This window comes from Delphinus delphis, chromosome 3, assembly GCF_949987515.2.
Source record: "Delphinus delphis chromosome 3, mDelDel1.2, whole genome shotgun sequence".
Taxonomy (NCBI): Eukaryota; Metazoa; Chordata; class Mammalia; order Artiodactyla; family Delphinidae; genus Delphinus; species Delphinus delphis.
Window position 1 is genome coordinate 129362036 of NC_082685.1, and position 72089 is coordinate 129434124.

The 72089-nt window shown below is 41.3% G+C and overlaps 1 long non-coding RNA gene across 1 annotated transcript; it reads left to right on the forward strand.

Moving 5' to 3' along the window:
* The first annotated feature begins 43079 nt into the window (after window positions 1-43079).
* LOC132422230 (uncharacterized) lies at window positions 43080-47321 on the forward strand. Its single transcript, XR_009518836.1, has 3 exons — window positions 43080-43166; window positions 46748-46963; window positions 47143-47321. It is a non-coding gene; the product is annotated as an uncharacterized lncRNA (long non-coding RNA).
* Window positions 47322-72089: the final 24768 nt, after the last annotated feature.

Sequence of the window (72089 nt, forward strand, 5' to 3'; positions counted from 1 at the left end):
CTTTATGCCAGTAGCATACTGGTTTTTTTTCTTTTTTTTTAACATTTTTAGCCCCTTTCCCTAAACACATGAATGAATTAATGTTCCTTCCCCCCCCCCTTCTTGTTTAATTTTTATTTTATTTATTTTTTTGCCTGCGTTGGGTCTTCGTTGCTGGGCACGGGTTTTCCTCTAGTTGCGGAGAGCGGGGGCTACTCTTTTTTGTGGTGTGCGGGCTTCTCGTTGCAGTGGCTTCTCTTGTTGCGGAACACGGGCTCTAGGCGCACAGACTTCAGTAGTTGTGGCACGTGGGCTCAGTAGTTGTGGCTCACAGGGTCTAGAGCGCAGGCTCAGTAGTTGTGGCGCATGGGTTTAGTTGCTCCGCGGCATGTGGGATCTTCCCAGACCAGGGCTCGAACCCATGTCCCCTGTATTGGCAGGCGGATTCTTAACCACTGCGCAACCAGGGAAGCCCCTAGCATAATGTTTTGATTACTGTGAAAAAAGTTTTAAATCTAGCTAAAGACGAAAAGAATTACAGGTAGAGCAAAGCTCTCTTCATCTCTTCTATCCTTCCCCAGAAGGATACATGTTTGTATGTACCCATTTATAACTTATTTTGTACGTTTTAAGTTTTTTACTTAGATACTAGTGCTATGGCCTGAGTATTTGTGTGCCACCTCCCTTAAATCCACAGGTGGAAGTCTTAACCCTCCAGGATGATGGTATTAGCAAGTGGAGCCTTTAGGAAGTGATTCTCGGTCCTGAGGGCAGAGCCCTCACAAATGGGATTAAAGAGGCTCCAGAGAGGTCCCTTGCCCCTTCCATGTGAGATCACAGTGAGAAGTTGGCAATCTGCAACCCGGAAGAGCGTCTTTACCAGAACCTGATCATGGGGACACCATGGTCTTGGACTTTCCAGCCTCTAGAACTGTGAGAAATACATTTTGGCTGTTTATAAGCCACCCAGCCTGTGGTATTTTGTTGTAACAGCCTGAATGAATTAGGACAACTAGCACACTAAACACAGTGTTTTTCAGTTTGCTTTTCTTCATTCAACAATATTTTGAGATTTATCCATCCTGAAATGCGTGCGTCAATTTATTCATTGTATTCATTGTTTATCATTCTGCTGTATTCACATTGAGTCAAAACATTCAAATCCATTTCTTCCATGAGGGCCAGTTAGGTTGTTTAAAAACTTTAAAAAAGTTAAAAAAAAAATAACAAACAGCACTGCCACAAACATTTTTGCACACATCTCACGCAAACAAGAATTTTTCTAGGTTAGAAAACTAGAAGTGGAATTGGTATCATAGAGCAGGTTGGGAAGTGATAACCTAACAATGTAACCTGGACATGCAGAACTGAAGTGGATGTAAACAATAAGGGACTACTTATTGGAACTATCCCTAGTTACTTGATTAGATTATGTGTCATTTTTACTAGATTTATCCTAAGGGCTGCTGTTTTTTATTGTAAAGATGTGATGATGGATGAGTTTTACCATCTGTTGTCATCATTTGATTACATGGCTGAATCTTCTAGAAAGCAGGCCTTCCAATGGATTGCTGCCAGCCTTGGCCTTACAACTTCCCAAAGTATTTTGTCACTTGTTAGACAACTTGACATAATGATATTGTAAATCCAATCAAATTGGTTTCAGACTCCTGAAATGGTAAATACAAAGGTATCCTCAATTTTGAAAAATAGTTTTTTAATCAGGAATCTGAATTAAGATAGAGTGGTTATTATAGAAGCAGATAACTCAGAGGCAGTTGTTAACTGAAATCAGTTAACCTCTTACTTCTCCAAAAATGTGTTTGGCAGAGGGACTGCATAAAGGACCTTATTCTTAGCCTCTGATGTGGCATTACTGACCTGGATGCCGAGGCAGCACACAAGATTGTCCTCTCACCTGGATGGCTGGTCATCAAACAATGAGAACTGGTCGACTATATACCAACATTGAGAATCGGCCTCAGCCGGAAGTTCTTTGCAAGACCTACTTTAAACTTCATTAAATGCTTTCATGTTAAAATAAACATCACACTCCCCAACATTCCAAACCAGCCAAAGACAATAAAAATAAAACCTGACAAAACCTGGTTTTTGTGGAGAGTAAAATGGTAGTTACCAGAGGCTGGGGAGTAGGGGAAAAAGGAGATACTGATCAAAGGGTATAAACTTACAGTTATAAGATGAATGTATAGCACAGTGACTATAGTTAGCAATTTTCAAGAGATCTCAAGTGTTCTCAGCACACACACACCAAGAAAATGTAACTATGGGAGGTGATGGATATGTTAATTAGTTTGATCGCGGTAATCATTTCACAGTGTAAACATATATAAAAACATTACTTTGTATACCTTAAATATATACAATTTTTATTTGTTAAAAATAACAAATTTTTAAAAATTTAAAAAACCCAAAAGACCTCTCCTATTTAAATTATGATTTTTAATAATATTGCTATTGGTTTTTATAGTTCCATAGATTTTATTGAATTTCTTTTTTAAATTTATTTATTTATTTTTGGCTGTGTTGGGTCTTCGTTTCTGTGCGCGGGCTTTCTCCAGGTGCAGTGAGCAGGGGCCACTCTTCATCGCGGTGCGCGGGCCTCTCATTGTCGTGGCCTCCCTTGTTGCGGAGCACAGGCTCCAGATGCGCAGGCTCAGTAGTTGTGGCTCACGGGCCTAGTTGCTCCGCGGCATGTGGGATCTTCCCAGACCAGGGCTCGAACCCGTGTTCCCTGCACTGGCAGGCAGATTCCTAACCACTGCGCCACCAGGGAAGCCCTTTATTGAATCTTTTGATTGCTACATGCCTGGGTCAATTGCAACAGAGAATATCGTTTCACATATAAAAATCAGACCAAAATCTTTAGAAAGTAAAATAGATGTTCAAAAGCTAAGTCATTGAAGTTGCCAGAATGTATAATTGCTAATCCCATCGCATATCAGGCTATTTTTCATCCCAGAAATAGGTAGACCCTGTCTGTGATGCAGAAAGCCATTAGGAGATGCTTCCGTTTGAACTAGCGAATCGGTATATTAGCAAGATTGCTCGTTTGATTTGAGCCAGAAGGCCTGGGATTGAAGCCTGGTTCTGTCATTTACTATTTGGACAGTCTTAGGCAAGTCTCTCAGCTTGTCTGAATTCTCAATTTTCTCATCTATCGAAAGGTGATGACAAAACCATACTTACCTCAAAGGACTGTTCTGATGATTTGACAATATGGTGCATGGAACCGTTGCTGAGGAACTGTAAAATCTGTAAATTGTCACATAAACGTTAATGGTTCCCTAGCAGTCACTGAATGCCCAGGTCCTAAGCGAGAGTAGTGCATTTGCCACATATTGATTATGTTATCGGTATGAAATGTCATGTTCTGGTTTTTTTCTTGTTTCTCTATTTTCTATGAGATTTTGATTTTTGCCCACTTCCGTTGTGCTAACCATGATGCAATTCATGGACCTAACCCAGACAGATTGATAAGGGATTATATTACAAATTGGGGCCATTACCTTGGAAGAACAATCTGTCTGAGGAGTGGAGGTTGTTACATTTTTTTGTTTGGCTGAAGTTTAACCAGTTGTTTCGATAAGACGTTCAAGAGTTTTGAGATAAAGGCAGTTAAGCGTCCCCAGCTGTTCATCCTGTGAAGTCTAAATGTTCTCAGGTCCTGGCTGAGGATTGCTCACATTATAACGAGTCACAATGATTTGTGCCAAGGCATGGGTTATGATCCTGACAAATTAAATTGTATTAATCCCGGACGTTATTCATTAGATGTAAGGAGCACAAAGTGCTTGTGAAATGAACAATACATGTATCATATGAAACATGACAAAGGATCAAACATTCCACGGAGATGTTTTGATACAGCTGGTGTGGAGAAATCAATTTTGCCAACCATCCTCCCACCCATACACGCCAGCACAGATCTATGATTCAAAACAGGATTTCCTGTACGCTACCAGAAGCATTCGTCGTGACCCTTTTTTTTTTTTTTTTTTTTTTGCCAATTCTAAATTTCCCCATTTGGGCCTTTCAATCTCTTGCACACATTCTTCCCGAGCCCCACGTGTTATATGTGCGGGCTCTGCCTTGCAGAAGGGCACCTGGCCAAAGGGAAGAGCGAGGGCTGAAATCTAGCCCTGCACCCTCACATGTTTGCGTGTGCTCAGAAAAAGGGATGCCTCCTTCTAATTTGCATAAAGCTGTACGGCTAGCAGAGGCTGTGCTGTCTTAATGTCTGTCTTACCTACATTCTCCCCCATACCCTATTTTCCATTCTCAGGCCGTTAAGCTGCCTCATCACCACCCATGAAGCTGATCTCCTTCTAGTAACCCTCTTACCCTCTGTGTCTCTCCAGGCATCCCAAGGCCATCCCAAAGCTCCCTCACCCCCTTGTTTCCAAGGAATCTCTTCTAATTCCACTACCTCTTATAAGATGTATTCAAGTGTATTTTTAATAGCATCATTCAAAGCACATGAGATCAAACAAACTTCACTAGTTTGGTGCGTTCATTTTCATGACTACAAAAACAATTTAAAAGAGGAAAGCTAGGTTGAGCTGAAGTGTAAAATTATCAAAAGCAAAACAGGAAACAAATGTTTGCTCAGCCAACCATTTCCTACTGAGGGCTCTCTGTGGAACGTGGTCTATGAAGGACTCACTGTTCAACCTTAAACAGATTGAAGTAATCCATGTGGGGAAGTAGCACCAAATCCAAGGGCTGCATGGAAGCAATGTGGAGTGCCAGGCCCCTGAGCCGCTGCAGAAAGGCAGGCTGTGAAGGGCTCCGTATCTGTGAGGAAGGGAAGTCTTTGAAAGCTATCTTTTTAACAGGACGAATGTGAAAGCCACTGGGAGGGGAAGAAAAAAAAGGCAGCACAAAACTGGCATTTGAGCATTGCTTCCTGCCCATGTCCCTCTAGCTCTTTGCTGACAGTTATTCTTAGGCCTTCTTTGGCTTCAAAGGTTTCCTCTCTTCTATTTTTGGTAGCAAAATATGGATTTAGACCTGCGTTACCCCTCTCGACTACTAATCCGAGCCCCGAAGAGAGTAGGGCTGCTGTTTTCTGTTAGCGATCAGTTCTCTTTCTTTTCAGCACCTCTAAATGATTTTTAATATTAAGGACACAGATTTATGGGAAGGAGTCATTGAGTTTTCAAACTGATTTGTGGTCTCCTAATTTGCACATTCCTTTCTCCAGCAGGGGCATCTCAGAGATCATCTCCGCGGGCTTGACTTCCGTGATGAGTGAGAGAATCCAGGTTGGTAAAACAGATGGCCATCGAATGAGCAAAAAGTAAGCAAGGATGATTTGCATTGGAGTAACGTGTAACTGCTTAAGCACAATCCCACTTTGGAAAGAAATAATTGATGCCTATGTAATCTAAGATTAGCTTAATCTATATGGATTGCAACAAAAGCTACACGTTTTTGGAATGTTTTGGAATGCTGACGACCCTGACCTGTGCAAAGGAAAACACATTGTGTCAGAGCAACATTTCCACTTTCACGGGTATTTAATTCCAGGTCCTCTGATTCTATTTCTTTTTTTTTTTTTTTTTTTGCGGTACGCGAGCCTCTCACTGTTGTGGCCTCTCGTGTTGCGGAGCACAGGCTCCGGACGCGCAGGCTCAGCGGCCATGGCACTCCGCGGCATGTGAGATCTTCCCGGACCGGGGCACGAACCCGTGTCCCCTGCATCGGCAGGCGGACTCTCAACCACTGCGCCACCAGGGAAGCCCCTGATTCTATTTCTTGAATCACTTCAGTTTTTCCCGATTTCACGACCACCTAACTTTGCTGGACCGCGAATAATAATAATAACCTCGCCTGGGTTGTCTTTTATATCCAGATAACTCAACTTTATTTTATTTTATTTATTTTTTATTTTTTGCGGTACGCTGGCCTCTCACTGCCGTGGCCTCTTCCGTTGCGAAGCACAGGCTCCGGACGCGCAGGCTCAGTGGCCATGGCTCACGGGCCCAGCCGCTCCGCGGCACGTGGGATCCTCCCGGACCGGGGCACTAACCCGAGTCGCCTGCATCGGCAGTGGACTCCCAACCACTGCGCCACCAGGGAAGCCCTCAACTTTATTTTTAAGAAAGAAGCAGCATCAAGCCCTTGAGTCCTCTCATAAAAATATGGGGCTGCCCACTTGGATGAAGGCGGAGCTGGGGCTCAGGAATGCTGCCCCCCTCAGCCCAGCTGCCTCTGCTCACGTGGTCTTAATCAGGGTCTCCCTCAGGGCTTTCAAAGGGTGACCATCTTATGCTCGAGGAGGATTATTGTGGCAAGTTGTAAACTGAAGCATCAAGCCTGTTGCCCCACCACCCCAAGGTTATCCACACACACACCTGGCTTGACCTTCACAACCCTCTAGAAACCATGAACCCACACTCCACCAATATTCTACGTGTGCCATTGATTTTAGTTTGTTTTGCATAGAAGAAAATGCACAGAAGCATATTGGGATTGGGGGGAGGGGGTGGAATTTTGAGAATTAACTTTAAGTACTTTGCAAATGGATAACTGAGAAGGAAAAAAAAAAAAAAAAACAACCCCAAATCTAGGTCACATAGTGGGTTTCCAGCACTGAAGAAGGTGTTTTTAAATATATTTTACATAATGTGTTTGAGCAGCAGGCAGCATTATCTGCTAAGTGGCTGTAGAGACAGTGAGCTAAAAAGCTACATAATAGAGTTCAAAAGAAAGCCTTCCTTAAGTTTTCTCCAGAGCATTTTTACCCTGTGGAATTTTTTAGGGTTATTTTAAATGTGTCCCAATGTCAGACTTGTTCAGAAAGAGCACTGTGTCTCCCAAGAGAATGATGATTTGCTCTCTTGCTCTCTCTTTTTTTTAGTGGAGCAAAATGCTAACTTTTAATAGACTATCTAGGCTTTTTTTCTGTACAGAATTCCTATGCAAATATTCAAACTCAAGGACTGGGAAAAGGTTAAAAGGAGCTGAAAAAGTCTATAGTGGCTCTTTCTGAGATGCACTCCAACACTTGGCAGGATGAGGTGTTCATAGCAGGTGCTGGATTTGCTATAAATGGACAATTTATAAACAGAGCTGACAACTGGGAAAACAGAGCAGTGGGGAATGCTGGCATTCCAGGGGCCAGCGGTTGATTTCCTATCAGATGCTCCTCAGCATGGAATTATTGATAGCCGCTGCTCTGAAAGAAAGCCAGTTGGCTGGCGCATAAAAGGGCCGTACCTCAATGCATGCCTGATCTGCTGCTAGATATTTTAAATAGGTCAGTGCAAATTAGCTTCTTCAGGTTGGTATTTCCTTAATTAGCAATTTAATTGCAAAGTCTTCTCCCCCCTCCACCTTGACTGAATCTAACTCTCTTCCTTCTCTGTAATGCCTGAGGAGTGGGTCCTGGGAGAAGTCTGACTGAAACAAAAGAGGAGCCTGAGGGCAGCGGGGGAGGATTCAGAGCAGCCTTCAGTGCCCAAGGCCAACACAGAACCTGGCCAGGGCAAGTCGCATGTGCATCTTAAGGCAGCATCTTTGGCCTTGTGTCCTGGGGGAGAAAGGAGCAGAGCCTTTGAGCACTGAGCCCTCTCCTTTCTCTTTTGCTGTTAGTCAAGGGCTGCCAGAACACTAGGACATTCCTGAGACCCCTCAGCAAGGTTCTGCTTTCCAAGTATTCCCATGGTGCATTCCAATAATCACACGGTAATTTCCAGCGTTTTTGTTTTTTGGGAAAATGTTCCCCCCATCGGAAAGTTTGGTGGTGGTTCCTGGATAGACGGCATTGGATGGTGCTGCTAGGTATACATCTGTGGTCTGCACTGGTGCAGGGTTCTGCTCAGGGCTAGTGGAGTGGTCATACCTGTTTGTTCTAGCTGCATGAGTGGTTTTTCCAGGAGACATTGTTTGGCTGGGTCTCTACTTTTCTCCCAACCACACCCTGTTGTTTTTCTCTTCAGAGGAACAGACCGAGGGCCTGATCCTGCAAAGACGTCTGACTTCCTTACAAGGAGTGAAAATTGCACAGGCCTGAGATTCAGTTATTGAACTGGACACACATCCCAACACGAGGGTTGGCCTGGACAGGAGGCCTGTCGGATTATAAAGCATAGGGCTTTCAGGGAATCCAGAAGAGGGACTGTTTGGTGCTGCATAATGGCAAACATCCCTGGATGAGAGAGGGCTCTGAGGCACTGAGGCAACTGATACTTCTGTCAGTGGTAGGAAGTCTTGTCTGTGAGCGGATGCTCCTGAGAATCTTGCTTCTGGGAATCTCAGTTTCATCAACTGTGGTGAGCTCTCTGGTAAACAGGTGAGAAATCTTACTGAGCGTCTATTTACAAAGGACTGTACCAGGGACAGGAGGTACAAGGAAGTATAGGCACAGTACTGCCAGACAGAAGTTTATGATGTGCTTAAGGAGATACACCATATTCTTGTGAAAAGATAGTAACTCGGGAGAAGCAGGACATGTAAAAGCCGTGGATGACAAGGAAGGTCCTAGAAGTGTCCAGGACCTGGTGGGACCTGGCGGGTGTGGGAAGGATTGACAAGAAAGATAGGACTGGGCTTCCCTGGTGGCGCAGTGGTTGAGAGTCCGCCTGCCAATGCAGGGGACACGGGTTCGTGCCCCGGTCCGGGAGGATCCCACATGCCACGGAACGGCTGGGCTCGTGAGCCGTGGCCGCTGAGCCTGCGCGCGTCCGGAGCCTGTGCTCCGCAACGGGAGAGGCCCCAACAGTGAGAGGCCCGCGTACCGCAAAAAAACAAAACAAAACAAAACAAAAAAAGAAAGATAGGACTGAAGCGGGGCCTTGGGAAGTAGGAGTATTTCAGTCATTGGAAATGTGAAAGGGAGACTTTCCAGGTAGGGGAATCCATGCTGTGAGACCTGGCTGAGGAGATGGCTTCTGAGCTTGGGAGGAGAAAAAAGAATGTCCTGGGAAGTAAGGCTGAGGATCCCATAGATCTAGAGGTCACAGAGAGTTTGCAGTTCAACTTGCTAGACATGTGTGATCGGGGAGGGAGGTGAGGAAAGCAGAATGTCCGGAAGGTGAAGGCAAAGGAGACAGTGGTACCCACTGCAGGAGGACCTCACTGGGTCCCGTCTCAAGGTGGCCAAAGACTTAAGTCTGCAGAGGTTTGTGGACTGCGTAGAGAGCCCTACCGAGCCGCTGTGTGTACACGGAGCCCTCGTCCTCCTTCAGCCCCTGCCCACCATCTGACGGGCAAGGGCTTCCTAAGCTTCTGCTTACGGAGTTTCCCCGCAGGCCCAGAGCCAAAGCGAAACAAAGGCAGATTCTTTTTTTTTTTTTTAAAGTTCACTGCTTGACTCTTGGATTCCCATTAGTGTCGCCCTGATTGATTTGAGGCCTTACTGGACATTTGGATAATTGCTTATTTTCATAGCTAACTCAGAAGGTCATCTTTGAGATCTGGTAGCATCTGCTCAACTTGGCAGATGGTTGAAGAAAGAGCCATGGATCTTGGGGTGTGGAGGGGTGTGGAGTCTGCCCTGGTCAGGGAGGGCTCATCTACTCACTGCCCCGCCCCCCAAGCCCTGGGAGGAAATGAATGTGGAATCCTCTTTCCTGACACTTTCCCCCCCATTTTCTGACATCTCAACCTATGGCCTATAGTCAGACAGCTTGGGCATCACCTGAGAGTTAGTTAAAAATACAGAATCTGAAGCTCCAGCCTAGACCTCCTGGATTGGGATCTGTGAATTCTGCAAGATCCTGAGGGATTCAGCTGCACATTAGAGTTTGAGAAGTGCTAAGGATCACCTGAGGAGCTTTTAAAACATTCCCTGGCATACTGCCTACCCAAGACAGATTACGTCAGAATCTCTAGGGGTAGAGCCCTGACGCTGTTTTTTTTTTTTTTTTAAGTTTCTAAAAGATTCCATGAGCAGCCTGAAAACCACTGGTCTGAGTTAGCCACTCTGTTTCCAAGGCACCAAATTCCCCTCATGTTGTAAAACAAAACACTGCTAACCTTTTAGTCACAGACCCAGACGGAGTGAAAATAATGCTAACTAAGCATTTACCCAGAAGCTGGTTAGGAAACTCCTGGCCAAGAGCAGAAGTAAACCACTGGAGTCACTTGAAAGTGTCAAGACAGTAGCTTGTTAAAATTCCTAGTCTTCTCTTCTGGCTTTGGAGTGTGGTTCCGTGTAGAACCTGGCAGATTGGTGCCCCTGCCGGTGATCTTGATATCTAAGGAGACGGTTCCCAGGCCTGTGCCCAGAGGAGCCATGTCCCCTGTCCAATGACAGCAGACACACACTGAGGAATTCAAAGTACTGATTTTTCACGCAAATGCTCACTTTCAGGAAACACAAAGATTTGAAAGCAGTTTTCCACCAACCCTCAGGCTAGGGTAGATGTCAAATGTTAATAACTACTGTAGTTATCTCAGTACATTTTCTTTCCCATTGGGGCCTTTCAGTTGCTTAATGCCAGGGTGCTGAGAACCTTCCTGGTGAATTTCATTGAATCTCAAGGTAGTCTCTGATTTCCCTTAGTTTACTCCCCCAATCCGGCTCTGCTGTAATATCAAGGATCTTCCACCAATAGATTCCAATCTGGAACCAATCTTGGTCAAAGCTGGGAGGGTATTAGCAACTCTGCTTCTTCTTCCTGGCTTACACCTGGCTCTCATCCCTGGGATGGTTGTGGGTCTGAGCATTGCAGTAGGAGCTTTGGCCTTCCTCCTCATGCCTTACTTTTTGTCCTCTGGGAACCAGGTTTGAAGTGTAGCCTGCTTAGTTGGAGTCTATATGTGTTCTCCTTAATCCTTTCTAGAGATATTTTTTTCTGGGCTAGATCCTGCTTTGAACCAGGACATCCTGGAATTAGTGTGCTGGTACCTGTCTGTCTGGGGTCTCCAGGTGCTGTGTCCACTTAGCAACTCAGAGCGTCATGCATACTGGTCTGTGCTGAGCCTGAGGTCACCTTGCTCCTTTGTACACTCTAGTTCTGGCTGCTCCCCTTAGGGGCTCACTTTCTGCTGGCCACACTTCCTTAGCTTCGGCTCCTTCCTCTCTTGGTTTTCTCTGGGCTTTAGGGTCTCAGCACAGCTCACTGCTCCTGCCCCACTCAAGACACCACAGTAGCAGCACCTGCTCAGATGAGACCGTGGGGACAATGCCACCAAGACCATCGTTCTCAATAACACTGGTAACTTTTTTTTTTGCTGATGAGGAAACAGATTTGGGGATGAACCAGACAGTGGTGGTAAGATCCCAACTTCCTCATTTCTAGTTTGAAACATCTGAGGCTTCTCCATCATAACATTGCAAGTCAAGATGACCATGGAAACAATTTGAATAACTAAATTGAAATCCAGCATTGATGTAAACTGAAGTGACATTTCTGTTTGGCTTTGTGCTTGGTTCATTTTATATATATATATTTGTGTGTATATATATAAATTATTTATAAAAATACATATATACTGAAATATATATACACATACATACATGTATATACACTGAAAACATACTGGGGTGTCTGTGAAGTGGGCACCAAGTCCAGAAATAAACATTGTTGCTTCCACTAAAAGTAAGGAACTGCTTGCTAATTGCGCTGTGAGGTTCCTAGGCTGCCGGTCCTAGGCTCCTTCAGGGACAGCAGAACACTTACTACTCTCTGTAAGCAGCTTCATGAGGAAGATCAGAGGATTGGAGACATTGTTGCTGTCTATAAAAGAATTTATAATTTTCAACTTGCTGTGCTCCCAGGCACTCTTGTTCTGGTGCTTGAAGCTGCTATGCCTTTTGTCCAGACAAGTAACTTCGTGGGCTATTCATTATGGAATTAAAAGTCAAAGCCTTCTAATTTTAAAAGATAATAAAATGTTTAAAGGTATGCTGCTTATAAACTGATTTTATTTTTTATCTTTCCATTTATTCCTATTTTATTGCCTTTTGTTGTGGGCTGGCTGACAGGCCAAGCCAAGCTAATTACTGCCCTATTGCTTTAGGAAGACGAGGTTACACCAAGGCTATTAATGAGTCAATAAACTGGGGCTGCAGGCGAGCCTGGCTGCTTTCCTCTTGCCCCATCTTGTTAGGTGTGTTGTTCTGCTATGGCAAATCTGAGAGGATGGGCACCAGGAAGCTGGCTGTCAATATGACTGAGAGCACTGGTTGATAAAGAAAATATCAAGGTGGGTGGAGACTCCAGGGACCAGGAGGGCAAGAGAGTCAAGTGGACCACCATAATGGGAGAAAGGAAAGGGGGAGAATTCAAAACTGAGAATTCCACCCTATGTTCGTTAGAAAAGTGTCTCTACTCTGATCAAGACTCGAGTCAGTCTTAAGTTGACTGTTACACATACCTGAACTAGAATGAAACCTGGCAGTTGCATGGTGTCTACGGAAAAGATAAATGTTAAAGGGTCAGAGTAGTCTCTCTTCTTCCTATCTTATCATTAAATCTAACCCATTCTTAAAATGAAATCAGATCTAGCAAAACTGTTTATCCTGGACTCTTGCTGTTTTTAAACTTTATAAAGACTGATCATCTATTTTTGGAGGAATAATATAGTGCCTAACACATAATGGCACTTAAAAAATAATACAACAAATGAATTGTTGCTTTCTTGATAAAACTCTATTTTCCCTAAGAGTTCTGTTGGCTGTATCTTTATTTTTAGATTTATTTTAAAATTAAAGTGTATTTCTTTTCATTACAAAAGTAATAATGGTAAATACAGAGTAAAAAATTAAAAAAAAATTATCCCTGCTGTTACAGACCACCTCTATTAATATTTTTGTGTATTTTCTTGCAGACTTTTCTATCAAGAGGTGCTCTTTTGTTTTTGTTTTTGGTGGGGGTGGGGGCGGGTATTGGGAAGGTGGAATGTGGGAAACACACAGTTTTTAATTTAATTCAATTAAAATGAATTTCGTTTGGAGGCTTCCACCAACATTTGGAGTCACATTGTAAATTTCTGTTCTGAGAATTTTGAATAATAGTGTTTGAGCTAGAACAGAAAGAAGGCTCCTTGTTGATGAAATGAGATGTAGAGAGATTTGATGCCAGTTAGCTGAGTGTAGAATCTCATCTAGGACTCCCAGCCCGTTTGGGAGTCCTTCAAATAAGTATCCTCTTAGTGTAGTCACAGCAAGAGAGGCAACCAGAGAAAATGAAGGACGACCTGGAATTCCTGCAAAATATCTTGATGTGAAATAAGCCAATACATTAGAGAAGATGAAGTGACCTCAAGTAATAGCAAAATGTTTAAAAGTGTGTGTTCAAGAGGTATAGTCTTGGATCCAAATACTGGGTCCACCAAATACTAGCTCAGTGGCCTTAGACAGATTTCTTCAATCATTTCATTATTGAACAGATATTTATTAAGCACCAAGTACGTGCCTAGTACTCTCTGTGCTGGGGATATAGCAGTGGACAAAGCAAAGCCCCTTTCCCATGAGGCTTATAAGCTACAAGGGTAAGGTAGACAGCAAAAAATGTAAATGTAGGATGTGTCAGGTTGGCAATACATGGCAGGGAGAAAAATAAAGCAAGATAATGGGGGAGAAGGGAGTGCCAAGGAGGGCTTGCTGTTTTATGAAGGGAGCACTTCACAGATAAGGTAACATTTGAGGGGAGATCTAAAGGAAGTCTCAGTCTTTCTCAGCCTGTTTTCTCCTCCTAAATGGGATAATGATAGTACCTCCCTCGTAAGGTAGCATTGAGAATTAGAGGATGCATTAAAGCAAAGTGCTTTATTGATGGTAGCCAGAGTTATTATAATTTGTTTCCTCCTCTGTCAAATGGAAAAATTAAGTAGATTTGTAAAGACCTTTGTGGCAATAATACTCCTGTGATGCTTGGTCTTTGACTTGTGTGATGACACATGCTCTTGATGGAATTTTGGATCTAATTCTCTCTCCCTGTTTATACTTAGCATATCTGCCAAAACTGCCAACCTATTTGACATCAGGTAGAGATCTTAATGCACAGCTGAGAACAATAAGCCTTATACAAAGGATGAGAACTCAACGTTCAATTCCTATGCAATGCAACTTTTCACTGCAAACTTTAAACCAAGATTCTATCTAGTGGAGGAAATTAAGATATACTTCTGTTCAGATTTATAGGGATGTTTCTGTGGATACAAGGCACACCTTGCTTGAAAGGATAACATTAAGACTCATTAAATTTTGAGCAAAGTGTACAATTGTGCTTATTATGAAGAAACTGAAAAAAAAAACTAAGGGCTTTACCTGGTTGGCATTTCTAAAGTTAATGCATCTTGAGTTAAAAACCAGCGCTTCCACAAGGTTCTGGAGTCTTCACGTTTTTCAACCAACATCTGAGGAATGATTTTGTTGCATTTGAAAGTTGAATAAAGTGCTTAAATCTGTATGAAAATGTCTTTTATCAGGAAATGTGTTTTTTAAAGAGCGATGGGAAATTGTCTTCTAAAGCAAGCATTTGGGGAATTCCTCCCGTGACTTTTGAACATGTTTCTTTCTTTCTTTTGAATAAGGACTGCCTTCTCTAAATCCTGTGTTAGGACTTCGGTCAGCAACATGGGTTTAAACGTCACTGAAAGGCACTGATATCCATGAGTGTTTTGACTTCTTCATGGATGTTATGCTAGATCTTTTTTTTTTTTTAAAGAAGATGTTGGGGGTAGGAGTTTACTGATTTATTTTTATTTATTTTTGCTGTGTTGGGTCTTCGTTTCTGTGTAAGGACTTTCTCTAGTTGTGGCAAGCGGGGGCCACTCTTTATCGCGGTGCGCGGGCCTCTCGCTATCGCGGTCTCTCTTGTTGCGGAGCACAGGCTTCAGACGCTCAGGCTCAGTAGTTGTGGCACACGGGCCTAGTTGCTCCGCGGCATGTGGGATCCTCCCAGACCAGGGCTCGAACCCGTGTCCGCTGCATTAGCAGGCAGATTCTCAACCACTGCGACACCAGGGAAGCCCCAAGATCTTTTTTTTTATTATTAAATTATAGTTAATTTAAAAACTGTGTTAGTTTCAGGTGTACAGCAAAGTGATTCATTTATATATACATATTTCTCAAGATACTCTGGAGAGGACCTTGCAGATCAATCTAAGATTAAAGTTGGACCTGGTTACTACGGCTGTGCGGTACAGAACTCCTTCCTCTGGCTAATTCCAGATTTATAAATTGATTTGTATTTATGGAAGAATTTGACCTACCCATTTTAAAGATATTTCTTATTTTAAAGGTACACATTAGCTGGTGTTCCTTTTTTCACTTCTGGCAAAGACGCATTCTGCTGATCTGAAAGAATTTACTGGACTGAAGGAGGCTGAACCCACTTATCAGCAGTGTTTATGTCTAGGCTCAAGCATGGCTAACTTATGGTCAGTGTCTGATTGTTTGAGGCTGCACTTTCCCCAACCATCTTTTCCTTGGCCTCTTCATGAGTCCTCCTGGAACACCACAGGGTCTTTAAAAATGATTTGACTCTAAAGGTCCTTCAGTCTGTATTTGTAGAAATTTGTAGCAGAAGGAGGTCTCAATACATTTGGGCTACCTTTTTTTTTTTTTAAACAAAAGGGGAAAACAAAATAAGTGCTGTTTTTTCAGTGGTAATAGAAACACCTAGTGTGCCTCTTCCATACCAAGTAGCAAGGATCTCCAAAAACAGGAAATGATATGCGACAAAGACGCAAGAAAATATGAATTTTTTGGTTGTTTGATCTTTGTATAAAGGCAGCTTGCACAGTGAGAGCCTGTGATATATTATCTTTCTTATATTAACTTTTGTGGCAGCAGCGGGTTCATATGACACTTTCCTTCTTGTTTCTTCTTTTAAATTTATTTTACTGAAGTATAGTTGATTTATAATGTGTTAATTTCTGCTGTACAGCAAAGTGATTCACTTATACACACATATATATTCTTTTTCGTATTCTTTTCCATTATGGTTTATCTCAGGATATTGAATATAGTTCCCTGTGCTATACAGTAGGACCTTGTTGTTTATCCATCCTATATATAATAGTTTGCATCTGCTCACCCCAAACTCCTAATCCAGTCCCCTTCCTCACCCCAGCAACCACAAGTCTGTTCTCTAGGTCTATGAGTCTGTTTCTGTTTTGTAGATAAGTTCATTTGTACCCTTTTTTATAAGCTTCTGCATATAAGTGATATCATATGGTATGATATATTCTTTTCCTGACTTACTTCACTTAATATGATAATCTCTAGGTCTATCCATGTTGCTGCAAATGACATTATTTCATTCTTTCTTATGGCTGAGTAGGATTCCATCGTATATATGTACCAAATCATCTTTATCCATTCATCTGTGGATGGACCTTTAGGTTGCTTCCATGTCTTGGCTATTGTGAATAGTGCTGCTATGAACATTGGGGTGCAGATATCCTTTTGAATTAGAGTTTTGTTCAGACATATGCCCAGGGGTGAGACTGCTGGATCACATGACAACACTATTTTTAGTTTTTTGAAGAAATTACATTCTGTTTTCCATGACACTTTCCTTCTTAACATACACCTTGGTGTGATCTACTAGCCTTCATCATGGACTTTGCGTATCCAGGATTTATAGATTCACAATAATGCCAGATTGCTTTTCTAGCCTCACCAGCATAGCCATTAATTACACAAAGAGGCATGTGGCTAAGGACAGAGGTCACCAGTAATGTGATTAGGAGGCCCACTGTGCTTCAAAATTTTTCATGGATTAACATATGTCTTTTCAGTATCTGTTGACTGAGAAATAACACAATGTAAAAAAAAAAAAAAAGATGACGCTATTGTGAATTCAGTTACATGGCCTCTTTTTAAGTGTACTTAAATACAACTGTTTATTAACTTCAGTTATACAACCTGTAAAGCTGGAGCCTCCTTCCCATCTCATGACCTGAGCTCCAATTCCAGGCCCCTCCCTGGAAGGAACTGGTATTAGTACCATAGATTGTATCCATCCATAACTTTTCTCTGCTCTCATATACAGATGTGCATCTATAAAAATAGTTGGTACTACTTTTTACGTGTGGTATATGCATTTTTAACAAACTACATCCTACGGTATTATGCTGCAGCTCAACACAGTGTCTTGAAAGTTGTTTCATGTCAGTTCATAGAGAGCCTCACTTTTTTTAACCCCTGTGTAATATCATAGTTTATTCATTGCCCTTTTGTTGGTCATTTATATTTTCCCTCACATTTTGCTACTATGAAATGTGTTGCACAATCATCAGTTGGTGTGTATGTGTGTATCCATCTGTGTGTATGTATATGTAATCTCCTTAGGACTATATGGCCAGTATCTCTGAATTAGACCCCAGGAAGTAGACTTGCTGGTGGATATGTGTTGCTTAGATATTTCTTTTTTTTTTTAACTACCTCTGATTTTGTTGTAGCAGTATAATAAAACCAAAGTTATTTTTTATTAAAAAAAAAAAGAAGTAGACTTGCTGGGAGTTTTACTTTTAAATGAAGTTATATTTCATTAATCACAAAATCAAACAGATATATTCAAAACATAATAGAATATATGTGTTAAGGCATTGCTTATTGAGCCTGAAGACAGTTCTTAGTGCCAAAAGGTTGAAGAACACCCTGACTAGGAATCTCTAGCAGAGTGGACCTGAGGTGTAGTTCCAGAATGGAAAGAATATAGGTCTAGATGTCACCAGCTTTGCTTCATCATGCATTAGCTCCGTGACTTAAGATGTCTGAATTTCTATTCCCTCGTCTCTAAAATTGGGAAAATATGTTAACTTCCCTGTCCTGATAAGTAAATGAAAAAATTACATAAAAGTTCTTTAGATTGTTGGTCCCAGAAACATGACAGACTATCATGGAAGTTCTGTACACACACACACACACACACACACACACACACACAAAATAACAATAATTAATTTTTTTTAAAAAAGATTGAAATAATGCCATTCACAACAACACTGGTGGACCTGGAAATTATCATACTAAGTGAAGTAAGTCAGACAGAGAAAGACAAATATCATATGATATCACTTATATGCGGAATTTTTAAAAAAATGATACAAATGAACTTATTTACAAAACAGAAACAGACTCACAGACATAGAGAAAGAATTTATGATTACCGGGGGAAAGGTTGGGGGGAGGAATAGATTCAGAGTTTGGGATTGACATGTACACACTGCTATATTTAAAACAGATAACCAACAAGGACCTACTGTATAGCACAGGGGACTCTGCTCAGTATTCTGTAATAACCTAAATGGGAAAAGAATTTGAAAAAGAATAGATACATGTACATGTATAACTGAATCACTTTGCTGTACACCTGAAACACAGCATTGTTAATCAACCATACTCCAGCATAAAATAAAAATTAAAAAAAAACCACATAAAATGTTAAAAATAGAAAGTTGTACCCGAAAGGAAGAAAGGGAAATCTCCAGGTATCTGAAAAAAAGAGGGAACTCAAAACCAGAATGATAAGTTCATGAGCAGCTGTTATCACGGCCCAGAAGAGAATTAGACTTTGATATATGCACCAGATGCCTAGGGAGATGGTAGGGTTTCAATGCCCAAAGATCTGTCCCTGGCCTCCTCCAGGCTGCTGAGATCCTAGCCTGAAGCCAGGGCCATGGATGCCTGCCCTTTCAATAAAAGGTAAACTTTAAAAACTCCGCAAAGGCCCAGGGAATCTCCAAGGAAGCTCATGAGTACCCAGGGTCCTGGTGGAAAAAATATTTTCCACGACAAATTGAAACTCTATGAGTGTGCTATGCATGGTGTGGAATCCAAATTTACCCTACTTGCTTCTTGGGGAATCCCAAGCTGAAAAATTAATATAGGAACTTACTGTAGACTAATGAAACCCCTGGGCTTCCTTTACAGAAAAAAATAAAAATCATTCTCTAAATACATTTCTACAGTTCACAGCATACAGAATTCACACACACATACACACTCCACATGCCACAAAATGAAATAGAATAAAAATTAGGAAAATTTATACCCCAGGAACTTATTAAGGCAATATGAAAATTAGGATATTATAAAATAAGTGTCTAAAATAAAATAAGGGGAAATCATAATAATGGAACAGAATACTAAAAAGGACAGGCTCATTTGAAAGATATCACATAACTCTTTAGAAAGGAAAATTACAGTTATTGAAATTGTGCTTTGTAAATAAATACTCATGATGAAAGATAGGGCTTATTATTTTAAGATATAATTATTAGTGACTGAATAGTGAAAATAAAGCAATGATGCATGTTAGGGCATACTAATATGCTATAAATGCATTGACTTGTCATGATTTTCCATTCATCTAATTTTAATACCAATTTTTTTCTTTTTTTTTTTTTTTTTGCGGTATGCGGGCCTCTCACTGTTGCAGCCCCTCCCATTGCGGAGCAGAGGCTCTGGACACACAGGCTCAGCGGCCATAGCTCACGGGCCCAGCCACTCCCCGGCATGTGGGATCTTCCCCGGGGCACGAACCCGTGTCCCCTGCATCGGCAGGCGGACTCTCAACCACTGCACCACCAGGGAAGCCCATAATACCAATTTTTTATAAAGAAAGAACAAGTTCTCCTTACCCACAATATCCCAATCCACACAAATAATAACCCCAAGGAGCAAAATATAAATCAAATCCAAAGTCTTCAGAAACCTCTGGACTTTCAGTCTTTCAGCCTTTATTCTTCTTTGAGTTTGGACTCCTTTTTTAGGGAATAAATTTCCTTGTGGGAATTAAGGGACCATACCTTGTAAGTATAAAGTAATTCTGGAGACAAAGGGAAGTGCTTGTAAAAGTTGAACTCTAAACCTTAGAAACATCTTGCGTCCCATCTTAACAATAAAGACAATCTTGTTTTGCCTCTGGGACTTGGCATGGCTGTAGCCTGAGGAGCTAGAGCCTGCTTTTCTTCAGCAGTAAAGTTGTCCAATATGCTTAGACTGCGAAGAAGTTCTTATTGAGTGTGCTGCTAATGAAACTGTTGCTTATTTTCCACGCTTACGGGACAGTGGGCACAGGAAGAAACCCAAAGAATTTCTGCTTTATAATAGACAGTTCAGAGACTTTTCTGAAATGTCCCTTTTTGTTGATGTTGCTGCTGGTAAGAACCTCACCCTCCTCCTGATTCACTGCTGAAAGGTCTAGACCTTTTCTGCACAACTGTCAAGTGTTTTCCTGCTCTTTAAAAATAAGACTCCCCCAGGAATGCTCATATTTTTGTTTCTACAACATTTGTGATGCCAAGTTCTGAGCTGAGCAGAAATATGAAATTTGCTAAATATGTGAGAATATTTATTAGGATATCAGTTCTTGTCTGAACTTTCTAGTCATCTCCTTTGCTTAGGAATGTTTTTTGTTGTTGTTAATATTATGTATCGATGAGAATAATGCTAAGTTATTTATTAAAATAAGATGAGAAAGCTAAATTATCATAGGAAAGGTAACTTTTCTAGAGATCGTAGGGAGAGACTCTGCAACTTAGACTTATTGGACGGCTTAGACTTGTTGGACAGCTTAGAACAAGTAAGCTTAAAATGTGAAACTGATGTAACCAGCTAAAGGGAAAAGAAATGAAGTTTAGAATTCGGTTATCCCCCAGAAGAAAAAGAGGTCCTATTAAGTTCATGTAAGAACAACTGAAAGTAAGACATGCGCCATCCATTTTGAAAATAATTGAATTTGTTTCAATCACGACATGTTTCCAGCATTAAAGACTGTAGACTCATGTAGGATCTTGGAACCAGATTCAGAGCTTGACAATGCAGGATGGGGAGAGAGGGAGGAATGGCTGTCTTGTTGGAAACATTTAACTGTTAATAATTTCTTCTGAACCTCTTTCGGTAGAAACCAAAACATGCTATGGTAGTGTATACAAGATGCCAAATCAGAATACAGCCCCATCTACAGATGCATGCTTTACTTTCATTCCATATGTAGGAACTGTCTTTGGAATGGCAGCCCCATTCTAAGCAAGGATCGGGGAATGGCAGTCAGGGAACAGGGAGCTATTTCTGCTTCCCAGTTGACACTCTCTGAGGCTTCCTTCAGTCCTCCAACTTGCTTTTGCTGGCTTTGCTCCTGCTAAGAACTGCACCCTCTTCCTGCTTCCCTTTGTCCTTGTTTCTCACTTAACCTCCTTGAGGCTCAGTTTCCTCATTTGTCAAAGCCTAGGGCCTGGACCATGGTAAAAACTTAGATAACATTGATTCCCTTCTTAATATACCCTATTTTCTATCCACTTAAGTGGTGATATGATAATAGCAAAATGGAGGAAAATGAGACAGGAAGCTAAGTCTCCAGTAGGTTTTCTCCTTTAATATTCCTGTGGTCCCTCGTGGAAGAAGCCTCAACTGTACCTTACCCTTTCGCTCTCCTTTCTTACTCTCCAGGGGCCCTAGTGTTCAGGGGAGTCATTGGAATGGAATGTTCCTCTGAAATGTAGATGATTGTTTTGTTTCCTCTAGACCCCTGTGATCTCTAATCTCACTTTATGCCCTTACTACCACTGCCACCCTCGTCTTTCTATAGAATATTAAAATTATGGTTGGACTTTGGGGGGGAGATTTCACTTTCTCTTTCTTAGTAATCTTTTTTTTTTTTTTTTTTTTGGCCTCGCTGTGCAGCTTGTGGAATCTTAGTTACAGGACCAGGGGTCAAACCCGTGCCCCCTGCAGTGGAAGCGTGGAGTCTTAACCACTGGACCACCAAAGGAAGCCCTCTTTCTTAGTATTCTTAGCAACACAAACTCCTAGACAACCTTAAAAAAGATTTTAAGCTTGTTATAGGAAAAGGAAGGCTTAAAAGAATTTGGGAAGTGGACAAAGGTAGGGAGACAACCTTGAGGGGTGTCAATAGATGGTGATGGCAGAACGTTGAAGCAGGTAGACCCACCCTGAGGTGCTCAGAGCAAAGTATCTGGAAGGTGACCCACACTGAGAAGGCTCTGAGAAGGAGACACATTTCCCTGGAGCCCTTGAGCCTTCTTTTCGGGACTTTGCTTCTTTGAGTGTCCCGAGATTGCTCTCTGGAATCCTAACTCCTGCTGCTGGGTAGCTGGGGTGAAAGATAAGAAAAAAAGTCACTGATCTCACCAAAGTACTCTGAATTCATGTTCTCCCAGTATGATTATTACACTAGTATATGGTACCCCTAGCATGGCATATTATGCCTCTTGTTCATTGTCAGGTAGCTACCACTTAGAGCTTGTTTCTTTGGGAGAATGTTTTCTGAGAGCTCCAAACAACCAGGTTGAAGCCAAACATTGGGAACCAAACATTGGGAATAAAAGCTGTTCAAAAGTTAAGTCCAACTGATAATGCAGTCAATTACACAAATTTTTCTAGATAACCATATGATGTGATGCTATGTCATCTAATGGGATGAAAGGTTTCAGATGTTTGCAAGTAAATAACCGATAGCTAAGGACATAGTGCCATCCCAGGTCATGACACAACTAAGCCAGCCTATTGTAACACTTAAAATCACACAAAACAAGCTATCTCTTATTTAAAGGAGGTGAACTTTATTTGATTGTACATATGGCTGTTTTGAGAAATACAGCCGGCTTAAGTTTCCTCGGTAGTTTATACCAGCAATAAATCTTTCCTGATGCTCTCAGTTTTAGTGTTTTCAATTTAATTGACTGCACTTAAATTGTCTGATCTTGAAAAGCAATAGGAAAGTGCATTAAGATGAGTGCAATCAAACACAAATGGCTCAAGGTTACATTAAAAAGGGGAAAAATCCATATATTATTCCATTTAATCTATTGTACTCAATGTTGAAGTCTGAATAAGAATAGTAATTATAGTCATTTAAAAAATGTGTTTTCAGAGAATATTTCATGGCTTAAGAATATGCTGTCATTATATTGAGTGGAAAAAAGATCACAAAACTGTATTTTGGAATGATCCCAATATTGTAAAATAACTGATTATATGTACAAACATACGTACAATATATGTATATGCATATATACATGCAAACACAAAGAAAAATTAAAAGACTTGAAATCAATAAAGACAAAGATTAACAGTGGTAATCCATGTGGTGGGATTATGTATGACTTTAATTTTTTTCTTTGTATTTTTTTCTGTATATTCTATAATGGACAACTTTTAATTTATTTTCATAGATTTTTTTAAAGAAAAAAACATTATAGGAGAAAAGAAAATTAAAATGAATGTAATCTAACCCTAGTATGAAAGGAAATTTCCATTGCAAAGGAAAACAAAATACTTTCAAGTAAGGAAAGAAGCTGCTGAACAGGCAGGGAAAAAAAGAGTAAGGAAGATAGTCAATGGGTCAGGAACATATACAGCTTTCTCCTTAAAGCTTGAGCATTTTTCTTTCCACAACTGCATCCGACCTCTCCAGAGCTAATTTCCTTTGATCTCTGGAAGGCAAGTTTCTGAACTAATCAAAAGAAAGATCACTTTTGGTCCTGACGAAGCGGCCCAACTGGCATTGCATTTGTGAGCAGTGTTCGTTTCAGGGTTGCTGACTGTACAGGCTGCTTCATGGGCTACTTTTGGGGCAGCTATCCTGATCTGGTTTTGTGTGGCGTTGCCATAGGCTTTCCTGGTTTCCTCAGTGCACCAACAGGCACATTGGAAAACTTGCGTCTGATTCCGTCAGGATCCACGGCTGTCACACTGTGAGCCTCCTGTCTCCCTTCAGCCTGAACTGGCCTCCTGACTTGACAATTGTTCCACATTAACTTGTGGTCGGGTCTCCATCTTTTGTTCCCAGATATTCTCTTATTCAGCTTATTCAGATCCTCAGCTTTTATCCTGAGATCTAGCCACATGGTGACATTGCTCTGAGATTGCCCCAAATGCTGATCCCATAAAGAAATATGCACTTCTCCTGTCTGGGCCTGCCAGCCACACCCAGTGACGTCGGACTTTTATGTAAAGGCTGGGTTTTCAAACAAAAGCATGAGATTGAGACAAGGACAACTTCAAGGTTGAGTTTAGAGGACTGTGTTATGCTCTTTTGGCTTGTTTCTGAGCCAAGATTTTATATATATATATATATATATATATATATATATATATTTAAATCAGGGTTTGCAAAGTAGCTGATAAAGTGGCTGTAGTTATTTTGGTGAAATAATTTCTCTAAACATAATAATCTCTAGCATAGATTCGTGCTATAGGCATGAAGGTAAATCTTTGTTCCAAATATGATTTTCAAAAGAGGTAAACATGTAGGTGATTAATCCGTAGAGTAAGCATTCAATAACTGTTAACTCCTTGTGGTTAGCTGAAGCACTAGGGCTGTATGTTGCAAGCAATGGGCCGTGGTTCCTCTGTGTCACAGAACAATTTTAATTTTGGCAGTGGTGCTTTTGCTTCTAGACTAGAAATCTGTCTCAACTCTAAGGTATTTATGTTATTCACATTGTAAGTTCCTTATGGAAAACATTTCCTCTTGGGTTACTGTCAATTTCTTCCTTTATGTATGTTAATATTTGCTTATATATTTAGGAGGTCCTATGTTGGGTGCATATATATCTACGTGTGTTATATCTTCTTCTTGGGTTGATCCCTTGATGGTTATATAATGTCTTCTTCGTCTCCTGTAATAGTCTTAGTTTTAAAGTCTATTGTGGGGAATTCCCTGGTGGCACAGTGGTTAGGAATCTGCCTGCCAGTGCAGGGGACATGGGTTTGAGCCCTGGTCCAGGAAGATCCCACATGCCACGGAGCAACTAAGCCCGTGTGCCACAACTACTGAGCCCGCATGCCACATCTACTGAAGCCCACGCACCTAGAGCCCATGCTCTGCAACAAGAGAAGCCACCACAATGAGAAAAGTCCACACACAGCAACGAGAGTAGCCCCCACTTGCTGCAACTAGAGAAAGCCCACGTGCAGCAATGAAGACCAAACGCAAAAATAAAATAAATAAATTTATTTTTTAAAAAAGTCTACTGTGTTTGATATAAGTATTTTTACCCTGGCTTTCTTTTGATTTCCAGTTGCCTGGGATACCTTTTTCCATCCCCTCACTTTCAGTCTGTGTTTGTCTTTAGACAAAGTGAATGTCTATACACTTTATTTATTTATTTTGTGGTACACGGGCCTCTCACTGTTGTGGCCTCTCCTGTTGTGGAGCACAGGCTCCGGACGCGCAGGCTCAGTGGCCATGGCTCACGGGCCCAGCCGCTCCGTGGCATGTGGGATCTTCTCAGACCAGGGCATGAACCCGTATCCCCTGCATCGGCAGGTGGCCTCTCAACCACTGCGCCACCAGGGAAGCCCTCTATACACTTTAGACAAAGTGAATGTGATATACCACATTAACAAATTAAGGTATAAAAACCAAATTATCATCTCAATAGATCCAGAAAAAGCTTTTGACAAAATTCAACACCCATTTATGATAAAAACTCTCCAGAAAATGGGCATAGAGGGAACCTACGTCAACATAATAAAGGTCATATATGACAAACCCACAGCAAGCATCATACTCAATGGTGAAAAACTGAAAGCATTTCCACTAAGATCAGGAACAAGACAAGGTTGTCCACCCTCGCCACTCTTATTCAACCTAGTTTTGGAAGTCCTAACCATGGCAATCAGAGAAGAAAAAGAAATAAAAGGAATACAAATTGGAAAAGAAGAAGTTAAACTGTCACTGTTTGCCCATGACATGATACTATACATAGAAAATCCTAAAGATGCCACCAGAAAACTATTAAAACTAATCAATGAATCTGGTAACGTTGCAGGATACAAAATTAATGCACAGAAATCTCTGGCATTCCTATACACCATAACAAAAAAATCAGAAAGAGAAATTAAGGAAACACTTCCATTTACCATTGCAACAAAAAGAATAAAATACCTAGGAATAAACCTGCCTAAGGAGGTGAAAGACTTGTACTCAGAAAGCTATAAAACACTGATGAAAGAAATCAAAGATGACATTAACAGATGGAAATATATACCACATTCTTGGATTGGAAGAATCAATATTGTGAAAATGACTATACTACCCAAAGCAATCTACAGATGCAATGCAATCCCTAAACTACCAATGGCATTCTTCACAGAATTAGAACAAAAAATTTCACAATTCGTATGGAATCACAAAAGACCCTGAATAGCCAAAGCAATCTTGAAAAAGAAAAAAGAAGTTGGAGGAATCAGGCTCCCCGACCTCAAACTATACCACAAAGCTACAGTAATCAAGACGGTATGGTACTGGCACAAAAACAGAAATATAGATCAATGGTACAGGATAGAATGCCCAGATATAAACCCACACACATATGTTAACCTAATTTACAACAAAGGAGGCAAGAACCTACAATGGAGGAAACACAACCTCTTCAATAAGTGGTGCTGGGAAAACTGGACAGCTACCTGTAAAAGAATGAAATTAGAATACTCCCTAACACCATACACAAACATAAATTCCAAATGGATTAAAGACTTAAATGTAAGACCAGATACTATAAAACTCTTAGAGGAAAACATAGGAAAAACACTCTTTGACATAGACCACAGCAAGGTCTTTTTTGACCCACCTCCTGGAATAATGGAAATAAAAACAAAAATAAACAAATGGGACTTAATAAAGTGAATCTCTTATAGACAGTTTATATGTAGGTCTTATTTTTGTATCCATTCAGCCACTTGGTGTCTTTTGATTGGAGCATTTAGTCAATTTACATTTAAAGTAATGATTGATATGTATGTTCTTATTGCCATTTTGTTAATTGTTTGGGGGTTGTTTTTGTAAAAAAACATTTTCTCTTGGAAGAATGGGGAAAGGAGGACAGTGACACATAATATGTCATATCCTACTTTTTCTGACCCCCCATTCCTTTATTTTTGTGTGTTTTGTTTTTGTTTTTGACTCCATGGAATGAATGACTCAATCATACAACCACCTGGAGAAAATTTCTCCTAATTCAGATCCCTTCTGGATGGCCAGAGGGATGTAGCCAGTAACCTGGTGAGATGGGCATTGTCTGAACAACAGCCCTCTTTCCTACTTAGTAGGTTATTTACTCAAGTTTTTTTCCTCTGGAGACTTGGAGGCAATCTACTGCAGGCAGGATCTGAGCACTGGGAAAACTGGAGGATGCCTATCTCTCTTGGAAAGAAAACACTCATTCCATTCTGGATTAGGGTGGGGGTGGGGATTAACATGATTAAGTTTGGTAAATTCCTTCATTAATGTGGCTGTTATCTAGCAGTCGAAAATCAAAATTCAAAGAATCATACGTCCTTGGCAAAGTTGCTTCTTCAAGCCGCTCCTCCAGGGCATGAGGAATCTGCTGGGTGGAGTGGGGAGCTCTTGCAACCCATTAGAAGTGGAGAAATGAATAGACTTTCCTCTTAGGGCTCTCCCATTATATCATGCTTGCTCTTGAAATCTGTCCCTTTTCCTCACTTCCTCTTAAACTTGTGTCAAACCAAGAGAATTAGGGATTTCATTCCTCCTTTCCTCTTTCCTTCTGTACATTTTTTGTTTTGCCTTTTCCTTTGAAGGGACACACTTTTCATTCATTGCCTTTTTTTTGAGTATCCACTCTGTGATAGCACCTTATTTCTAATAATATAGAACAAAAATATTCTATCTCCTTCAAACTCCTTTAGTTCTGTATCTCAGAATATGCCCCCTCATTGCTGGAAAAGGCATATGCAGGAGACCAATGAACATTCCACAGTGGATGGTTTCTTTTGGTAAGGTTTTCCCATCAGATTCTCTGTGACCTCCTATGTTCTCTCTCACTGGAATGGGTACTTGCTGGGATGAGAATTTGCCTAAGTGGTACCATTATTATGATTGTCAAAATATTTTTGATTTCACCAAAAATGTTTGCCAATAATTCTGAGTATTTGTGTGGTCACTTTAAAGTCTTTAAAAATACCTATCTTTTCAGTAACAACATGTTCTCCTTAGCATGAAGTTTCTACTTTCTATTAAATATGATGGTTTTGTTATTTCTGGTTCAGAGGAGAGTACCCTACCATTGAGCAGAACCCTGGGTGAAATGGCTGTAAGGAGGCAACATTTTAGGTGTCCCTTCTTTATAGGAAAGGCAGAGATGCGAGGTTTGATAAAAATGGGGGGTACATATATACAATGGAATATTACTCAGCCATAAAAAGAAAAAATTAATGACATTTGCAGCAACATGGATGGACCTAGAGATTGTCATACTGAGTGAAGTAAGTCAGAGAAAGACAAGTAATTCATATGATATCACTTATATGTGGAATCTTTAAAAAAAGGGTATAAATGAACTTATCTACAAAACAGAAATAGAGGGGCTTCCCTGGTGGTGCGGTGGTTGGGAGTCCACCTGCTGATGCAGGGGACACAGGTTCGTGCCCCGGTCTGGGAAGATCCCACATGCCGCGGAGCGGCTGGGCCCGTGAGCCATGGCCGCTGAGCCTGCGCGTCCGGAGCCTGTGCTCCTCAATGGGAGAGGCCACAACAGTGAGAGGCCCGCGTACCGCAAAAAAAAAAAAAACAAAAAAAAAAAAAACAGAAATAGAGTTACAGATGTAGAAAATAAACTTATGGTTACCAGGGCGTAAGGGTGGGGGGCGGGGGGGTTAAAGTGGAAGATTGGGATTGACATATACACACTACTATATATAAAAGAGATAACCTACTCTATAGCATAGGGAACTCTACTCAATACTCTGTAATGACCTATATGGGAAAAGAATCTAAAAAAGAGTGGAAATATGTAGATGTATAACAGATTCACTTTGCTGTACACCTGAAACTAACACAACATTGTAAATCAACTATACTCCAATAAAATTTTTTTTTAAAAAGTAGGGGCAAATGTTGAAAGGAGGTGAGAGGATGTTGTTTCTAAATATAAAATGTATATTAACTGCCATGGACATAGAAGGAGATGATTCACTTCACAGGGAAAGCAAGCAGAGAGAAACCAGAAGATCATATGATTATAAATGGTGATAGACCTCTGAGTCAAATCTCAGGTTAGTGGTTTCAGAAATCAAGGTGCTTCTCTTAGATGCTGGATTCAAAGTAACCTTGTAACCTAATGGACCTTCAGCCCACTTAATTAATTGTGTCAACAGATCCCCACAGTCCAGTTCTGTTTGCTCTTCAGTTTTAATTCATGGGTCCTGAGCGGTAGTTCTCACACATGAGTGTGCATCAGAACCTGTGGTTTATTAAACAAGAATCACCTGTAGTTTATTAAATGTGAAGCTTCTAGTGTTCTACCTCTGGAGAATCTAGCTCAGCAGGGCTGCCAGAGGGCCCTGGAAGCTGTATTTATGATGCACACTCTAGCTGGTTCAGCCATGGAATGAACTATGAGAACCAATGATTTAGTGGTGCTTGGGATTTAGGTAGTTTTGACAGGGAAGAAATATATGAAGAATAATCAGAAAATGATTGGGATGGACTGCCATAACCTCACAGAAAAATCATTTAAATTAATCCACTCATCTGACTAAAGCAAGATTGTACACATCTTATAATTATATTCAACAAATGTTAGATAAATGTTCAAGAGTCTTATCCCAAATATTATTGAAACATTGTTTTTAGTAATAGTTAACTGTGTACTTCCTGGACATTTCTAGAATCATGATGATTCTGAAAACTTTCTTATAGCATTCAAAATATAAATGGAAATGAACAGGTTCATAGACCCCATCTCACTTTAATGAACACTTGCTACATTTCCACCGGAAACCCTGTCCTGGGTTAATATCTGGCTTCGCCTTCATGTCTAATGGTAGGAGACAGAAAAAATGTCCCTGCTAATTACAGAACAATGGAATGTAGTTGGTACCATAATAGATGGACCTATAGAGAACAGGTGAAATGAGATGAAGAGGCAAGTTTTTCGACCTAAAAGAAACTTTAAAGATAATTCTTAAGTCTATCAAAGACTTGTTTCACAAAGAAAAAATTGGGGCTCAGAATTAGGGAGGCTTCAATGTCTTCCTTCATTTGTGTGAAAGACCTTAAAACTCTACATCATGCTTTCTGTCCCACCCACATGAACTTTGTAAATGATATTCTGGGGGGTGTATATATGTGTTTTGGTATGTAAATGAAAGAAAACTGTAAATATAACTATAACATTGTTTTCTTTAATTTAATTTACATGGGCCTTTGGATCTTCTGAAATATCTTGATCACTGGGATTCTCATACCGTCTTTTTTTAACATGGTGGATTGTTTATATAGCTGGACTGATCAGCACACACGTGCTTCCCTAACCCATGATTTCCCAGCTACTGGGGACCAGACGTGTAGAGCTATATGGAGTTAGTGTCAGATATCAGGTTTTTCTTTCTGAAACCTCACGCTGTCATGAAGATAAATGCATTTTGGGACAGGATTTGGTAATATTTTGACGTGTGGCATATTTAAAACCTAGGTACCCAAAGCAAAACAACAACAAACAAAATTAAAAGAAAAAGGAACAAAGAAAGAAATGCCTCTCTACACCTCCCACTTCTTCTAAGTCTCTAGCAGGGCTGGAAACAGGCAAGGAATGATCCTTTGAACTCTGTATTTCTATGGATAATGTCCCAGTTGATTTTTGAGTAGGAGGCTACCAGAGCAAGGCCACACGACACAGATATGCAGGGATAGAAAGCTTCCTTCAGGGGTGAAGTTGAAGCAGTTAGCAATTGTTAAATCTCTTTCCTGGCAAGCTCTAATCTGGGGCTGACAGGGAATTACAGGTCTTAATGGTTTATAGCAGAGCTCTTAGTCATATTATTTCTAAAACGCAGAGCAGCTAACAAAATTTAGACTAGGTAAAATGCACAACTGCACAATTTTGCTTAATTCAAGTGTTAAGCTCTAATTTGGGGCTTGAGGGCAGAGCAGAAATGTGATAAATGTTCATAATCTGCCTCCCCAGAAGTCTCTTTCTTTAAACTCAGTAGGGATCAGCTAGCTTTGCCTCTCTGCTCTCTAAAAGGAAGGATGTAGTTGCTAATTTGCTAAATACTTTGGATAAATTCCCAACTTCGTTTTAGACAACTGGACCAATTATGAACTACTTGGAGAACACCTCACAGAACAAGCTGATAGAATAAAACAGCAGAGTGTTCTGTCCTGATTTAGGGATTTTGGAGTGAGCCCAGGAGTTAAGAGGCCTGGGTTCAAATTCCTGCAGTGTAGGGGTGGGTGGGACTTTAACATAAAGCATTTGGAATTAGACAGACCCAGCTTTATACAATACCTGTTACTTTCTAGCTGGGTGAACTTGAATTACTTAGCTTTTGAAGCTGCAGATTTCTTATCTGTGTAATGGCAGATAGAGGGTGTTTGGAGAGTATCTGTGGTGAGTGACTGCTTACTTCACTGAGTGGTTAAGAGAATTAAAGGCATGAATTCACATGTGGCATTTAGGATGGTATTTGGCTCATATATAGCAGTACTCAGGTAATTATTTTTCCTATTTCTAGCTTATGGTTTTGCACAAATCACTTAATCTGCCTTAATCTCTCTTTCCTTTATCTGAATCATATTTAATGGAGTTTTTGGATGAGAATTAACGGAAAGAATTTTATGAAAATGCCTGGCTCACAGTAGGCCCTCAATAGAGGAAAAAAGAAAAGAAAAAGAAAAAAGAAAAATGGAATCTGCCCCTGGGTATCTGGGGTGCTCAGAGCTTCTAAACATGCAATTTTGGAGCATTAACTCTTTGTGCAATCCATCAATTATCACTACTTGAAAGTGGAGAAGTACTTCAACATGCAATGCAAGGATGTGACCAAGAAAAGGAAGCTCGAACATAGTTGGGGGGGAGTAAGTGAAGCCAGTCAGAGTGAGTGGATCAGGAAGGAGGCCTTAAAGGCTCTGGTTTAGTTGCTTAGCAGGACCTAGCAGAAGTAGCTTTCAGTCTAAAGATGTCAAGTAAATAGGACCTCAAGGGCCAAGAAAATATCATTTGTTCTTTTGGTAGTTTCTACAGTTTTATTAGGAGCACAAGTTGAGCACATAATAGGCAACAAATAAATGCTTGTTGATGATACACGCTATTGGTTGTGCACCCAGTGGCTATTCTCTTTTTCCTCTTGGTGATAGAAACCTGGTTTTGATCAGGCAACAAAAGGTCCAGCCCCAGAAAAATGACTCATGGTTGCTCTAAATCAATCATAGCAATTCTATTCTTCTTACCCAGTGATTGGTCTAGAAGTGGTCATATAACAGAGTTATGGCCAATAAGACATCTGCTGACTATTTCTGGGAAATATTTTTCTTCTGAAAAGATAAATATTCATCAGGAGAAGTCACCCCCCCCCTTTTTTTTTTTTTTAGTTTTGCTCTCATCCTATGACCTCCTGTTTAGGATCCTATTGCCTAAAGAACTTGTAATTGAAGCAGCCATCTTGTGATGAGGGGAAATTTTGCCAATACAATGAGAAAAGCAAAGAGGAAGGATGGGAGGAGCCTGAGTCCTTCATGATATCTTTGAGCTGTAAACCAAACCCAGGGGCAACACACTTCTTATTAAGTAAATAATATGTGTTCTTATGGTTTAAGCCACTGTTAATCAAGCTTTCTGTTTATTACAGGTTAACCCTGGTAATAATAATAATGATAACATTTAGAGTCCTTACTATGTGCTGGGAATTTTCTAAGTGCTTCGTATATGTTTGTTCCTTTTTTTTTTTTCTTTTGCGGTACGCGGGCCTCTCACTGTTGTGGCCTCTCCCGTTGCAGAGCACAGGCTCTGGATGCACAGGCCCAGCGGCCATGGCTCACGGGCCCAGCCACTCCACGGCATGTGGGATCTTCCTGGACCGGGGCACAAACCTGTTATTAACTTGCCCAGTGTTACAAACATAGTAAGTTACAGAGTTAGCATTTACATCTAGTTATCTGTTTCTACTACTATATAAGCTACTTCAGTACAGCTGAAATATTTATAATAACATAAAAATTGTCAGATTGAATTGCCTTATGTTGGCCAGAGAGCAACAAGAAAACACCTGAATCCTAATTTATTAAAATAATATCAGGAATATAATAGCCAAGAGCCTATATAATGGCTATTTCATATATCTACTAAAGAAATTAAACATGATTTTTCCTGTATTTCGAAAATATGTACAAATGTAACCAAAGTACCAGGAAACATGTAACAAAAATGTTATTTTATGGGGGAATGGTTTACCAGTTAGCAATGATTTGAAATGGTTCAAAAATTAAAATCATAAAAATGTAAATTAAAAAAAAATTTATTTATTTTTGGCTGCATTGGGTCTTCGTTGCTGCGTGTGGACTTTCTCTAGTTGTGGCGAGCGGGGACTACTCTTCGTTGCGGTGAGCTGGCTTCTCACTGAGGTGGCTTCTCTTGTTGCAGAGCATGGGCCCTAGAGCACACGGGCTTCAGTAGTTGCAACATGTGGGCTCAGTAGTTGTGGCTTGCGGGCTGTAGAGTGCAGACTCAGTAGTTGTGGCGTGTGGGCTTAGCTGCTCCAAGGATGTGGGATCTTCACAGACCAGGGCTTGAACCCATGTCCCCTGCACTGGCAGGCAGATTCTTAACCACTGCACCACCAGGGAAGTCCCATAAAAATGTAAATTATAATAGAAGACTGGATTTCACTCGATAACCATGCAGTTAGAGTCCTGGGAGGAGCAATGGAAGGATCTGTCATTGCTTCAGCAAGTGATACTCCTAAATGAAATAACACAAGCTTGGAAAGAGCTATTTGTCTATCTTTTTGATAGGGTTTGCACTGAAAATATTTATTTACAAGGTGATTTTTTCATGAATAAAACCAATAATAAGGTATCCTAATAATAAACCTAATAGATGAAAATGAAACTTTTCCTCCTCTGCCTCTTCTTCTTCACTCATAGTAAATGATAAGAAAAAACCCTTACAAGAACTGGAAAGGAAAGAATTGCAATTTGCTATCTTTGTACACATGCTTAAATGGTATTCTAAAGAGAAGAGGACAAATTAATTGGAGTATTGGTTCAAATGTTTGTAGTGACAAGCAATAGAAAATACAAATCAAAATGACTTAAACCATGCAGAAAATGAATTATCTCACTTTTTAAGAAGACACGATGTAGGGACAAATATAGACCTTATGTTCTAGAATTGTAATGAAAGAAAAAAGAATGATTTCCTGTAAAACCCTTGAAACAGAGCACATAGCTAGCATTCAATAAATATTAGCTACCATTATCTCATCAGCTAGGTTTACGTCACAAGTCCATGTCTGTACCAATCACTGACAAAGGGAATGGCACTTTCATGATTATCTTAAAGTCAGCCAGATTTTTTGTGTTTTTTTTGAGCTAGTGAGATAGAAATAGGGTCACCTTGTTGACAGAACAATTCTATGAGCAAAGAAGTAGGAGAATGGCTGCTGGTTGAGAACAAATAGTGCCAGTACAACTGTGTTTAATGTAACTGGGAGAAGATCTTTTAAAATGCTTTATTATATTTAGGTATATTGATTGTCTGAGGTCTACAGGAAACCAGTAATACCAGTATGAAATTGAAGAGGCCCTATTGTATGAGGGTAAGTCTAGAGGAGGAGGGGGGCAGAAAACTTACCACTCAAAACCCATACATTTGTCATATCAAGGGACTGCCCCTAAACTGGCTTGAGAAGTTAGGGATCTCAACCTCTTTTTCCCACCCAATGACATTCTCTAACCACAGTTGGCATTTGGCTAATCTTAGTCTCCTGCTTTATTCCAGTTCTTTGTGCTGATTCCAAAGACCATTCTTACTCTCCCATTATTCAACACCCATCTTTATAGTTGCTTAGTTTAGAAGCAAGAAGAGGGAACAGCCTTCTACCCAGGGACTTTTGGTTATATGGAAGAGAAACCTACTCAAGCTGGTTCAAGTAAATTGGTTGAGGGATACTACATCAAAATAAAAATAACCTTCATGAAGTCCAAATGTCACCAGGCCTCAGAAGAACTCTGGGAAAGTGAGACTCAGGCTGCTCTCTTTCTCTTTGGGACTCTGCGGCAACTTACACTGATCTTACTGTAGAGACCCAACATGGCACCCAGTGTTAATTCTATACTATTTAGCACAATCTCTCAGTTCAAGTTCTCTCCACTGACTCAGTCTCTCATTGTCCTAATTTTAAATTCCTGAGACACAAGTTTGATTAGTTTCACTTATCAAACCAGGTGCTGGTTATCATGGAGATGAATTAGTGACTCCATATGTAGGGAATACTCTATTGTAATTGGATGGAAAGTGAAAATTATTCAGAATATGTGACAGATTATGGTAAATGGACTAAGCACTGAATTGAGAGTTTAGCAACCTAAGTTCTAATTCTGATTATGTCACTACCTGTTTGTAAGGTCTTACTTCTGCAAAATATGAAATTAAAATAGATGTTTTCTAAGGTTCCTCTCACCCTAATATTCTATAAATCGTCATTTTGTAATCTGTGACGTAATTCCTGAAGTTATCAATTATTGTACATTGACTATGTCGTACCTAGATTGATTCCTTGTAGCAGATCAAGAACTTTAAACTCAGCAAAAATGTTTTACACAGCCCACCGTGGAGTGGCTAACTTCTGGGAGTACTTTCTGTAGAGTTAATCTAAGGTTAAAAATCTATCTGAATTTTTATTTATAGCCAACTTAGAAGATGCTGGAGAAGAAAGTATATCAGAGGTAAATCCAGGACCTCTGGATGAGGGAGCAATTGACTAAGATGCACAGTAGGAGTCTATTAGAGTGTTTATTGTTATTTTGTTAATGAATAAATAGTAGATGTTCAGTATTTATATCTCGCTAAATTGATAAGAACGTAATTATTACTTGTATTGCCATATTTAATAAGATTCACTGTAATCAATTCAACATTTCGTGTGCATGGATGCTATTCTGAACATAGAAAGAGTCCCAGGCATTTTTTTCCTATTAAAATAGAGTTAAAGTTGAATGGCTTACTAGACTATATTCTGAATTCTCTGCTTCTACAATGACACAGGATTAGGAAACATATGCATGGAATTATGAAAGGTTTAAAGCAGAAAAAATTTCATATGTTTAAGTGTAAGTGGAAAATTTGACACTAGATTGGGTGCCTCACAAGGGGGTGATGGGCATAGAAACCACATTCGTATCAGTCACAGCAGAAGGAATAGGAGCTGCTTGGGCTGCCTTCATGTATTTGGTTATAGTGGAAGGAGAAGATGGCATTTCCTTCTCCAGTGGGAAGCCTGGATGAGGAAGCATTACAGGGTAGTGGAGACAAGTGAGGGCCCTGGAGTGAGACATCATCCTGAGTGTGTCCCTGCATCTCTGTGCCTTTGCCTCCTTGTCTTTGTTAGGTTTTCCAGAAGTAGACCCAGTGATCAATCAGGTTCAAGTGCAAATATTGGGAGGTGATCTGAGAAAACACTGGTAGGGGAGTGGGGAAGTAAGCAGATGAAGGGAAAGTGGCCAATAAAAGCTGAGTTATCAAGCGTGTTACAATTGTGAGACCAGAGCTTCACCCTACTGGGGAACTCTGAGAGCCAGTGTAGACCACACACTGCAGAGCCAACCCACCTGAGGAGCAGTCCTCTTGGTCATTGGTTGAGGGATGCTTCTAAGGGGGTGTTAATTCTCTGGCACTTCTGGTCAAATATACTGCAGGAAAGTGGGCTCTGGCCCAGAGATGCAGGTGTGTCATGGGGGAGTCCTGCCAGCATGCACTAAAATGACGGGTATGAGAGGCGATGGTCAGGGCACAGGCAGCATCTGCTAGAGTCTTTGCCTAGAAAATGGAGATGATGATTGTATTTACCAGAGAAGGTACTTGTGAAGATTAAATGGTACATGGCAAGCTCTTAGTACGGTACTTGGCATATAACATTCAATAATGTTATTATTTTTAAATTTTTAAATATTACTAAAATCAGATCAATTTATGTTTGGTAGAAATGCCAAGCAGCGAGCTGTCTGGTGATAACGTCTGGCTATGTCAAGGGAGGAGAGGAGGAGAAGCTGCCCATCTGTCAGCGATCTGCAAAAGTATCCCTGCACTGCATGAGAGGCTGAGCCAGGGGGCCTCTGAGGTGCTCTCCTACTCTGAGTTTCCATGGTTACTCAAACCTGTGTGCCTGCAGCAGACACATTTTATGCTCTTAGTCGCATGCCCTCCGCCCACCTCATTCCTGCTGCAGCTGTGCTGGGCAGGTCCCGGTGTTGCTCCTGGGAGCCCATCTCAAGCACCTGCTACATCTCTCTGCTTCCAGCCTTGGGGTTTTTTTAAGGCAGGGTAGATTGGATGTGTGGGGGAGTTAATGCCCCTGGGGGGAAGGGGATATGAAATGAAGACCCGGTCTTTATCCTCTGAGGGATGGTGAGGCCTGGGTAGAGATGGTAAAACAAATGAAGTTAAAATATACTTGCTAAGTTAGAGCTCTGTTTGAGGTGCTCTGAGCGGAGCTGGGGTGGAGTGGGGATGTTTGAGAGAGGAGAGCTGAATTGTGAAGGAATTCCAACAGAAGCCAGACAGGCAGAGAGAAGGACAGGTTTTCCGTTTGGAGAGGCCAGCAGGTGCACGGGTGTGTTGGAGGGAGAGCAGGGCACAGAGTACATGGGGCAGGGAACTGTCGGAGATGGGAGAGAAAGGTAATCCGGGTCCTATGAGAAGGACCTTCCCCTGCAGGTATGGGGAGCTTCTGAGACTTTTAATCAGGAGAGGGACTGGATGAGATCTGTGCTTTGCTAAGTTTGCTCTGGCAGCGGTGGGGAGGGTAGACCTGAGAGAGGAGATGCTAGAGACAGGCAGTTCCAGCAATGAGGAAGACAGATAAGGACAGCCTGACCTAGGGCAATGGAGCAAGTGGGGGCTACGGTGATTTGCATCATCAGTACTTTTAAAGAACAGGAGTAAGGCGGTGGGGGAAGGGAAGGGAGGGAAGCAGCAGAAGGTTAGAGGCCACAGCAAAGCATGTGAAGAGACTTCCCTGTCAGTTGCTTCCTCAAATGGTTTGCAGATGAAACAAGTCTCTTTTTCCCCCCTCCCTTGAAATGGGCCGTAGAAGGACAGTTCTGCATCCTTCTTTTAAATCCACTACTAACTCATACGCAGATTTATTTCTAGAAGCCTTTAGTTCAAGTGAACCAACATCAGCATCTTCTTCAAAGGTCTTTGGACAGAATATCAGATTCCTTGGCTGGGTTTTGTTTCTTGGTGCATGGAGCTATTTCCTACATGGTACGAGGAAAGATGTCTTGGAATGACATGCGTTGGAATGTGAGGGAAATAACGTGGACTCATGCCAGACATTTGCAATGGCCGTGATGAATGGGTTGAAGAAAGACTCTCGCCAAGTTCATCCTTCTACTTGGAGACTGGGTACATATCAGGTACAATATAAATAGAGTCCTTTAGGGAAAAGTCAGGGAAGAGGGTCCTCCATTACAGATGAGCCAAAAACTGATACGTACCCCCTGCAATTACACAAAGATTGAAAGACAAGGCAAGGGAGAGTTATTTTTATCATGTGATCCACAGAACCCCAGAAACCCATCTGTAACAGTTTATGATTAGAAGAGTGCAGAGACACCAACCCTTGGAAACATCTATGTGATACATTCCGGAACAGTAACGTTGTATTTTACCCTCAATGAAATAATAACTATGCAGTAAAGGAAAACTTGTCTCAGCAATCCACTGATTTGTGTGCAAAGATAATAACTTTATTCTTGGACCTTACCATCCCCAGTTTTCTTAGATTGTGTTATTTTAACTCCAGATGTGCACAACATCTTGAAAATTACACTAAAGTAATAAACTGAATGTTTGATCTTGATGTAGAGAGTATTTTAATTATCTTTATGTATCTTAATAATTGTGCATTTGATGGAGAATATCATGGTCTGTAGCCCTGATGGGTATTCAAGTCCCTGTTGGCTCTGGTTCTACTTGTTAATTCTGCAGACCTTCTGGCCCTGTTTTCTAAACTGGGGTACTCAGTGCATTTGGGGGGGATGGTAGGCAAAGTTAAGCAGTAAAAACAGCACATCTTCTTGTAGTGTGTTTATTTGATCAAAATTGAAAGAATACAGATACATTATGGAACAAATGTAAAATGTGTTTGTATTTCAGAAATAACATGAGATCATAAAGAAATTTTGTATCTAGAGCCGGTTGCTCAGAAACACTTCCTGGCCCTCTAAAACTCTGTACCCCCTCACTTCCTCACCCAGGTTTGCTTTCGCTCCGCTCTTGTTACAGGTGCTTCAGAGGAGGAACATATTAAAGCACTAGCCTTGGAAATTCGCTGGGACTGGAATCAGGATAGCCTTGTCCTGTCTACGTAGTAATGATGCTGCCATGTGCAGCGAGTTTTAACGGTTCTGAGCTTTGCTTTTCTATCTGTAGAACGGAGATGTTCTTCCCTATCCCATAAGGTCACTAAGATGGAAATGTAATTAGATTGCTAATATCAAACTGGATTTTGGTCTTTAGTGAAATGAATATAAAAATTCAAAATATAGATCTTTCTTTTAAAGATCATTTAATTTAAAAATCATTTAAAAAGCAGGCTTCTTGAAGACTGGGCCTGAATTTTTCTGTTTGCTCTTCCATAATTTTTACCTTGGTTTATTTCATAATAGTGCCTGAGTTCTTTTGACACAAAGGCCCTTTGCATATTAAATACATTGAAAGATTTTTTTCCCTTCCACAAAGAAATACACTTTCTCAAAGCTCACTCCTCCAGTTCATTCTGATTTCTGTTCAAATGCCACTTCACTGGAGCGGCCTTCTGTGACCAACATATCTGCCCCTTCACCCCATCCCGACCCTCCACCCTTACTCTACCCCTGCTTTTTTTTTCTTCTCATATTACATACTACTCTCTGCAGTGCTATCGTATTTTTTGTTTATCGTCTCTCTCTTACAAATAAGAAACGGCTTGACAGGGGGAGGAACATGTCCATTCCCCCCGACCCTGCCCTTATATCCTTAGTGTTTAAAACAGTACCTGGCTCATAGTAGGTCTTCAATAAATAGTTGTAGAATGAAGCAAAGAATGATTTTTTCCCCTTGATACATAATCCTTCAGGTCCGTCATGTCCCCGTATTTGATAGTGACATTGGAAGAACATATTTCTTTCCTATAAAATACCAACCTTGTAACCCTTATGGGAAATGGCAGCTGATGGGAGACTTCAGAGCAGAGGAGAAGGGGAGGCTGCGGGAAGTGGCGGGGACTGTGTGTGGGGAGGCAAGGCCCACCTCCCCTGGACGGTGAGATGGCTGTCTGAAATTTACCAGCGCTGGACTCGTATTTCAGCGGTGCAAATCCAGATTGCACCAAAGTATCTCCTAATTTCTCTTAAAGAAGACAGAAATCGCCATTGTTTTTTTTGGGGGGTGGGGGCTTTTTTTGTGTGTGTGTGTGCGCTACAGGTACTTTGTTTTGTGTTTTTACATTTATTTATTTATTTGTTTGTTTTTGGCTGCGTTGGGTGTTGCTGCGTGCCGGTTTTCTCTAGTTGCGGCAAGTGTGGGCTACTCTTCATTGTGGTGCGCGGGCTTCTCGTTGCAGTGGCCTCTCGTTGCGGAGCACGGGCTCTAGGCATGTGGGCTTCAGTAGTTACAGCACGCAGGCTCAGTAGTTGTGGCACATGGACTCAGTAGTTGTGGCTCACCGGCTCTAGAGCGCAGACTCAGTAGTTGTGGCGCACGGGCTTAGTTGCTCCGCGGCATGTGGGATCTTCCCGGACCAGGGCTCGAACCCATGTCCCCTGTGTTGGCAGGCGGATTCTCAACCACTGCGCCACCACGGAAGCCCTCTCCATTGATTTTTAAATGCTAGCTCAAAAAAAAAAAATTGCAGGCCAAACACAAGACTATTTTGGGTCACTTTTGACCTCTGAGGTACATACCTTTCCTTCTCTAGGAAGCCTGGAAAATAGAATAGGACACATATACATGCTTAAAATGTCCTTGATGGGTTCTTGCCCTCAGTGAATGGCTGGCTGGGTCCAGCAGGGATTTACATGTTATGCAGGGACCTGGGGCCACGAGCCCTAAACTTCCGATTCAGAGTTAGCCTGGTCCCAAACCGCCTTCCTGGGCTGGCCTCACCTTACCACGCTCCCTTCTGCAACTCCTCAGCACTTCCCAATTTGTTCCAGTTTGGTTTTGCTCTTGTAAATTTATTAGTCTTAGACCATTTCACATGCATACACACCCTCTTTTAAGCTCTGACAATATCCCGTTAAAGCTCCTAACTCAATAAATATTTACTGACTGCATGACTGCTTTCCTCAGTACACATCTTCTGTGAATTGAGCAGCCTTTACCGGCACTGAATTATCACGATCCGTGCCTTCTTGCACACAGTTCCAATCCGTCCATGGTGATGTGAAGGCCCATTAACATCGATAGATAAGAGACACTCTCTTTAAATTCTTCTACTAGCAGAAGCTCAGCACGAAGGACAATTTTCTATGTGAAAATGTAACTTTTAACGTTGGTATTTATTAGGTAGGATATAATTTTATGCAACACTCATGTTCCATGAACTATGTTAAAAGAAAGTCTTCAAAAGTGAAAACAGTTCTTAGTTTAATAGCATTCATTCTCATCACAGGAAAGCAAAAGTGATGATGACCAGCAGCTTCCAAACTCTGTTAGTCAGGGTAGCCACATACAGCAACCAAAGGAATCCCAGAGCAGTCTCACCCCTGAGGTTGTTCACCTAGTAGTTTACTTAGCTTGTGGATGCTTCCCCTCCCACCTGCAAGATTTCCTCCTCTCTGTCCATCCCCCCACACAACTCCCCGACAAATCCACTTAGCAAGTGACTTTCAATATCAATTGAATTGCTGGGAGGAGAGATTTTCCCTTACTGAAAAAAAAAATCCGCCTCACACAGGTGCAATGGCCTGCCTTGATAAAGAAAGGCTACCTGGATGCCTACAACAGAACCCATTTTTATACAATAACGCCCCCCCCCCCGCTGCAATGTGAGGCTCTAGGTAATGTGATCTGTTTTCACACAGCCTAGTGTTAGGGTGCTACTGCCACTCACTGTAAAGGTTACTATCTCTCTTTTATTGTAATTACAAAAGCTAACTGCAAAACCCGAAACCTTGCTGGGAAATTGCCTACCTACACAAAGAACACAGAGACCCTATCGTTTCAGAGTTCACTTCTTTCCGAGCTTTTTTATAAAGGAGTTTTTGTCTGCCTTGCAAGGCTCAATCACGGAGAAATTGCAAATCCAGGTTAGCTGATGGCTTAGAGGGTTTCAATGGAGGAGGTGCTCTTTGGTGGTTTGCATAGGGGTGCTTTACACTTTAAGTCGCAAAGTTAATTAACACTACAACCCTGATACATTTTAGATAGTGGGAAGGGGGAGGGGGGAAAAGGGAGACAGAGAGAGAGAGAGCGAGAGAGAGAGAGAGGGAAAGGGAGAGTTTCCTACTAAGTGATGTCTCCTGTTTTTTCAGATCCTATCAGCTTTCCTTGAAGGAGGCATTACAGTGTGTTCATTCTCCTGCTGTTTGCTTTCAGCACCCTCGGGCTCAAGGTTTGGATACTGTAATCACAATGCAGAGGGTGTTGGGAGGCACTTATTTTTATCCCCACTGCCAGCATCATCACAGTGTGTGTGATCCAAATTCACACTCCTCATACACACAGCCCGTGGCACTGCTGGGGAGCCAGCTGCTTTCCCCAAGGCTGAGATATGGTCAAGGTTCTTGTCTTGCCTCATCAAAAAGGTGATAGCAAAAATGTGTGAGTGAAACCTACACTCACGGTAGCTTACTTAACAAATTTGAAACGTGTTTCAAACGTGGGATTTGCTCTTCAGTGGGAGCCCAGGATGAAGACTGCATGTCTGTATGTGTTTGTTTACGTGTGTGAACTTGTATTAGCTGTTGCAGACATGGTGAATGCTCTAGATGGGCTCTCCCTCTCTCCTTACTAACAGAAACTGGCTTTCGCAGGGCAGCAACGTGTTCAGCTCAGAGATCGAGTTTCCCCTGAGGTAGGTGTGGCCGTGTGACCAGGTTTGGGCTGACTGGATGTGGGCAGAGTATTCTGTGGAACTTCCAGGAAGCCTTCTGCAAAGGGAGGGCGGGCGCTTTTGCCCTTCCTGTCTCCCTGCTGACTGGAAAGCTGATATGAGGCTGGCGCCCCAATTAGCGATGCTGGACTACCAGGTGACCTTGAAGACACAGCTGAGGGTTGAGGTGAGGTACAGGAAGAGAGAAGGTGCCTCGGTCCCTGAAGCTTTTGCTGAGTTGTCACACCAGCCCTGACCTGCCTCCTCTGGTTTTTCCTTATGAGAGAAAATTCCTTTGTGTGTTTGGGTCATTATTTTTGGTGTCTCTGTCACAAGTAGCCAAATGCAATTGCTAACTGATATATCAACCTGAGGTTTAACGTTAACGAGGGCTGATTTGAGGGGTGAGTAAGCCCAGAGGACAGAGAATAGTGCCTGACACCGAGGTCGTGTGCAAAAAAGCTAGCTGTTAATGCCCCTTTGGGGAATTATTACATTTGCCAATCATCTCTGAGTTTACACTTTAATTTAGGAATACCCATTTTAATTCAGCTTTGTGTTGCAACTATAAGGGCTCTAGAAGAGTGTCGACTCAGCTTGGTTGTCCTAACTGATATGTTCAACCCACGGAATTTGAGTGTATGTTAAGTTTCTTCATTTATTCATTCAGGAAATGTTTATTCAGTGCCTGTTTTGGGTGAGGCACAGCTTTAGATATCGGTGCGGGTCCAGGGGGTGGTTATATAAAGGAAAATGAGAGGGAGACTGGCTTCAAACTTATAGACTAGGGGAAGGAGAGAATTAATAAATAGTAATAACAGCTAATGTCTGCTGAGCACGGATGATCAGCTGCAGTATTTTACCTGTATCATCTCATTTAATATTGATAACAGCCCTTTGAAGTACACAGGTGCTCTTATTTTTCTAATTAAACAAGCAAGGATCTAGAGGTACAAGGAAATTAAGTAACCTGTGCAAAGTCATAGTGAGTGATGAAATTGGAAGCTGCAAATGGTATTTGTGTGCTCTTAATCACTATGCAACAACTATAATAATTCAGCAATTTATTGAGCCCATTTTATGTGCAAGACCAACATCGTGTTATAAGGCAGTGGTTCTCAAAGTGTTGTCCTCAGACCAGCAGCTGCAGTGTCATCTGGGAAATCCTAGAAATGCAAATCATGGGCCTCACCCCCAAACCTGCTGCATCAGAAACTCTGGGGTAGGGCCCAGCGAGCTGGGTTTTAACAAGACTTCCAGGTGATTCTGATGCCTGCTGAAGTTTGACAACCACAGTGGTAGGGGATGAATAGATAGGTGAGACTAAGTTTGGAAGAGGGTAAAGCAGGTATATAAATAACTATACCTCCAGGCAGATAAGATGCAGAAAGGACTAGAATCCTATTGAGTTTGAGTTTCCTGCCAGATTTTCTGATTTTTCAAGAGAAATTGGAATCCAGATTTTGATGGGAAATCTCTCAACTTTATCATTGGAGTCAAAATAAACTTTTTAAAAAATAAATAGGCAAAAATAAAACCTGTCTGCAAGGCAGGCAGCAGCCTGTGAGCCCTGCTGAGGACAATGGAGAGGCATAGAAGCTTTCAGTGGTCTGCCCAGAGCAGTCCGGGAGTTAATTTTCCTAAAGGCATTGTGGGAACTGGACTAGAGCTGTAAGACATGAATTCACTGTATTGGTTTGCTAGGGTTGCAAACAAAGTACTATAACCTGAGTAACTTAATCAACAGAACTGATTTTTCTCACAGTTCTGGAGGCTAGAAGCTTAAAATCAAGGTGTGGGAAGGCCTGGTTTCTTCTGAGGGCTCTGAGGGAGAATCTGTTCGTTGCTCTCTTAGATTCTAGTAGCCCCAGGCATTCATTCCTTGGCTTGTAGATGCAAACTCCAACCTTCCGTCTTCACATGGTATTCTCCCAGGCTTCACATGGTTCTTTTCTTCTAAGGACACCAGTCACATTGGATTAGGTGCCCACCCTACTCCATCATGACCTCATCTTTACATCTGCAATAACCCTATTTCCAAATAAGGTCACATCCTGAGATAGTGTGGGTTTGGACTTCAACATATCGTTTTGGGGACACAATTCAATCCCCAAACATTCAATTTTAGGTAGTGTAATTCAATAGTTAAGCTCTTTGTTTTCCTTATAAGTGGAGGCTAATTCATTAATTTTTTCCTTGTTCCTTTCTATGGGAATTTTTAAGAGGATATGATATACCTTAATGACATTTTATAGTCAATGTGTAGTTATTTGAGGACTTTACAATCAACTGAGACATGGAGCTAATGGTAAAGCAAATGACCTTTGCCTTATGCGAAGTAAAACACACAAAACAGAGCTCATTTAGAAGATACTTGAGAGGCTTGTGATTTCTGAGAACTTGGGTGAAGAAAGGCTACTTTGATAGAAATCCAAATATTCTGTTTGGCTTAAGGTGAGGTTAAGGCCCAATGGCTTTAAAGGGTCCCTCGAAACACTTGTAGTATTTGATTAGAGTCTGGCTAGCCGTGGAAATATGGGGAATTTTAAACATGGGATGATAAATCCAGCAAAATTTAGGAGCACACAGACAAGATTCTACCTCTCCGTGTACTTTGTCCCCCAAAACTAATAGGAAAGTCTGACACAAAAGTCAAAAGATAGGCTCATATATTCTGAGAATGTCCTCCCTCCTCAAGAGCTGGAAAAAATATAAAAAATTTAATTTTACCTTATTTTAAGACATAATCTTCAATTGCATACTTCTAGATTTTTGCATATATTTTTCCCTGTCTTTTGTGTGTGCACACCTCCATGTGTATGTTTTGTATAATTGAATCCAAAGTCAACCAGCTTAAGCCTAATGTCTGAATTGACATTAAAGATTTACTGCTTTGGGCTTCCCTGAGGATTTCTAAATTTAGAGGACAATACTTTTCAGCACTATCTACATTTTCATTTATCCATTTTCTAATATTTTTATTTAAAATAACATAGGTAAAATGCATAAGAAGGGTTTAGTTTAACTCCCCCCCCCTTTTTTAGCTGAAGAATTGTTTTTCAAAGGAAATCCAACATGTAAAAATAGATGTCAGGGGAGTTGCTCTGACTGAACCAAGAAGGGTTGAGGGGTTACCTTCCAGGGGCTCCACCTGGGACCCCTTGGAGCATCATTTGAAAATCACTCCCGTGAAATATTTGCAGAAAGAAATGCCGAAGTCCTAATAAAATGGTTACGATGCCAGTTGCTGGCCGGAAGATAGCAGCACAGCACAGTAGCTTGAAATGTACGTTTCTCAACTCACTCATTCCATAAATATTTGTTGAGTGTCCCAGGTTCTGTGGCTGTGTGAAGTCTCAATAATGGTATATGAAATATAAATTAAGGGCTTGGGAATTCCCTGGCGGACCAGTGGTTAAGTCTCTGCACTCTCACTGCTGAGGGCCCGGGTTCGATCCTTGGCTGGGGAGCTAAGATCCCACAAGCCACGCTGCATGGCAAAAAAAAAAAGGGGTCAAAGTTTGGCAGATTTGCTAGTTGCCTTCTATGATAGTCAGCCTCCAAGATGGCCCCCAACAATCCCCATCTCCTGGTATTTGTGGCTTCATGCAAGCCCCTGCTACCATGTGCCAGGGTGTTCTGTGTGAACAGTAAGGAACAGCAGAAGTGAAGGAATGTCACTTCTGAGATTAGGTTCTAAGAGGCTGTACTTCCATCATGGGCATGTTGCATCTGTTTGTCGTCGGTCTCTCTCTTTCTATCTCTTAGATCCCTTACTCTGGGGGAAGCAAGCCTTGTGAGCAGCCTTATGGAGAGGCCCACATGATTAGGAAATGAAGTTTCCAGCCAACAGCCAACAAGAAACTGAGGCCTGTCAACAGCCATGTGTGTGTCCTTGAAATGGATCCTGAGCCTTCAGTGACTACAGCCCTGGCTGACAGCTTGACTGTAACTTCATGAGCGACTCTGAGCCAGAACCCCCAAGTAAGCTGCTTCTCCATTCTTCTACCTCAGAAACTAGTTGAGATAATACATGTTTGTTACTTTAAGCTGGTAGTTTTGGGGAGGGGTAATTTGTTATACAGCAATAGATAACTAATTCACCTACTCAAAATCTCTTCTTTCTTTTCTTCTTTCTAACAAGTCTCAAATTTCTTTCAAAGCATCAGTGTGCCCAGAATAAAAACCAACCAACGAACCAACCAACCAAACAGAAGTTACCCAAGAAGGAAAGTGGGACTCAATCTACAGAATCAGAGCACCTTGGGTCTTGGCTGCTGAAACACAAAACAAAGTAAAACACTTTTCTCAGTTGTATTTTAGACTCATACTTAAAACAAAATAAAACAACAACAAACATTTTTGACTCCTCTGGGGAGCTTGAGTATGAGGAAATCATCAGAAACTATTTCTGTTTGTCCCTCCCTGGTCCCCATCCCAGGAACCAGACTATTGAACTTGGCCAAGAATAAATGGAACTTGAGTTTCAAAACCTTCCTACCCAATAATGTTTCAAATTTGTAGCCTTTGAAGACTGTGAAGATGTGAAATGTAGCAAACTGAATTGAACATTTACCAACAAGTGTTTGGAGAATTCTCTTGCCTTTTTGAGCAAGAAACTGTTTATAGACATGATTGTAAGAACCGTCCTTTTTATTCTCCTCAGTAACTGGGGTTGCCCAATGTCTGAAGCTCTCTTATCTGCCCAGACATTCTTTGATCCACCCACCTTAAACAGAACAGGAAAAAGGGTTTGTTTTCGTTTTGTTTTTAAGCATTGTCACACCCTAAAGGAAAATTTTTAGGTTGTGTGTTAGACTAGACAAATTAAAAACATCAAAACAAAACAAAACAAAAAACATCTAAAAACAACACCTCAAAATGTGTTTATAATTTAATGTGGAAATGAATAAAATGTGGATTCAATTTTGGGTTAAAAATTAACAAAAAATTGTCTTACTGGGGAAACTCCTTTTTTCTCACATTCTTCTTGTTCTCTTCAGTTCCTTCCTCAACTTTTCACTGTCATTTGAAATTATAATTAATCTGCTGAACTCAGTGTCTATTAAAATCAACTTCTTGTAACTGCTAAAAGTCTTCTATATTAGGACTTTAAAATATAGGGCTTCCCTGGTGGCGCAGTGGTTGAGAGTCTGCCTGCGGATGCAGGGGACACCGGTTCGTGCCCCACTCTGGGAAGATCCCATATGCCTCGGAGCAGCTGGGCCCGTGAGCCATGGCCGCTGAGCCTGTGCTCCGCAAAAAAAAAAAAAAAAAAAAAATATATATATATCAGCTCAGTTATTTTGATATTAAAATATTGGGGAGGGGGAGATGAAGAAGATCTGTAGAACAAAGGAAACTGCACAAGAGATCATGAAAATTAAATTAATTTCCAGTTGTGTAGTAATCATAAGAGAAAGCAAAACATACCTCCCAGAGAAATTGTTATCATATATGCAATCATTGAAATAACATAAATTAACAAGGGAATCTGAACTTTTAATCAGTTCTTTGGCATTTTCGCAGTATGTGGTTATCTAGTGGTATATTCTTTTTTTTTTTTTTTTTTTTTTTTGCGGTACGCGGGTCTCTCACTGCTGTGGTCTCTCCCGTTGCGGAGCACAGGCTCCGGACGCGCAGGCTCAGTGGCCATGGCTCACGGGCCCAGCAGCTCCGCGGCATGTGGGATCTTCCCGGACCGGGGCACGAACCCGCGTCCCCTGCATTGGCAGGCAGACTCTCAACCACTGCGCCACCAGGGAAGCCCTAATGGTATATTCTTAATAGAGGAACTATTAAAACTTTTGGAGCTAAATTATGTCGAAAATATCACACTTTAATTAAAAAATACATAAGAATGAAGAAATGGAAACTGAATACGAACTAGGATTTCTGAAACCTAATCTGAATTGAAATGAGCTAGGAACATAAATTTTGGTTGCTAGGTGAGGACTCACATTGTTTTACTTTGAAATGGGGACATGAACACTTGATACAATTTTTTTTTTTAATCACTTAGGTAATAAAAGGACCTCTCGCATTGATCATTCTTTGGCCCAAAACCCAGCTTCAACTTCCTATAATGCTTGGAGATAATTCTTATGGCCCAAAGTAAAAGTTAGTAGAATAGAGCATTTCCAGGTTGTAATGTTAAATGTATTAATATGACACGTGGTTGCCGCTTTTCAAATGTAGCAATGAGATTCTAACTCTGCACTATAACTTGTGTTACAGTTTCCAGTGGAAAGGAAGCCATAACCTAGATTGTTAGACGGATTTTGGTGTCAACCCTGAATAAAATCTTGGCTTTACTACATTTTAGTTTTGTGACCATAGGTAAGTTAACTTCTCTGAGACATAGTTTCTCATCTGTAAAATAGATATAATGGTATTTTGTGAGGATTGAATGAGAAAATATGTAAATCACCTGCTTAACAGAGGTCATTTCCCCATTGTCCTTTTCCATTACTCACAGTATTGTAAAGCTGTAACATTAAGAATTCTCACACTTTACAGTTCAAAGTACTTCCTCAGGATTCTCTGGAGTCTTTCTTCTCTCTTGATCTCCTATATCCTTCTTCCATGGATGTTCTTTTTCAGCCCCGTTCTTCCCTTCTTCATGCTGCATTCAATCTCAATACTATTTAAACCTCTCATCTTGGTTTTTTCCACACACACACCCATGACTTTCTTCCCCTTTTCTTCTCTGCAACCAAATGACTTCTTTGATCCTTAGTGCTTTCTCATTCTCTAAGGACAATTCAGGTACGTATATTTCTTGTAAAAACATTGTGGTATTATAAATACTTTTCAAAGAAAAAAAATCCACTCATGTTGTTTTTCAGTCCCTGTCATATATTTACATTAAAAAATGCGTTTTGTGAATAGCCAAGATGAAGCTGTCCGTGGGATGGTGTGGTGCAATGGCTAGAGCACAGGAAGAGAGAAGCTGCTTCCTCTTCTGCTCTGGTGACCCTTGTGGGTCCATTTACTTCTCAAGGTCTCAGTTTCTTCATCTCTAAAATGAAGAAGTGGGAGAGATTACTCCTGAGGTTCCTTCAGCTCCGAAAATATTCTAAGACTTGGTAGTTTTATAAAATGGGAATGTTCTTCCAATACTGCCTAACCCGAGAGTACAGCTGACCACAGTATCATTATTGAATTTTTTTTCCCCCAGTTCCTGTGCATGAGTGCAGAAAATAAGCAGGAGATAGAACCCTGCAGGCACAGATAGGAGTACTTTCTGCAGGGAGGATAATTACCTCTTGGCCTTCTACCGTGGGGGCCTATTGATCTTGAGCCACACTGATGCTCTCGGATGGCTCCAGGTGGGCGCTCTTGCTTGCTTCCCCTTATCACAGATCTGTAACTGCTCTACAATGAATCTGTGAAACGGCTGGACAAGATTAAAGCTTCAAGCTTTGCCCTAGAAGAGAACAGATCTATTGGTCTGTGCTGGAGACAGACCCCAAATATCTCTGTGCTGCAGTGAGAAGCAGAGTACTGGGTATGTCAGCTTTGGGGGATGGAGGGGAGAAGGTCAGAAGTAAACATGTTAAGAAAAATGTCCCCATTTATCCACTTCCTGGTTTGGTTTGTTTTCAGAGTATTGTCAAATGCTTCCCTTCCCCCTAATGACAGTGAACTGAAGAGCCAGCAGGACAGAGGTTTCTGTGTTAAGACATGAATGTGAAGTCTTACTGTATTTTGAGTGCTTAAGGAAAAGCTAATGGGAACTTTCCAGGGAAGATGGTGGGTGTTATTAACATGGAAATATGTATGAGAATTCCTAAATGAAGGCTTTATAGGGTGGAGTTGGAAGCTAATAAGACTCTGGCTGGTTGGGGGTGGGCAGGGTGTGGGACTTGTTGGGAGTGGGGAGAAAGGGTAGGGAAGAAAGCCTTCTTTTGGACTCTGGGGACTCCGTGGGCCTGTTTAAAGGGCCTAGAATGAAGGCTGGAAGGGAGACTGAGCAAAGCAGGGGAGGTGCTAGAGAAACTAAAATGACTGTAGCACAGGAGGGGGGCCCCTGGCCAGGGCAAGAATGGGAACCTGCAGCTGGAGGTAGAAAATACTAGGAGTTTTTGTTTGTTTGTTTTGTTTTTTGTTTTTTAAAGTAATTCCTGAAGGTAAGGGCCACACTGGGAAGGACCTATGGATTCAAAGGAAAGTGGGCTCTAGGAGTCCCAGCGAGTGGCCTCAGCTTTGAACCTGTGGCAAGCCAATGGGCATAACAGTCAGCTTGGTTCCCCCGCCTCCAGGCCTCTAACCTTTGCAGCTAAGGTCACAGCTGTCCAGTTGGCCCAAGGCTCTGGAGCCAACCCTGTTTTTACAAAGCAGCTAGAACTGAGAGCTCTAGTCTATTGCCATCGTGGTGACAAGGCTTCTCTTTTTACTGCAGGGTCTGCTCTGATTTGTAACTGGCCTTTTGTCTTATTTCCTTTTGCCTAAGCCTCTGTCTTGGGTCCTAGGATCTGCCTCTTTTTCTTATAATGATATTGCTAGCATTTGATTAAGCACCAGCTATTGTGCTGGTCCTCATACTCACTATCGTATTTAATAACCCTATGAGAAAGGTAATATTATTCCTATTTTGCAGATGAGAAAACTGAGGCTTAGAGTGTTTTTCTTGTTTGTTTGTTTTTTTGCGGTACGCGGGACTCTCGCTGCTGTGGCCTCTCCCGTTGCGGAGCACAGGCTCTGGACGCGCAGGCTCAGCGGCCATGGCTCACGGGCCCAGCCGCTCTGTGGCATGTGGGATCTTCCCGGACCGGGGCACGAACCCATGTCCCCTGCATCGGCAGGCAGACTCTCAACCACTGCGCCACCAGGGAAGCCCTAGAGTGTTTTATTTTATTTTTGTTGTTGTTCTTTTGCTTGCCCCCAGTCATGGATCAGAGCCAGGGTTCGATCCAGGCAATTTATAACCGGAGCCCAGTTGTGTACCCACCATGCCACCCTGCTTCTATATTCAGTCTCTGCCTTGGTTCTTTGTCTGCCACTCTGATTATACTGGGATGGGCCTCCTGTATGTTCTTCTCCTTTCAGTTTTGCTGCTGAACACCTTCAGCATGTCTGCCTCCTTCATCTTTCTTTAGTGATGCCCCGCTCAGTGGTCTGCCTACTTTCTGGGTCTTGACCATTTCATGTATACTGGTCCTGCTGCTTATAAAGAATGCTGCTGGTGGCCCCTGAGATTTCCTATGAGCCGTGACTGAATACGATTCTCTCTTACTCTTCAGTAGAGTCTAGTCGTGCAGGTGTAGTCACTGCAGACAGACTGGAAGCAGAGTTTGGCTGGATAAGATGAGCACTCAGGGTGTGAAGTTGGCTGGAGTGTGGATCAGGGCTTCAGTAGCCCCAGCTAGAAATGAGTTGTCCTGGTTTGATGTCTAGATGAGCTGGGGAAGGACCTCTTCCCCTTTAGTGGTGAATTGGGGTCATTTATTGGAATCTGTGGTGTGGCTTGAAAGATTCTGCCCTTCAGCTTGAGTGGGGCCTACCTTGGAGCACGGTGCCTGATGCTACACTCTGACTTCCTGTTTTGGTTAGGGCAGAGGTTCTCAACCTCACTACCCATCACAGCCACCTGCAGAGCTCCTGAGAACGGCTGAGCCCTCTACTCTATCCTCAGAAGTTCAGTTTCAGATGACCTAGGGTGATCTCCAGGCATCCATGGTTTTACAAAAAAGCACTGCAGGGGATTCTAATGCACAGCAAGGGTTGCTAACCACTTATGTGCTGGGTGATTCTTGGCCTGAGGGTATCACCAGTGAACGGGAGCAAAGCAGCGTAGCCTGGGAAAGAAAGATGTCTTTAGTGTTGCTTATCACCATGAACCCTGAATATCGTGGGATGTAAATCTGATCAAAGAAAGGCCATGTAGGTTCTTCAAGTTGTCTGGGACTGCTAGAGGAAGCACACCATGTGCTTGAAAAGTGCTGTGGTCCAGGGATTTAGAGAGGATGCTGGAGCTAGAAGGCTCCTCTCTGGGGCTGGGAGCTGCTCAGCTGCAGGGTGATTGAGGGAAAAGTTTTTGATTCTATCCTAAAGTGGCCCCTAGTTGCCCTGAAGCCTTGGACTGCCGTCCAATGAACTGCCCAAATGTGTTAAACTCTTAAGTCCGTCAGAATTGCAAAGGCAGAAATGCTGAGGTACAGCCTGAGGAGAGGCCAAGTAAAAGCATAGATCATTATTTAAAATGTGGTGGTCTTTGCACGATGGCTGTGATGATCCACATTTGATACAAAAGCAAAAGAAAACCAAATATGTTTTAAACAAGATTTAAGACACACTTACAAGGTCAAGGGCTTTCTTAACAGAAAGATGTCTGTGATGTTTACTTGGTTTTGCTCAGATTTTATTTTTTAATATTTTCAGTTCCTGTTTCTTAGCTTTTATTTTTAAGCCCGTGGACTTAAAATGGTCAACCTTAGGTTAAGTGGTGTATTTTCTTTTGATCAAAGTTTTGAAATAAAACAAACTTCTGTGATTAAAAAGAGTAAATCTCTGATCACTTTCATGTCAGACAAGGGGTCTCTGCCCATCCAGAGCTCTGTGGCTATCAAGGCAGGAGTGTGCACTGCTTTATCTTGTTGGACCTCATCTTTAATGAGGGGGTTGGAATTGGTGACCTGTAACCATGGAATAAAGGCTGACAACTCTTGAGCTACTGTATGTCAGACGCTACGCTAAATTCTTTACACGGATTATTTCATTTATTTCTTACCATGACCCTAGGATGTAAGTACTATTTTTATCACTGCTTCTGTTTTAGAGATTAGGAACAGAGGCTTAGAGAGATTAAGTAACTTTTTGGAGGTCACACAGCTGGTAAGTGCTAGAGCTGGGATTCTGAGGCCAGACCCGTGTTTATAATCACTATGCTTATATTATCTCCCTAAAGAACTTTATCACCACTTCATAAAATGAGTTTTGCAAGGCCAGCCCTCTGTGAACCTGTTTCCTCCTAGGCAGATTGCCTCTTCATCTGGGCTGTGAGATGAATGGCTACACCTGGTCATGACTGGCCAACAGGCTAAGATTATTCCAAGTGTAAATAACTGGATAAGACGGACTGAGATTAGTTTTTCTTGAGAACGTGAATGCAAGACTATGAGCTGAAATGAACACTGCAGAATGTAACCAATTTATTTTACTTAAGAGCAATTTGCTAGTACACTCATATTCATAGCAACATTATTCACAGTAGCCAAGAGGTAGAAGCAACCCAAGTGTCTGTGACCAGTGAATGGATAAACAAAGTGTGGTATATACTTACAACGGAATGTTAGCCATAAAAAGGAAGGAAATCCTGACATGCTACAACATGGATAAACCTTGAGGATGTGACAGTACATGAAACAAGCCAGCCACAAAAAGACAAATACTGCATGATTCCACTTATCTGAGGTGTCTAAAGTGGTCAGAGTCCTAGAAACAGAAAGTAGAATGGTGGTTGTCAGGGGTTGGGGGAGGGGGAAATGGGGAGTTGTTTAGTGGGTACAGAGTTTCAGTTTGGCAAGATGAAAAAGTTCTGGAATGGGTTGCACCACAGTATGAATATACTTTACTGAACTGTACATTTAAAATTTGTTAAGATGGTAAATTTTATGTTATGTGTATTTTACCACAACAAACAAAGAAGTAGCATTCCCCTACAATGATCAGTGTGCTGAAAATAGGTCTTAAACCAAAGTAACATTACTGTCACAGAACTCTAAACAATATTTAACGACGCCTTATTATGTCAGGAATTGCAAATATAGATTCTGTTATTTTTCTTGAATGTTAATTTATTACTCTGAGTTTATGGTGCAGCTATGAGGGTTAAAGGGGATGAGAATTATACCTACAACATAGGGAATATATGATACATTTAAGGCAGTTAGCATGGTAATCGCACAATAAATCTTAATTAGTATTATTGCTATTGCTCTCTTGAAAAATAAAATATTTGGAGCAATGCAAAAAAGAAAACCCAATTTGCTAGTTATTATGAGAAATACATAGTTTTTCTAATTTAATGACACCTAACAGTGAACAACCATCCACCAGACCTTTCAGCTCTAAAACTGCAAACCTGTGATTATCATACAACGATTATACCGCTGACTGCATGGTATGTTTCTGAGGGACTGTGGCTTTTTCATTACTGTTCGTATAGGCAGGATGGGAGTCTTTATAATATTTGCACAAGGCAGTATCCCACATTGATTCTAGAGAAACTGGAGACAGGGACTGTGAAGGATTTTTTCGGGCTGGGTTTTGTCACCAGTTGGCTTTCTGTGGAGAAGGCAGTGCAGTGCGGGGACCTGGGCTGTTCTCCCAGTTCTTAATGGCTGGGGGGTATGGTGCACAGTCCAGTAACTCTCCGAGCAATTCACTTTTCTCATCTGTGAAAACATACCGTTGGACTAGGTGAACATTGTGTCTCTTAACCTGTCCCTACTCCTTCTGTAGACATACCCTCAGAGATCTGGGGGGACTGTCCCCCATAGGGTCATAGGTATGCCCTTAAGGTCACATAATTAGAAATGGATTGGCCTTAGAAACTTTTTACTTGGATGAAGAGAACTTGTCAATTATGCTTCAAGACTTGTCTGGATTGGATAAAAGGACAGCAAATGATAATGTGAGGACCAGAACTGTCTTTTTGGATAATTTAATACAAAATTATGCCATGCCTTCTGTATAGATGAGTGAGTAGAATGAGCCTTCCCAGGTAAACAGCCATTTCTCTGAAAATCGAGGTGGAAATGCATATTCAGCTGTTCACACTCCAGTAAATTGTAACATGGGGGATGTGTCCCATGGTTGTGTCTCCACGTTCCTACAACAGCAGCAGCTCCTTCTAGAATATATGCCTTAATGGACTTCATTCAGGGCTAATGAATTCAGGCTTAATTGACTGGAAGACTGTTGAAATTTTGTGTGTGATTTTAAAAGTCACTGAATAAAAGATTGGGAGGGAGCCATAAGAAACTGTCTAGTTAATTACACCACAAAGGCGGGATGTCTTAATTCCCCAAAAGCAAGCTGGTGAGAAGATCTCAGGTGCAAGTTGTTTATTTGCGAAATGAATGAGAGAACAGGGAGAGAGTGGCAGAAAGGCAAAGGGTATCAAGGCTGCTGCGGTGGGCAAAGGGCCCTGATGACACTGGGGTTCTGAGAAGCATATGGGGTGTCTCCAGGATTGTCCTTTGGAAAGCATTTCTCCAGGTCCCCATGGCCCATTGGTTGAGGACTTCCAAGCCAACTTGAACATGGGCTGAGTGGGCTCCTGCACTTTCAGAGGAAATCATGAGGCAGGAAAGCAGAAAATTGGCCTGAGATTCATGGAACTTTCTGCCAAAATGTGGCTGAAATCAGAAGTGGGCTGAGGGGATGTGATAAGGGTGCCAAGAAATCACCAATCATGTTTTCTACCCTTTGTCCTTGTGGCTTATACAGGAAAGGCAGTGTGGTGTAGTGGTTAACCTTGTGCGGCTATAGCAGAGCATCTGGGTTTGAATCCTGATTCCACTTTTACCAGGCACATGTTCTTGAGCAAGGTACTTAACCTCCCTAAGCCTTGGTTTCTTCATCTGTGAAATGGGGCTATTGAAATCTTCCTTGAAATATTGTGGGGATGGATTATATTATCCAGGTAGAGCACTTAGCAGCCAGGTTTGACTCTCCCAGGGCCTCACAATAACTTAGAATAAGTTAATCAGAAAACTTGTGTAAGCTATTTAGTCAAAATCGCAAATAAGGTCAGACTGATATGTTAGTACTGGAAGGGATTAATGGTCTTAATTAGATAGCATGGAAGTAAGAGTTTTCACCCCCTCATCTAGGATGGATTTGGTGGATTCCATAGAAGCCGAACAAGATGACTTTTTAAAGTATAGATTTGTATTCCTACCTTCCTCAGGAATCTGCTAGTTTTCACGGTTGATGACATTCCTTTAAGGAACCATATCCCAATGAGCCATAGGACATGAAGAGCTGTCCTGGAGGTATGGCCGCAGGCCCATTAAGTCGAACCTCCAAAATCATTCTCACTGTGGAGAGGTGCCTATACCTTAAGGAAACACACCTGGTCTTTTCTACTAGATTTTTGGGTTTTGTTTATTGTGCAGTAACCATTTTCCTCCATTGGTAGGGGAAAGTGAATCTGGAGAGGCTGGTTTAGAAAGGGCAAGGCTAATGTCTTTATGGCCATAGACCCCTTGCAGAAACATCACAGATGTGGCCGCAGGAAGCCAGTGATTGAAGTGAAAAGCCCAAATTTAATTTCGAGCCTGATGTTCAACCATTTTTCCTACATTGGGAGTTTTTATAATGGAAATTAGATATGAGGTGTTTTATCAATTGAGGAACATTTTTGTATTATGTAACTGCCTCTGGTTATGTAGGTGACTGAGGGACTAGGAACCCAAGAAGAGGGAGGAAAGTTATGGTCCTGCAAAGCCTGGGAAGATGCTGCTGTGTGTCACCCTGGTGAGCTGTTCTGCTGTTTGGTGTATACTCCTTTGTCCTTTGGTTTAAGATTAGGGGCTCAACAAACAGAATCGCAAAATAAAAGACAAAGGGCATGGAGAAGACTGTGAAATTCCTGAGTATGTGGAATGCAACATTTGGGTGTGTGTTGTCATCGTTGATCAATGGATATATATATTTTAGATTATGATAATAACATTTACTTATAACTATGGGAATTCCTCTGTTGTTGGTTATTGTGACTGAAACTTTAATCCTAACCTTAATACCTTCCTCTTCCACAAAAACAAGTCTTTTAATATCACAATTTTTGTCAAACCAGGTTATTTTTAGGAATCTACATATCCCATTATAGCAGAACAAACAGTAGTGTTGAAAGCTCTGAGAGTCTAATTCCAAATTACTATGAAAGCTTCGATCTGTTCTTTGTTTTGGTTTGTTGTTCACAGTGATCCTGCCCATGTTTATTACCATTTATGAACTGTGTTACCATCAAGGTATGTTAGAGTGTAGTGGTGACTTGATCTGTGTTCTAATGTTGAGAACCATCTCCATAAAATGTACACTCACTGACCTGGATGTGATTTTAGTTTCTGTCCACCATCTGCTTTTTTTTTTTTTTTTTTTTTTTTTTTGCGGTACACGGACCTCTCACTGCCGTGGCCTCTCCCGTTGCGGAGCACAGGCTCCGGACGCGCAGGCCCAGCGACCATGGCTCACGGGCGCAGCCGTTCCGCGGCATGTGGGATCTTCCCGGACCGGGGCATGAACCCGTGTCCCCTGCATCGGCAGGTGGACTCTCAACCACTGCACCACCAGGGAAGCCCCCACCATCTGCTTCTAAAGCAAAACAGAGAAAGAGAAGGCACTGCAGTAACAGAGGTCAGGGAAGACCGTGGCTCCATGATGTGTAGTGCTGTAAGGGAATTTACTTCTGGTGATGATCGTGAGCTATTGAAGGGAAGGCCACATGGAGCAAATGAACCACTGGGGAGGGTGTGAGCACCTACTATGAGCTCAGCACTTTGGTAGGGGACGCACAAGAAAGCACAAGTGGTCTGTCTTCCATGACCTTCAAATTTGGGCGGAAAAATAAACCATGCATGGTTGGGGAGTCATTAAGCCCCTATGCAGGGCTCTGTGGAACTGAGTCCAAATGAGTGATGTGCCCTAGGAATTCAAAGCCAGGAGGCTGTCACTGTGGGCAGCACGGGGAAGGATGGGAAGAGTACCGTTAGGCACAGACAGGAGGACCAGAGAGCAAATTCTCCGGGAATTATTTTTCAAGAAGTGATATGGTCTGGAATTTTAACGAAATGAGTTCATCCTACTGAAGGTGCACTCCAGGAGAAAACCAAATCTTTGTGCATGGGGTCGTTTCAAAGAAAACAACAATCACCCCTCTTGTTTTGCTTTATCTGCTACTGGTATAATACCAGCATGACTCATAGAGGATTTTGACTTCTTCAGGTGCTTTTGGTTACACTGGCCTTCTACTGATAGCGTGGGAGACTGGAAATACTGCCTTTCTTCTGACAAAAGCATTTTTTCCCCATGGCCAGCTCTTCTTGAAATGACACTTCTTTCTTGTTTATCCATGGCTGGAAAACTACTCCTTGCATAGGGCTTCTTTGATAATGATAGCAGTTTTATTTGGAGGGAAGTTGTTCACGGGCTAAGAACTCTATCCCTTTATTTGGATTTCCTTATGTAATGTTTTTCTTTTGTTGCCTATGTTTGTACTTGTTCTTCCCTTCTGTACTTTTGCTCTTCTTGGTGGGATTGTCTGTCTTGGATTTTTGGCTTCTCCTGTAGTTCCATTTTTAGGAGAATTATCTTAGAATTCCTCATGTATGAGATATAGCTTCACTTTTCTACCTTTACCTTGTCAAATCTGAGGTTTCTGGTCCAATGCAAAATGGTACTGTCACTTTGGAAGGCAGTTTGGTGGTTTCTTTCAAAGCTAAGCATACTCTTCCCATACAATTCAGCAGTTGTGCTCTTTGGCCTTTACTCCATAATTTGAAAACATATATCCACACAAGAATCTGCATATGGGTGTTTATAGCAGCTTTATTCATAACTGCCAAAACTTAAAGGCAACCAAGATGTCCTTCAGTAAGTGAATGAATAAGTAAACTGAAGTACATCCAGACAATAGAATATTATTCAGTGCTGAAAAGAAATGAGTTATCAAGCCATGAAAAAACATGGAAGAAATTGAAATGCGTATAACTTAAGTGAAAGAAGCCAATCTGAAAGAGGTTACATACTGTATGATTCCAACTATATACTGTTCCAGAAAAGGCAAAAATATGGAGACAGTAAAAAGATCAGTGGTTGCTAGGGGATAAAGGAAAGGGGAACGATAAATGGGTGGTGCACAAAGGATTATTAGGGCACTAAAAAGATGCTGTATGATACTATAATGATGGATCCATGTCCTTACACATTTGTCCAAACCCATAGACTGTACAACACCAAGAGTGAACCCTGATGTAAACTATGGGCTTTGGGTGATAATGATGTGTCCGTGGAGGTTTATCAATTGTAACAAATGTACCACTCTGATGGGGGAGGTAGATAATGGGGGAAGATATGCATCTGTAGGGACAGGAAGTATATGGGGAAATCTCTGCCTCTTTCTCTCTGTTTTGCTGTGAGTCTAAAACTGCTCCTGCTGCTGCAAGAAAATAAGTCTTTAAATATGAAGGAACATCCAAGAATACCACTGATTTGGAGAAATTTAGTAAAGAGACTCCCGTATAAGCTTTGAAAATCATGTTATTCATATCTATGCAATGCCTTCCCTAGAATTTCTTAACTCACAATTTTACTTTCTAAAAAAGGTTCTGGCTAAATGTTTTCTCAGCAACTGATTTTTTTAAAAAAACAAAGAGGATAATAAAGGCTTTTAAAACTCCATTATAAAAGCAACATATCCTGTGCAGCTCAGGAGTAATAGTTCAGGAAGGGACCCCTCCAGTGGCAAGTCTACAACTCGCACGGTCCCTTCCACTGGTTATTGGAGGGACGCTTGAAAAGTATCTATAGAAGCATTGGATTTAATATTTGTAGTTAACAAACTTTATTTTGGTTTTAGATATCTGTAACATGCAAAATATGGTAGGTTTTAGGTGTAGATTAAATATGACATATTTTCTATATAGGGCTGGCAAGTCTAGTAGACCCAAAAGAGGGTACAAGGTACAAGTGGGCATATATATCTATCTGCGAACGCATATATAGTATGGACATCTTTCCAGTGGACTCAGAGGTGGACCTTGGCTGTGGACCCACAAGGAGAGATGCTGGGGGCTGGCCATGAAGGGGAGGGGCGTTGAGATGAGGGAGGGAAAGGAGTGGGACAGCTTTCAAGCTGGACTGCAGAGCCGAATGGGACAATGACAGGCCCTCTGAGCCTCCAGAATATAGATCCCCCTCCCTCCCTTCCACATCCCCCCACCCCCCCACCCCCCCACTCCCCCCCACCCCCCCCACCTCCAAAGCACTGGAGAAGAGGCTCCATGAGTGAGCTGCATATTAGGTGACAGGACAAATGGGCAATTGACTTAATCTCCCTGACCTCCAGTTCCTTATCTTTCCCATGAAGAAGTTGGATTGAAGCTGTGAATTTTCAAACTTTTCTTTTTTAAGAGTGATGCTTTTTGTTTTTTGCAATTTTGAAGTAAAAGATAAAATATCCATACAGAAAAATTTTGAAGGATGAGAAACAAAACATTACTAGCATCCGAAAATTTCCCATAGTTGCCACCCACCCTGAGTCCTGATTACAACCTTCTCTCACCCCACAAAGGAAATATTCTTGAGACTTTTGTGATAATCATTCATTTGCTTCTTCCTAAGTTTTATTGCCTGTATGTATACCTCTAAAAAATATAGATTCATTTTGCTGGTTTAAAAATTTTATATAAATGCAATAATTCTGTTTTCTTTTTTGTCTTACCTTTTTCATCCAGCATTGTGTTTGCAAGTTCATCCATGTTGTGGCACAAATCTCTGGCTTATTAATTTCTACTGCTGTATAGTCTCCCATTGTATGAATTCACCACAATGTATCAATCCATTGTACTAAGGATGGACATTTGAATTGCTTCTGATTTGGAGCCATTATGGACAACAGTGCTGTGAACATTCATATACATGCAGTCTGGGGCACACAGGTACACATTTCTCCAGGATACATATCTAAAGAGCAGAATTGCTGGTCATAGGGTATGCATGCCTCAAATTGTTTTTCAATGTGCTTATAGTAGCTCTTTTCCTCCCTAAACCAAACCTGATGCATAAGGTCAGGAAATAAAGTAGATGACAGCACAGCTCTGATCGAAGCAGGGAGCAGTCCCAGGGCTAGCTTCCTCTGTATGGTGCTCTTGTTGGTGCTTTCTTGTGGGTCTAACACACCCTGTTCTCCAACATTCTATTTGCTTCTATATTCCCTCTGTTGCTTTAAAAGACAAGGGATTCCAGTGATTTCCCATTCCAAGGGCAAGGAGAGATTCTGACCTTCTGAACCCACAAATAGCATTTCTACTAAGGATTATTTTAATTTGGAATCCCAAGATTCTACTTTTAAAATAGGTATTTCCTTAGACCCTCCCTAAAGAAATTCCTATTGAATAAAGAAAATTTTTAAAAATGCATAAGATACTCCTCCTGGGCCTATCTGTCTTTATTATGTTCCTGAATTAGCTTGACTTGGGTCTTGGCTGGAAGTAGAAAAATTATATCCAACAGTTATGTAAGAGAATAGCTGAAAGCAATTGGATTAAAATATTTGAGCAGGTTAAGCCCAGAGAGGATATATCAAAATGTTGAGTACCGCTGGGGGTGTAAGGAGGATATCTGTACAGCATCTGATGTACTTGGATGTTGACTCTCTCATGGTCAGGAAGCCATGGTGGTGGTTTAAGGTTTAGAGGGAATTCATGTTGTTAGGAGTTATTATCCCCATCAAAATGGCAAAACATCGAAATGGAGACTTTTCTCGATGCTGTCTTCTGCCAAAACCGTAATAGTAAAGCAGGATTGAGGCTGGAACAGTCTGGGCAGTAGACAGGCCAATGCATGTAATGCATATGATTAAAAATAGTTAGCACAAAGAAATGGTTGTTATTGTGCTTTGTCCAAGTTGGACTTAGTAACTAATTAAGTATAAGCTCCTTCTTCTTCTTCTTTTTTTTCCCCATGGCCATATGCAGTTTTTGAATTCTTAAAACACAAACTTTTTAGAAGAAGAAGTTAAATACAGAATGCATTGAGTTTGGTAGAGAAAGTTTAAAGGTCTGCGTTTTCCCACCAAAGCTATTTAATATCAGCTGCAGAGTGGGTGTGTGTGTGTGTGGAAAGGTTGTGACCTCCCTTATTTTTACAACCATTGCCATGATTTCATAATACTGGCAGCAGTCACCCAGAGTGAAATAGACTTTATTACAGTAATTATATGCCAGAATGTGGGTATTAAAACAGAAAAACTTTTCTACTGATAATAAATGTCAAGGGAAAAATGACTTTACCCAACAACTAGCCCTTCATCAGTGTTTTTAATGTATTAATGGCCTCAGTGAAGATGGAGACGTGTCCACAGGGATAGAAGTTCAGACCCCATATAGCTTTTTTGCCTTATTTGCAGAATGTTAAGTAGGGCAGTTGAAAGATAGAGGCATGTTTTAGCAAGTTAGGTTTATTTTTCTCCATGGCATAAAGTCATATATTTTCACTTGAGCAGATATAGCTATTGTTTTGGCAGATTGATTAATTATGGCCGTAACTGAATTAGTCTATTGTTTCTAGATCACTTCATTGATTTTCCCTGTTTTGGTGGGTTTTTGAGAACTGGGAGAAGTAATGCAGCATGAGAATTTTATCTTGAAATATGGTAGTTTTCTGAATATTAAAAAGAAAAAGCTCAAATAAGGACAATGAAAGATCTGAATAAGTATCAGAAGGTGTAACTTTTTGAAAATGGCCATATCTAAATTATAGGCTTGTGGCTGCTAAATTATACTCATCTAGCATTAAGTGTGGGGTTTATCAGTACATCTCTGAAATAATAAACATGGTCTAAATGTGGAAAGTATACATCAGGAAAACATTTAATCCACTTTGCAATTAAATTTAGTGAAAGGTTGATTAATTCCAAGAAATACTAAAATTATAGTACTTCTTATCTTTGCTTTCAAGGGACTTTGAAGTGGGCAGCTGGACTTTTCTCCAAAGTGCCCTATCAGCTGGCATAGAGAAAGAATATATGCAGAAAACCAGTAGCAAAACTCAGAGCAAAATATGGGCTCCCAGCCTCCATTATGTAAGAGTCTAAAGGTCATACTGTTCTTGGATTTTTACACACTGTTGGAAGGTGACCTCCACTTTCTCCATTAGTGTTTATTCCTGCATACAGTTGGTGCTTAACAGATTCAAGGGGCTGATGAAGATGATTTTCATTTGGCGCCTGCTCTAGACTTCTGCTTGGCCACATGGAAGGATCTGGGTTCAGAATCTCCTGGAGTGAGTTGACTGTTGATGGTGACCTGGGGCAGCATCTCAGAGGAGCCATAGACCTGCCGGCAGTCATCAATCACTGACTCACAACAGCCTTAGGTGCTTGCTACTCCCACGCAGTCTCATTGCTCAAAATCCAGACCAGTCCTCCGAACAGGACACTGATTCCTCTTATGTGTTTTCTCTGTTTTCTGCAGCGGGTTTGTCTTTAACAATGAGCCATTCATGGGCACCCAGGGAGCTACCCAGGACCAGGGAGATGGCTGCAGGCCCCTGCAGGCAGCTGGCCATGTTCCAGTCCAGATATTCTTGGGAATGTGGAATTATTTGAATCAAAGGGAAATAAATCTTTTGCAAATGTTAATACAAATGACTGTGGGAAGGGCTTGCTGCTAAAAGAGAAGCTGAGAATTCTTGGTGCCTACTGAGTTATTTTTTGGCAGGCAATACTACTAGGTTGCTATGGGAATGATGACAAAATAATAGTCATATTTTCAATGATTGCTCTTACTGTGTCATCTTCAACTGCCCTAGTTTGAAAAAACTTCTGCTTGGGGCTGCCCTGGTGGTGCAGTGGTTAAGAATCCACCTGCCAATGCAGGGGACATGGGTTAGATCCCTGGTCTGGGAAGATCCCACGTGCCACAGAGCAACTAAACCTGTGCGCCACAACTACTGAGCCCACGCGCCACAACTACTGAAGCCTGTGCGCCTAGAGCCAGTGCTCTGCAACAAGAGAAGCCAACGCAATGAGAAGCCCACGCACTGCAACAAAGAGTATCCCTGGGCTTCCCTGGTGGCGCAGTGGTTGAGAGTCCGCTGGCCGATGCAGGGGACACGGGTTTGTGCCCCGGTCCGGGAAGATCCCACATGCCGCGGAGCGGCTGGGCCCGTGAGCCATGGCCGCTGAGCCTGCGCGTCCAGAGCCTGTGCTCCTCAATGGGAGAGGCCACAACAGTGAGAGGCCCGCGTACTGCAAAAAAGAAAAAAAAAAAAAGAGTAGCCCTTCTCACCATAACTAGAGAAAGGCCACTCTCGGCAACGAAGACCCAGCACAGCAACAAAGACCCGACGCAGCCAAAAAAAAATTTTTAAAAAAACAACAAAAAACTTCTGCTTGAATCACTTTGACTACTCTTGTGTTATGTTTTGCTTCTTTTTCTCCTGTACTTATGTTTGCAAACATATCTCTCTAAATCAGTTCATCGATCCAGCCGTACCATATTTTCTTTGAGCATAAAGGAACCATTACTTTTGAAGTTTATACCTTTGACTATATGCTTCCTGTGTCCTAGGTTTCAGTTAGAAGAGCTGTAGCCTGGGGACCCGAAATTCTGTGCACTTTTCTGATGGGATGGAGAGGGAAACTGTGCAGTATGGGACAAAGGCCAGCTGACCTGGGGCAAGTTTCCCCTTTGCCACATCTGGCTGTGCCACCTCAGGGCGATTAGTAAACGTTCCTGAACTCAGTTTCTGCATTTGTAAAATGGGGCTCATTATACTACCGCTGGAGTGTTGTTAGCCCCACTGAAAATGTATGTAGAGTCCTATTACAGGGATCATGAATACCTAGCAGATACGAAGCCAGAACTTCTCATTCTGTGTCCATGGCAGAAACTGCGACTCAATCTTTTTCCTTAAGCTAAGAGGCAGCCTTAGACTCCTCAACACAATGCTCCAGGTAAGCGCTATCAATCCGTCAGAGCTGGCATGGGAGATTTGACAAAGCACAATCCTTGGTACTTGATAGACATTCAGTAGGTGGTAGTTCTTAATTGTTACTATTCTTCTATTATTACTATTCACAGTAGGTTGTCGATATGACAGCAGGAGACACAGGCAGCTACTTTTTACTTTGCCCATTATAACTGAGCTTGCATCCAGAACCAGCAGCTTTGGATACAGCTGATCACTCACCTAACTAGAAAATACTGGTCTCTGATCTTCGTATCTCTCTCTTGGTCCCTTCCTCCACCTTCTTTGCTGGTTCCTCCTCACCTTACTGACCTCCAAATACTGGAGTGTCTCAAGGCCCCTTTTCTCTTTCTTTTTTTTTTTTTTTTTGCAGTACGCAGGCCTCTCACTGTCGTGGCCTCTCCCGTTGCAGAGCACAGGCTCCGGACGCACAGGCCCAGAGGCCATGGCTCACGGGCCCAGCCGCTCTGCGGCATGTGGGATCCTCCCGGACCGGGGTACGAACCCGCATCCCCTGCATCGGCAGGCGGACTCTCAACCACTGCGCCACCAGGGAAGCCCCCTTTTTTCTTTTTTAATCCACCTTCACTATGATCTCATTTGATCTCATGGCTTTCAATATCATCCAGATGCTAACAATACCAACATTTGTATATCCGGTCTAGATTTTAGCTCTGAACTCTACTGTATATTCAACTGCATTCTTAAGACACATTTCTAATAGGATGTGTCTGAAATAGGATGTATCTATTAATTGGATATCTAAGAGGCATCTCCAGCCATACAAGTTTAGCGTTGAACTACTGATTCATGATCCCCTCCCCTGCAAATCACTCCTCCCATAGGCTTTCTCATTGTAGCAAATGACAATTCCCCCCAAGAGTTTCTCAAGAGGAAAAGCTTGAAGTCATGGATTCTTCTCTTTTCCTCACAAGCCACGTCCAATTCACCAAGAAGTCCCATGGTTGTACCTCCAAGGATCTTACTCCTTCTTACAACCTCTATCACTACCATCATGGTCCAAGCCACCATCATGTCTCACCTGGATTATTGTCAGAGCCAATAATAGGCTACAATTGTTTTTCAACACGTAGGTAACGTGATTCTTTTAAAGGGAAATCAGACCATGTCACTCCTCTGTTCCATGTCTTCCACTGCCTTTTCATCTCACCTTGAGTACAAGTCAAATCCCCTACATTGCTCTAAAAGGTCCCACACAGTTGGCCTCAACCACCTTTCAGACACCATCTCCTTCCACTGCCCCCTCACTCATTTTACGCTAGCCACACTGGCCTTCATGCTGTTCCAAGTACACGCCGCTCCTGCTTCAGGTCTTTGCACTTGTTGGCTCTCTGCTTTGAAAGCACTTCCTTCAGATACACACAGAGCTTGCGTTCTCATTTCTTTCATCCCTGTTATTCAGCAAGGCCATCTTAAATATAAACCATAGCAACTACCCTCCCTACCTCTTCAGTCGGGCACCTACTGTCCCACCTCCTCTACTTCCTTTTTCTCCATGGCACTTAGCAACTTCTGACATATTATGGCTTTGCTTGTTTCTTTATTAGAATGTAACATCCAAGAGGGCAGGACCTTTGTTCCCTGCTGTATCTCCAGCACCTAGAAAGTTCTGGGCGCATAGTAAGCCGTTTTTGCTAAACTATTAAACGAATGAAACAAATGGCTCTAAAGCTTGAGTTTTTCTGAATTATTATTGGAATAGTTCTTTACAGGATCACATAGAATTTATACAACTTCCTACATTTGATTAATTCTAGCGATCTTATTATCTCAGTATATTTACCACTAAGAGCAGAAGAGCAGTACGGCTACTGTAACCATGAGTAAAAATACCTGTGTTTACTGTAGTCTTTCAGTATCCTGATTTATTTATTTTGGTAAATAGAGACAGAATACAACATGGAAAAATGCTGAACATTTCTAGTTGATCTTCTTGAAGCTTACCAACTTTGGGTGGTTATAAAACACACACAGATATTTAAAATTGCCCAGATGCTACCTGGCTGTGTTTGTACTGGGCTGGGCTTAATTGGTGGCTCCTGAATTTCTATAAAGGAGTGCTAATCTGGTTGGAAAGGAGATGTGGGTCTTCAAACCTTATTGATGTGGTTATAAGACCACGTGAAAAAGATCAGTTGCCCATCTCATAGAATGAAGGAGTGGTGAAGCCTGCTGGATGGGGTTTGAGGCAGAAGAGGAAGGTACCAAAGCTCTCTCTGAGAAGCATAAACATACGGGATTTAGTCTTAAGTAAGTATACGACTTCAAAGCAGTCATTTAATTTCTTTTGGCCTCAGTTTCCACGTCAATAAAGTGAGGAACTTAGAATACAGCAAGTATAAGGTTAATTCCAACCCTGTCTTTGGGTGGTATCATGAAAGGTCTCAGATTCAGACTCAGATATAACCTGCATTTAAACTGGAAATCTCTCTGAGGTCCAGTTTCTTTTTCTGTAAAGTGAATAAGTTTGGCTAAAACAGACTCTAAGGTTTTTCTCAAGTCTAACATTCTTTGCTTTGATTGTGCTTTTGGATTTTTTTTTCTTACTCTGGTGAAATTAAACCTCTTACTTTTTTTTTTGTTTGTTTTTTTGGTCTCTTTGAGGCTGTGGTCACACACAAACTGTGAGGCTATGTCACACACTTGTAGATGTAGTGTGCATACTTTGCTGTTGGTGAACACTAACTCTGCTTTTTGGCAGAGTGTGGAGCAGAGGTGGATCTGTGTGGTTTGTTTTATGCTCTAAACTTGACAGTGAGAGGACAGGAAATGGTCCATGGAGAAAATGGTGACAAAATATGTCTTTAACCTCAATTCTGCTCAATTGACATTAGAAACTGTAGCATTTTAAAACTGTGCGTTTCCACTTGACTTAATTCCCATTCCTTTGCCTCCTTTTAGGGCATCTAGGTGGATGATTCAGGCCGGGAAGCTCTTCAGTCAGCTGAACGACAAAAAGGACCTGGTCACGCCTATTTTTAGCTCCGTGCCTCAGTTACAGGTACAGAGAAATGGAGGAAATAGAAACTGCTACGTCCGTTGAGCACTATGTTTGAGATTTCTTGATAACAGACTTCACAAAAGGGACAATGTTAATCTTTAACAAATGTGTGTGTTGTGCATGGGGTCAGGGCCCTGGAAAGATAGCTATCAAATCTGCAACCCTTTCTAACACAACTTTATAGGTGAAAACTCTTTGAGAAGAATTATCAGAAAGGAAAAAACAATGGCATAACTGATTAATTATGGGTTTACATCTTATTTTTGATCAATTTAACATGATTTTCACTCACAAAGCTGGTTCTTCTAAATTCAGTTTGACAGACATATATATATAATGCATCTGCTGTGGGCCAGCATCCTCTCCCCAGGCCTTTCACGTCCACTGTTCTATTTCATTCTCTCTCTTTTTTTTTAACGTCTTTATTGGAGTATAATTTCTTTACAGTGTTGTGTTAGTTTCTGTTGTATAACAAAGTGACTCAGCTATATGTATAGATATATCCCCATATGCCCTCCCTCTTGCGTCTCCCTCCCACCCTCCCTATCCCACCCCTCTAGGTGGTCACAAAGCATAGATCTGATCTCCCTGTGCTGTGCAGCCGCTTCCCACTAGCTATCTGTTTTACATTTGGTAGTGTATATATGTCCATGCCACGTTCTCACTTCATCCCAACTTACCCTTCCCCGTCCCCGTGTCAAGTCCATTCTCTATGTCTGCATCATTATTCCTCCCCTGCCCCTAGGTTCTTCAGAATCATTTTTTTTTTTTTTAGATTCCATATATATGTGTTAGCATACGGTATTTGTTTTTCTCTTTCTGACTTACTTCACTCTGTGTGACAGTTGCTATGTCCATCCACCTCACTACAAATAACTCAATTTCATTTCTTTTTCTAGCTGAGTAATATTCTATTGTATATATGTGCCACATCTTCCTTACCCATTAATCTGTTCATGGACACTTAGGTTGCTTCCATGTCCTGGCTATTGTAAATAGAGCTGCAATGAACATTGTGGTACATGACTCTTTTTGAATTATGGTTTTCTCAGGGTATATGCCCAGTAGTGGGATTGCTGGATAGTATGGTAGTTCTATTTTTAGTTTTTAGGGAACCTCCATAGTGTTCTCCACAGTGGCTGTATCAATTTACATTCCCACCAACAGTGCAAGAGGGTTCCCTTTTCTCCACACCCTCTCCAGCATTTATTGTTTGTACATTTTTTGATGATGCCCATTCTGACTGGGGTGAGGTGATACCTCATTGTAGTTTTGATTTGCATTTCTCTAATGATTAGTGATGTTGAGCAACTTTTCATGTGTTTGTTGGCAATCTGTATATCTTCTTTGGAGAAATGTCTATTTAGGTCTTCTGCCCAGTTTTGGATTGGGTTTTTGTTTTTTTGATATTGAGCTTCATGAGCTGCTTGTATATTTTGGAGATTAATCCTTTGTCAGTTGCTTTGTTTGTAAATATTTTCTCCCATTCCGAGGGTTGCCTTTTCATCTTGTTTATGGTTTCCTTTGCTGTGCAAAAGCTTTTAAGTTTCATTAGGTCCCATTTGTTTATTTTTGTTTTTATTTCCATTTCTCTAGGAAGTGGGTCAAAAAGGATCTTGCTGTGATTTATGTCATGGAGAGTTCGGCCTATGTTTTCCTTTAAGAGTTTTATAGTGTCCAGTCTTATATTTAGGTCTTTACTCCATTTTGAGTTTATTTTTGTGTATGGTGTAAGGAAGTATTCGAATTTCATTCTTTTACATGTAGCTGTCCAGTTTTCCCAGCACCACTTATTGAAGAGGTTGTGTTTCCTCCATTGTATATTTTTGCCTCCTTTATCAAAGATAAGGTGACCATATGTGCATGGGTTTATCACTGGGATTTCTATCCTGTTCCATAGATCTGTATTTCTGTTTTTGAGCCAGTACCATACTATCTTGACTACTGTACCTTTGTAGTATAGTCTGAAGTCAGGGAGCCTGATTCCTCCAGCCCTGTTTTTCTTTCTCAAGATTGCTTTGGCTATTCGGGGTCTTTTGTATTTCCATACAAATTGTGAAGTTTTTTGTTCTAGTTTTGTGAAAAATGCCAGTGGTAGTTTGATAGGGATTGCACTGAATATGTAGGTTGCTATGGGTAGTATAGTCATTTTCACAATGTTGATTCTTCCAATCCAAGAACATGGTATATCTCTCCATCTGTTTCTGTCATCTTTAATTTCTTTCATCAGTGTCTTACAGTTTTCCGCATACAGGTCTTTTGTCTCCTTAGGTAGGTTTATTCCTCGGTATTTTATTCTTTTTGTTGAAGTGGTACATGGGAGTGTTTCCTTAATTTGTCTTTCAGATTTTTCATCATTCATGTATAGGGATGCAAGAGATTTCTGTGCATTAATTTTGTATCCTGCTACTTTACCAAATTCATTGATTAGCTCTAGTAGTTTTCTGCTAACATCTTTAGGATTCTCTATGTATAGTATCATATCATCTGCAAACAGTGACAGTTTTACTTCTTCTTTTCCAATTTGGATTCCTTTTATTTCTTTTTCTTCTCTGATTGCTGTGGCTAAAACTTCCATAACTCTGTTGAATAATAGTGGTGAGGGTGGGCAACCTTGTATTGTTCCTGATCTTACTGGAAATGGTTTCAGTTTTTCACCATTGAGAATGATGTTGGCTGTGGGTTTGTCATATATGGCCTTTATTATGTTGAAGTGGGTTCCCTCTAATCCTACTTCCTGGAGGGTTTTTATCATAGGTGTTGAATTTTGTTGAAAGCTATTTCTGCATCTATTGAGATGATCATATGGTTTTTCTCCTTCAGTTTGTTAATATGGAGTATCACATTGATTGATTTGCATATACTGAAGAATCCTTGCATTCCTGGGATAAACCCCACTTGATCATGGTGTATGATCCTGTTCATGTGCTGTTGAATTCTGTTTGCTAGTATTTTGTTGAGGATTCTTGCATCTATGTTTATCAGTGATATTGGCCTGTAGTTTTCTTTTTTTGTGTGACATCTTTGTCTGGTTTTGGTATCAGCGTGATGGTGGCCTTATAGGAGTTTGGGAGTGTTCCTCCCTCTGCTATATTTTGGAAGAGTTTGAGAAGGATAGGTGTTATCTCTTCTCTAAGTGTTTGATAGAGTTCGCCTGGGAAGCCATCTGGTCCTGGGCTTTTCTTTGTTGGAAGATTTTTAATCACGGTCTCAATTTCAGTGCTTGTCATTGGTCTGTTTATATTTTCTATTTCATACTTGTTCAGTCTAGGAAGGTTGTACTTTTCTAAGAATCTGTCCATTTCTTCCAGGTTGTCCATTTTATTGGCATAGAGTCGCTTGTAGCAACTCTCATGATAATTTGTATTTCTGCAGTGTCAGTTG